This window comes from Lepidochelys kempii, chromosome 14, assembly GCF_965140265.1.
Source record: "Lepidochelys kempii isolate rLepKem1 chromosome 14, rLepKem1.hap2, whole genome shotgun sequence".
NCBI classification, from domain to species: Eukaryota; Metazoa; Chordata; order Testudines; family Cheloniidae; genus Lepidochelys; species Lepidochelys kempii.
In genome coordinates, this window is record NC_133269.1 from 28,977,116 (window position 1) to 29,049,204 (window position 72,089).

General features: G+C 45.1%; 1 protein-coding gene and 1 long non-coding RNA gene across 3 annotated transcripts; one reads left to right on the forward strand and one right to left on the reverse strand.

Moving 5' to 3' along the window:
• Positions 1–14,990: 14,990 nt before the first annotated feature.
• Positions 14,991–23,756, reverse strand: LOC140898250 (uncharacterized). 2 transcript variants are annotated; one of them, XR_012154926.1, is made up of 5 exons: positions 23,595–23,756; positions 21,118–21,505; positions 20,778–20,817; positions 18,619–18,721; positions 14,991–17,246 (listed from the first exon to the last, which is right to left on the reverse strand). It is a non-coding gene; the product is annotated as an uncharacterized lncRNA (long non-coding RNA). The 2 variants fall into 2 exon arrangements; XR_012154927.1 differs by lacking the exon at positions 21,118–21,505.
• A 35-nt stretch (positions 23,757–23,791) lies between these two features.
• On the forward strand, positions 23,792–31,997 carry LOC140898221 (uncharacterized). Its single transcript, XM_073311747.1, is given in 5 exon segments — positions 23,792–24,296; positions 26,071–26,272; positions 30,326–30,439; positions 30,722–31,974; positions 31,977–31,997. Coding segments are annotated over 4 exon segments (1,527 nt in total). The 5' UTR covers positions 23,792–24,296; positions 26,071–26,133.
• Positions 31,998–72,089: the final 40,092 nt, after the last annotated feature.

Consider the following 72,089-nt stretch of genomic DNA (forward strand, 5'->3'; position numbering starts at 1 on the left):
GGTTGGTCAGGAGCGCCTGGGCAGATATGGGCGCAGGGACTAAATTAGGAGTGACTCAACCAAGTCATTCTCTTTAGTCCTGCAGGCAGTCCTATTGTACCATGTTATGGTGAGCAGGCAGGAGATGAAGATGGCTAGCAGTCCTATTGCACCATCTTCTGCCCAGCAGCCAGGAGATGTGGATGGCTTGCAGTCCTACTGCACCGTCTGCTGCTAGCCAAAGATGTAAAAGATAGATGGAGTGGATCAAAACAAGAAATAGACCAGATTTGTTATGTATTCATTTGCTCCTCCCTTCCTCCGTGAAATCAACAGCCGACAATCGTTTTGGTGAGGTCTGTCAGGGGGACCTTGAAAACTTTAATGGAGATTCAGTCCTGCATGAAATACCAGAGGGAGGGATAGTTTAGTGGGTTGAGCATTGGCCTGCTAAACCCAGGGTTTTGAGTTCAATCCTTGAGGGGGCCATTCTGTGTGACAGTTGTTTTTGTTTTTCCTTGATGTAAAGCCACCCCCTTTGTTGATTTTAATTCCCTGTAAGCCAACCCTGTAAGCCATGTCGTCAGTCGCCCCTCCCTCCATCAGAGCAATGGCAGACAATCGTTCCTCGCCTTTTTTCTGTGCAGACGCCATACCACAGCAAGCCCGGAGCCCGCTCAGATCACTTTGGCAATTAGGAACTGTCAAGGTTCCTTCCCCACTCTGAACTCAAGGATACAGATGTGGGGACCTGCATGAAAACCCCTAAGCTTATTTTTACCAGCTTAGGTTAAAACTTCCCCAAGGTACAAACTATTTTACCTTTTGCCCTTAGACTTTTTTTGCTGCATCCACCAAGCATCTAACAAATATATAATCGGGAAAGAGCCTGCTTGGAAATGTCTTTCCCCCCAAAATCCTCCCCAAACCCTACACCCCCTTTCCTGGGGAAGGCTTGATAAAAATCCTCACCAATTTGCATAGGTGAACACAGACCCAAACCCTTGGATCTTAAGAACAAAAAACAATCAGGTTCTTACAGGAAGAATTTTAATGGAAGAAAAAGTAAAAGAATCACCGCTGTAAAATCAGGATGGTAAATACCTTACAGGGCAATCAGATTCAAAACATAGAGAATCCCTCTAGGCAAAACCTTAAGTTACAAAAAGACAGAAAAACAGGAATATACATTCCATTCAGCACAGCTTATTTTATCAGCCATTTAAAGAAAACAGAATCTAACGCATATCTAGCTAGATTACTTACTAAGTTCTAAGACTCCATGCCTGTTCTGTCCCCGGCAAAAGCATCACACAGACAGAGAGAACCTTTGTTTCTCCCCCCAGCTTTGAAAAAAGCTTGTCTCCTCATTGGTCATTTTGGTCAGGTGCCAGCGAAGTTATCCTAGCTTCTTAGCCCTTTATAGGTGAAAGGGTTTTTCCTCTAGCCAGGAGGGATTTTAAAGGTGTTTACCCTTCCTTTTATATTTATGACAGGAGCACATTAAACATCACATGCATTATCCAGCAGTATATGCAGCACCAGAACCTGGCAAAGCAAAACTGGGCAAGTAGGCGACGTCAGCATGGTGATGAGAGTGATGAGGACATGGACACAGACTTCTCTCAAAGCATGGGCCCTGGCAATGCAGGCATCATGGTACTAATGGGGCAGGTTCATGCCGTGGAATGCCGATTCTGGGCCTGGGAAACAAGCACAGACTGGTGGGACCGCATGGTGTTGCAGGTCTGGGACGATTCCCAGTGGCTGCGAAACTTTTGCATGCATAAGGGCACTTTCATGGAACTTTGTGACTTGCTTTCCCCTGCCCTGAAGCGCATGAATACCAAGATGAGAGCAGCCCTCACAGTTGAGAAGTGAGTGGCAATAGCCCTGTGGAAGCTTGCAACGACAGACAGCTACCGGTCAGTCAGGAATCAATTTGGAGTGGGCAAATCTACTGTGGGGGCTGCTGTGATGCAAGTAGCCAACGCAATCAAAGATCTGCTGATATCAAGGGTAGTGACCCTGGAAAATGTGCAGGTCATAGTGGATGGCTTTGCTGCAATGGGATTCCCTAACTGTGGTGGGGCTATAGACGGAACCCATATCCCTATCTTGGCACCGGAGCACCAAGCCGCCGAGTACATAAACCGCAAGGGGTACTTTTCAATAATGCTGCAAGCACTGGTGGATCACAAGGGACGTTTCATCAACATCAACGTGGGATGGCCGGGAAAGGTACATGACACTCGCATCTTCAGGAACTCTGGTCTGTTTCAAAAGCCGCAAGAAGGGACTTTATTCCCAGACCAGAAAATAACTGTTGGGGATGTTGAAATGCCTATAGTTATCCTTGGGGACCCAGCCTACCCCTTAATGCCATGGCTCATGAAGCCGTACACAGGCAGCCTGGACAGTAGTCAGGAGCTGTTCAGCTACAGACTGAGCAAGTGCAGAATGGTGGTAGAATGTGCATTTGGACGTTTGAAGGCGCGCTGGCGCAGTTTACTGACTCGCTTAGACCTCAGCAAAACCAATATTCCCACTGTTATTACTGTTTGCTGTGCGCTCCACATTTTCTGTGAGAGTAAGGGGGAGACATTTATGGCGGGGTGGGAGCTTGAGGCAAATCGCCTGGCTGCTGGTTACGTGCAGACTGGCACCAGGGCGGTTAGAAGAGCACAGGAAGGCTCGGTGCGCATCAGAGAAGCTTTGAAAACCAGTTTCATGACTGGCTAGGCTATGGTGTGAAAGTTCTGTTTGTTTCTCCTTGATGAACCCTCCCGCCCCTTGGTTCACTCTACTTCCCTGTAAGCTAAGCACCCTTCCCTCCTCCCTTCCATCACCACTTGCAGAGGCAATAAAGTCATTGTTGCTTCACATTCATGCATTCTTTATTAATTCATCACACAAATAGGGGGATAACTGCCAAGGTAGCCTGGGAGGGGTGGTGGAGGAGAGAAGCACCGGGAGGGCTGGTGGAGGAGGGAAGGACAAGGCCACACAGCACTTTAAAAGTTTAAAACTTTAAAACTTATTGAATGCCAGCCTTTTGTTGCTTGGGCAATCCTCTGGGGTGGAGTTGCTGGGTGGCCGGAGGCCCCCCCCACCACGTTCTTGGGCATCTGGGTGAGGATGCTATGGAACTTGGGGAGGAGGGTGGTTGGTTACACAGGGGCTGTAGTGGCGGTCTGTGCTCCTGCTGCCTTTTCTGCAGCTCAACTGTGCGCTGGAGCGCATTAGTTTGATCCTCCAGCAGCCTCAGCATTGAATCCTGCCTCCTCTCATCATGCTGTCGCCACCTTTCAGCTTCAGCCCTCTCTTCACCCTCCACTTACTCTCTTCAGCCCGCCACCTCTCCTCCTGGTCATTTTGTGCTTTCCTGCACTCTGACATTGTCTGCCTCCACGCATTCGTCTGTGCTCTGTCAGTGTGGGAGGACAGCATGAGCTCACAGAACATTTCATCACGAGTGTGTTTTTTTCACCTTCTAATCTTTGCTACCCTCTGGGAAGGAGAAGATCCTGTGATCCTTGAAACACATGCAGCTGGTAGAGAAAAGAAAAAGAACAGTGGTATTTAAAAAGACACATTTTATAGAACAATGGGTACACTCTTTCACGGTAAACCTCGCTGTTAACATTACATACACAGCGCGTGCTTTCGTTCCAAGGTCGCATTTTGCCTCCCACCACCACATGGCTAGCCCCTCACCCCTTACCCCTCCCAGTGGTTAACAGTGGGGAACATTTCTGTTCAGCCACAGGCAAACAGCCCAGCAGGAACGGGCACCTCTGAATGTCTCCTTCAGAAAAGCACCCTATTTTAACCAGGTGACCATGAATGATATCACTCTCCTGAGGATAACACAGAGAGATAAAGAACGGATGTTGTTTGAATGCCAGCAAACATACACTGCAATGGTTTGTTCTACAATGATTCCCGAGTAAGTGCTACTGGCCTGGAGTGGTAAAATGTCCTACCATGGTGGATGGAATAAGGCTGCCCTCCCCAGAAACCTTTTGCAAAGGCTTTGGGAGTACATCCAGGAGAGCTGCAACTTCCAGGGCAAATTAATCATTAAACATGCTTGTTTTTAAACCATGTATAGTATTTTAAAAGGTACACTCACCAGAGGTCCCTTCTCTGCCTGGCAGGTCTGGGAGGCAGCCTTGGGTGGTTTCGGGGGGTACTGGCTCCAGGTCCAGGGTGAGAAACAGTTCCTGGCTGTTGGGAAAACTGGTTTCTCTGCTTGCTTGCTGTGAGCTATCTACAACTTCATCAACATCATCTTCCTCGTCCCCAAAACCTGGTTCTGTGTTGCCTCCATCTCCATTGAAGGAGTCAAACAACACGGCTGGGGTAATGGTGGCTGAACCCCCTAAAATGGCATGCAGCTCATCATAGAAGCGGCATGTTTAGGGCTCTGACCCGGAGCGGCTGTTTGCCTCTCTGGTTTTCTGGTAGGCTTGTCTCAGCTCCTTAAGTTTCACGCAGCACTGCTTCGGGTCCCTGTTATGGCCCCTGTCCTTCATGCCCTGGGAGATTTTGACAAATGTTTTGGCATTTCAAAAACTGGAACAGAGTTCCGATAGCATGGATTCCTCTCCCCATACAGCGATCAGATCCTGCACCTCCCGTTCGGTCCATGCTGGAGCTCTTTTGCGATTCTGGGACTCCATCATGGTCACCTCTGCTAATGAGCTCTGGCCAGCGTGGCAAGCTGCAGGTGACCATGCAAACAAGAAATGGAAATTCAAAAGTTCGCGGGCCTTTTCCTGTCTACCTGGCCAATGCATCTGAGTTGAGAGTGCTGTCCAGAGCGGTCACAATAGAGCACTCTGGGATAGCTCCCGGAGGCCAATACCGTCTAATTGCGTCCACAGTACCCCAAATTCGACCCAGCAAGGCCGATTTAAGCGCTAATCTCCTTGTTGGGGGTGGAGTAAGGAAATTGATTTTAAGAGCCCTTTAAGTCAAAAAAAGGGCTTCATCGTGTGGACGGGTGCAGGGTTAAATCGATTTAACGCTGCTAAATTCGACCTCAACTCCTAGTGTAGACCAGGGCAAAGTCTCTCACCAAAGGCTCTTAAGGAAAGTAAGCAGTCATGGGATAAGAGGGAAGGTACTCTTATGGATTGGTAACTGATTAAAAGATAGAAAACAAAGAGTAGGAATAAATGGTCAGTTTTCAGAATGGAGAGAGGTAAATAATGGTGTCCCCCAGGGGTCTGTACTGGGCCCAGTCCTATTTAACATATTCATAACTGATCTGGAAAAAGGGGTAAACAGTGAGGTGGCAAAATTTGCAGATGATGTAAAACTACTTAAGATAGTTAAGTCCCAGGCAGACTGCGAAGAGCTACAAAAGGATCTCTCAAAATTGGGTGATTGGGCAACAAAATAGCAGATGAAATTCAGTGTTGATAAATGCAAAGTAATGCACACTGGAAAACATAATCCTAACTATACCTATAAAATGATGGGGTCTAAATTAGCTGTTACAGCTCAAGAAAGAGATCTTGGAGTCATTGGGGATAGTTCTCTGAAAACATCCACTGAATGTGCAGCGGCAGTCAAAAAAGTGAACAGAATGCTGGGAATTATTAAGAAAGGGATAGATAATAGGACAGAAAATATGTTGCCTCTATATTAATCCATGGTACATCCACATATTGAATACTGTGTGCAGATGTGTTCACCCCATCTCAAAAAAGATATATTGGAATTGGAAAAGGTTCAGAAAATGGCAATAAACATGATTAGGGGTATGGAACGGCTTCTGTAAGAGGAGAGATTAATAAGACTGGGACTTTTCAGCTTGGAAAAGAGATGACTAAGGAGGGGATACGATAGAGGTCTATACAATCAGGACTAGTGTGGAGAAAGTACATAAGGAAGTGTTATTTCTCATACCACAAGAACTAGAGGTCACCAAATGAAATTAATAGGCAGCAGATTTAAAACAAACAAAAGGAAGTATTTTTTCACCTAACACACAGTCAACCTGTGGAATTCCTTGCCGGAGGATGTTGTGAAAGCCAACTATAACAGGGTTCAAAAAAGAACTAGATAAATTCATGGAGGATAGGTCCATTGATGGCTATTAGCCAGGATGGGCAGGGATGGTGTTCCTAACCTGTGTTTGCCAGAAGCTGGAAATGGGCGACAGGGGATGGATCACTTGATGATTACCTGTTCTGTTCATTCCCTCTGTGCACCTGGCATTGAACACTACTGGAAGACAGGACACTGGGCTAGATGAACCTTTGGTCTGACCCAGTATGGCTGTTCTTATGTTCGGTCGCTCTCCATGGCAGCCGGGTGCAGAGTGTGACAGAGCTGCTTCTGCCTGAGAGAGCCTGGCTGGGAGACAGCAGTGGCCCACTCCCTGCCCGGGCTCTGCTGCTGGGGACAGAGGCCAAATGATCTGCCCCCCCATCTGCGAAGCATGCTCGACCCCTGCCACTGCCTCACAGCCAAGCTCTCTTTACACATTCAAAACTTTCAAGCCTTTTGTGACTTATGCAAAATTAGTATCAGAGTAAAAAGAAAATAATAGTACAGATGAACTCTTTTTTAGATTTCCAATAACACATACACACCCACACATGTATTAAGCAAAAGAATCATGAATAATTACAGTGAAATACCTGTTAAAACTATAGGTATTACTACTAAAAATTTAATTCTATATGGTGTGACGTTCCCTCCAGGCAGCAAGATCAGGGAGCAGGGTGGGTTGGATAGAGGGCAGGGGAGTTCGGGGAGGTGGTCAGGGTGTGGGAAGGTGGATAGGGGTCAGGGAACAGGGGGGTTGAATGGGGGAAGGGGTCCCAGGGGGGCAGGAAGGAAGGACGGGGGGGTTGGGTGGAGGGGTGGCGGGGGGCAGTCAGGGGACTGGGGAAGGGGTGGTTGGATGGGGCAGGAGTCCCAGAGGGGTTGGATGGGGTGGCAGGGAGACAGTCAGGGGCAGGGTTTCCATGGATGGGCAGGGGACAGAGAGAAGGGGTGGTTGGATTGGGCAGGGGTCCCGGGGAGGCTGTAAGGAAATGGGGGGTTGGATGGGGCAGGAGTCCGGGGGGGCCATCAGGGGGCAAAAAGCAGGGGGGCAGATAGGGGGTGGGGGCTCATCCCCTAACCGGCCCTCCATACAATTTCCAAAACCCAATGTGGCCCTTAGGCCAAAAAGTTTGCCTGCCCCGTTCTAAACAGATTCTTTTGTTGCTGCCAAAGCCAGTATCCATTGTTCCTGTGAGGTGGGCTTGGTTTGTCCCATCCATGCCATGATGAGGTGTGAACTGCCTCTATGTTCCTGGAGAGTTTTTCCTTGGGCTTGCTTTAAGCCATGAGGATACATTTTCAGCTTCATAACTATATACATGAAATAACCTTACTAAAACATTACTAAAAAAAAAACAGGAGTACTTGTGGCACCTTAGAAACTAACAAATGTATTAGAGCATAAGCTTTCGTGGGCTACAGTTCACTTCATCGCATGCAAAGAATGGACCATATAGTAAGAAGATACATACAAACAGAGAAGGTGGATGTTGCCATACAAACTGTAAGAGGCTAATTAATTAAGATGAGCTATTATCAGCAGAAGAAAAAAAACTTTTGTAGTGATAATCAAGATGGCCCATTTAGACAGTTGACAAGAAGGTGTGAGGATACTTAACATAGGGAAATAGATTCGATATGTGTAATGACCCAGCCACTCCCAGTCTCTTTACTTCCAGTTCATTAACTTGGTTTTGAATAGAGACTGGGAGTGGCTGGGTCATTACACATATCAAATCTATTTCCCTATGTTAAGTATCCTCACACCTTCTTGTCAACTGTCTAAATGGGCCATCTTGATTCACACACACTCACACTTACACGCATTGCAGAAGACTTTCTGTGAAAATTTTGTTTGGTGAATCCTGCAATTTATACATTAGAAAACATTGTGATGGAATGTGGTCAAGGCAGCCATATAGACACTTTAGATAGACAGAGCAGTGAATTATGGAACTTTTTTTCCTGACTATCTAGAGAGTTGAGTTATGACAGTTCCTTTCATTTGAGGCTATCATGAGGCTGATACCTGAGTGTGAACTGAGTTCTTCTGAGCTGGCCTCCAGGCATAAAGAATAAGTTGCATTCCATGTTCAGCACTGGATGAGTTTATTTTTCACCTGCTGTGAAGCACCACATATTGGCTATTGCCCAGAGCCACCAAGTATATCAGTGGCAAAACCAAAAACCAAGTCCCATGAGAGCTGGGTGCATAATACCTTGGAGGATCTGGGTCTGGAACAAGTTCTGAATTCCTATTGACTGCAGGAACTTCCTTAGACTCCCTTGAAAATAAAACCCAAATATGGAATTTTTTGCACCATTCTGGAGTCCTTTCAGGATGCAGAATAAAAGTGACATTTGAAAATAATATTTTGGCTCAAAATAATTCTTGCAAATTTTGTTTTAAAATTAACAAGACAGCAAATACAAACGTTGAAGGACTCCTGAAATGAGCTGGACTTGGCATGTGAGAAATGATGCATTGTAGGCATCACCTTTGAATGGACTAAAATCTCACTGTCTGAGGAGCTGCAGCTTTAGATTTTTATCCCAGGCTCAGTGGTAAGTCCATATTAATGTTCACTTCCAAACATACACATGCACAAAATAATATTTGCCCAGAAACACACAATTATGTACACATAGAAACACACACGCAATAATCCATATTCACAACACATATGTAGTGTGATGGGGCAAGGCCAGATGGCTATAGAAAATAATTATTTTGGCTCAAAATAATTCTTGCAAATTTTGTTTTAAAATTAACAAGACAGCAAATACAAACGTTGAAGGACTCCTGAAATGAGCTGGACTTGGCATGTGAGAAATGATGCATTGTAGACATCACCTTTGAATGGACTAAAATCTCACTGTCTGAGGAGCTGCAGCTTTAGATTTTTATCCCAGGCTCAGTGGTAAGTCCGTATTAATGTTCACTTCCAAACATACACATGCACAAAATAATATTTGCCCAGAAACACACAATTATGTACATGTAGAAACACACACACAATAATCCACATTCACAACACATATGTAGTGTGATGGGGCAAGGCCAGATGGCTATAGAAAAGTAGTAGGAGATAGATATATTAGCTCCAGGCTAAACAAATCCCTGGTACCAGGATAAGTGAAATGGCAGTTGTTCCAGGTCAATTAAGACATCTGGGGTCAATTAAGAACTTTCCAGAAGGCAGGAAGAAGGCTAGGTTGATTGGGACACCTGAAGCCAATCAGGGGCTGGCTGAAACTAGTTAAAAGCCTCCCAGTCAGTCAGGTGGGTGTGCATGTCAGGAGCTGCGGGAGGAAGTTGTGCTGTTGGAGAGACTGAGCAGTACACACCATATCAGGCACAAGGAAGGAGGCCCTGAAGTAAAGGTGAAGTGGAGCTTGAGGAATTGAGGGCTGCTGTGGGGGAAGTAGCCCAGGGAATTGTACATGTCATGTTTCAAAAGGTCAGCTACCATAGCTGATACTATTAGGGTCCCTGGGCTGGAGCCCGGAGCAGAGGGTGGGCCCAGGCTTCCCCTCCCCCGCCCCCTTTGCCCGCTGATTAATCACTGAGACTGGGAGACAACAGAGATTGTGCAAGGAAGGATAACTTCTCCTCACCTCCCTCGCTGGCTTATGATGAAAATGGCTCAGTAGACTGTAACCCTTGTCTCTAGAGAGAGAAGGGTTACGTGGAGGGTCACAGTGAGCCTCAGAGGCTAGCGAAATCTGCCAGGAAATGCGGGACCCACGGAGGCAAGGACAGAGCTTTGTCACAGTAGACACACAATATTTTTCACGAATAAACACACAATACTGTGTGTTCACAAACACAACAATAACGCACACTTGCATGCCAGAAGAAGCACTGACAACACACACAAAAGTGACACAATATTTTCGTAATAAACACATGATATTGTACATTCTCAAGGACACACACAGGAATAGAAAACTCACATGCACATTGATTTCAACTCAGGTATACACTCACAATAATGTACACTGACAACAACACACATGTGAGCAGTGTACTTGACTAGCAAAAACACACTGAAAGCAGTGTCTCAGTACATTGCACTTAGAATGTAATCTCACAAAAAGAAACACATAAGCCAGATTGACACTAGAAACTTTCACCATCAGAGCAATGTCAGCTTGGAAGTGTGATTTTTTGGGCAACATTTCTATACCGGTAAAACCCCTCATGTAAACATGGTTAAGCCAGCTTACAAATGCTTCTGCGGTGTGGCTTGTTTCTCTCAGAGAACCAGTGTAAGCAATACCAGCAAAACTACTAGTCCATTTACAGCAGGAGAGCTTGTTTGTATTGCTATATCAGCAAAACTTTTCCAGTGTAGACCTGGCTAGACATTGTCTCGCTAGACATTCTCCCTCTTCTTCTCATATAAACACACACACACTTCCACGCACACAGATTCTCCTCCATTTACTGCCATTGGGTAAAATTATCATCCCCCACCAAGTTATTTAGGTACCTAAGTCTTATTTTCAAAAGTGACTTTGGCACTTCTACATATAATACGGCCATATTTTTAAAGGTATTTAGGTGCCTATGGAGGATTACCTAAAGAACCTACATGCTTAATACCTATAGAAATCAATGGGTGTTAAGTGATGTTTTTGAAAATCTCACAACGCACCTAAATACCTTTAAAAATCTGGCCTGAGTGACTAAGGCATTTTTGGAAATGGAACAGAAGTGCTTTTGCAAATGTTACCCGTCGCCATGAGGCAGCCACCAGCCAGAGGCAGATCCGATTGCACGATAGTGAGGTATTGCAGCAGGTATGAGATGGCCATTTGGAAGTCGAAGGACATGATATGAAAGAGGAAGAACTCCATGCAGTCCATCAGGAAGTGGAAGTAGGCCTGGGCATGGTAGCTAGGGAAGGAACTCGTCTCCTGATTGCTCACCATGGGGATGACCATGCTGGTGAGCAGGACGTCCAGGAGGGAGAGGTTGGTGAGGAAGTGGCACACTGTACTGGTGAGTTTGGAGACGAAGACCCAGAGATTCTGGCCTTGGGATAAACTGTTATTTCATGTTAATCATCCAGAACCCAGAAAGGGAGAATAATTCCAGTGCACCAATTGCAGGGCTTTATTTGATTGGGAAAGGAGAATAACTTGTACAGTGTGAGGGTCTGACACCAGTTTGGGGTTATCCTTAAGCCCTATCCATAACCCTAACCCATAACCAATAGGGACTTAAGTATAAGTTTTTCTTTAAACCTTCAATGGGGCCACTCATGCTTAAAGTTTAGAATGTGCTGAAGTGGCTGCAGAATCAGGGCCTTTGTACAGAATATTCAAAGTGAGTTTTAATTTCATAAACGTGAGTGTTTGGACCAGATCCTCAGCTGGTGTAAATTCTCAGAGATCGATTGACTTCAACAGAGCGATGACAATTTAAACCAGCAGAGAATTAGCCCCTTGGTTTTTCAGGAACCCATGTATAAGTCCATTTATTCAGAGCAACAAAACAGAGCATGTTTAAAATGTATCCGGTCAATACAGCTCAAAGTCCAAACACCGAGTACTTTTGATGAGCTGTTTGTAAATGAGCAATGGAGTAAGATAGTCATAACAAATCTTTGCTAAATAATGTTTAATGAGGAGTACTTATAAGAAAATCAGCCCCTTCACACTTGCCCATAGGAGACCACCTCTATTTATAATTCCCTACCCGTCATTAAATCCACAGCCTGCCCTCGTATCCCACTTCACTACTGGCTATACCTGAGGTAAGAAGACACCAGTGCCCTGCTCCTGACACAACCTACCACAACCCAGTTCTGTATTGAATTGATGCAGACGGGACCCTCAAGGAACAGGTGCACCTCTCTCCTTTGATCACACCCATAGGGGGACGCAGACCCAGATCTTGTTAGATCACAATCATGGCTCTGTGATGCTCCTCAGCTCATCCCAAAATCTCCTCATATCACAATCACACCTCCATCTACTTGCTCTACCTACTGCCTCCACTACTCAACACAGCTAAAACGAGCACAGTGAATGCAGCTGGAGTACATGCAGCTAATTCCCAGCAGCTACTGTCAGCTCCTGGGGACAGAGTTAAGGTTATGTGAGCAGGTACCTTAACTCTGTATTTCTTGGGTTTCCAAAGTTTAAGGATTGCTGAACTTAATGTTCTGGTATGGAAAGAACTATGACCAGGTGACCTCAGCTCTGTGTTAACAAGTGTTTTTTTAGATAGATAGATTCTTATCTAATTTACACCGGTGTAAACCTAGAGTAACTCCACTGACTTCAGTGAGCTTAGTCGGGATTATTACTACCGTGAACACAAAGGTTTTGCGCAAAATGACTGCACATCCCGTTCTCGTGGAGACAATAATGCCATCAGTTGATTATATCTGTAAAGAAGCACAGTATGCAAACATAGTCATGGGAGAAATCTGGAAATTTTATTCTTCTTAAATAACTTCCCCTCAGTCAGTTTCCTCAGGGCACCTTTTATCTCCATGTTCCTCATGCTGTAGATGACTGTTGCTGTAGATGCTGGAGGAACCACAAAATCGAGAACAGTCACCATGAGATCCAGACCTGATGTTGAGCTGGAGGTGGGTTTCAGGTAGGCAAAAATACCAGTGCAAAGTAACAAGGAGGTCACAAGGAGGTGAGGGAGGCAGGTGGAGAGGGCTTTATGCTGGCCCGGCTCAGAGGGGATTCTCAGCACTGTTTTGAAGATCTGAACATATGACACAATTTTAAAGCAAAGCAGATTAAACCTAAAAGCACACTAAGAGAAATAACAACAACTTCACCGAGGTCTGCGTCAGAGCAGGCGAGGTGGAGGAGCTGGGGGATTTCACAAAACAACTGATCTACCTTGTTGCCGCCACAAAAGGTTAATGCAAATATGTTCCCAGTCTGCATAGTAGCAACGGGAATTCCATTGATCCAGGCACTGGCTGCCATTTGGACACAGACTCCTCTGTTCATTATAGTCTCATAGTGCAGTGGTTGGCAGATGGTGACTTCCCCTTCGGTCGTACGCCCAACAATGCTATAAGGGACCATTGGACCCTGGAGAAGGTGCACATGTAAGGTGAGATGGTGGCCTTGAGGGGAATAGGGGGTAGGTGTGAGCATTCTGAGTACACACCTGCGTGGGGGGGGGGGGCAGAGGATGTGTGAGAAGAGGGGGTGGGGGGAATTTGGGACGTGCAGGGCTACGGTGGCCAGAGAAAGAGGCTCCAGGGCTGCGGCTGCTGGAGAGAGACCCTCTTCCTTTCCAGCTTCAGCTCTGTGGCTGCTCTGGCATGGGAGAGCCCCCTTGCCCCGCCCCCATCCTTTCCAGCCTGAACTCAGGGGCTCCTGCGGTGGGGGAGAGAACCCCGCTTCTTCCCATCCCCATCCTGGGGGCTGCTGCGGTGGTGGAGAGAGGGCACATCCATCGCATTAGAAAGTTTAAGACTATGGATATTAAAATATGAGTTGTGTGCTTTTATGTGTAGAACAAAAAAAAGTTAATGATTATGAGGGGTTTTTTTATGTAGCACTGTGATGAAGTGGGATTGTTCTTCATGTTTTCTCTGACTCCTCTGTGTGTGCCTCAGTTTCCCCTATGCATTTCTTAAGTATCTAGGTGGGGGAATAAGGGGGTATGATTGTTGCAGAGCCCTAGAGGGCCAGTGTGATGCCTTCAGCACAGAGACCGGCCAACTCCCTGTCTCCTGGCAACCGATGGCCTGGGCCCCTCCCCTGCCAGGTGCCAACTGAAGGTGTTGGAGAACAAAGAGATCAGGTGTCCTCCTGGCCCGGGAAAGAGACAAAGGCCAGAGGAGGGGCTGGAGAGTTTCCGTTTGGGAGCTGGCTGGGGAAATGGAAGGAGGCGCAGATGTGGTCTGGCCTCCCTGCCCCCCAAGATGGACCTGATTGAGAGGCCCTATTCTCTGTACCAACAAACTCTGTTTTAGACCGTGTTCCTGTCATCTAATAAACTTTCTGTTTACTGGCTGGCTGAGAGTCATGTCTGACTGCGGAGTTGGTTGCAGGGCCCTCTGGCTTCCCCAGGAGCCCTGCCTCTGCGGACTCGCTGCAGGAGGCACACGGTGAGGAAGGGGATATTGAATGATCCGAGGTCAGACCCAGGAAGGTAGAAGCTGTGAAGCTTCTTGCCCTGGAGACAGTCTGCTCACAGAGAGGAGGCGCCACGTGAAAAAGCCCTTTTATCCAAAGCGCTTTACAATGGTTAGCTCAGGGTACAAACAACATTGGGAAAGGTCATTAAGTGGTCTGTAAAGAGCCTCAGCAATTTTCAAGTGGTCCACGGAAAAAAAAGTTTGAGACCCACTGCTCTCACTGATCATCACTTTAACACCAAAACAACATTAATCGGGATGACTTTAAGTGAGGATTTGGAGGACACAGGGGATGTAATGTCTAAATCAATTCCCCACCAGGATAAGCTACCATGTGTAGTGACCCGAGGACGCTCAGTAGCATCTCCTTAGGCGGTTGCCTCACTGTGTCCTTGCCCGCCATCAGACTCTGCTACCTGTTGAAAACAGGAGGAAAAAAGAGGGCATGGGGGGCAAATTAGACTGTAGAGAGGGACAGAATTGTACAGGGACCAAACTGTTTCCAGAGCAGGGTAAAAGGGATGAAGGGAGAGGAAGGAGCTACCACCATGAGCACGTGCTTATAGCTATCCCCCATTTTTCTTCCATTGGTAGCTCAGTTTCCATTGTTCCTCTGTCAGAATGTGCTACCATCCCTCTTTACTTTAGGGGAACATCCCATCCCTCTGAATGAGACACCATTGTTTTCCCCAGAAATTGAAATAGGGGGGTGGGGTGTTTGAATTTACAGGAGGGTGGGGTCAGGGCCGATGAGGGTGAAGATGGGCTGTATGTCACAATAGTAAAAACTGAAAAATGTTTCATGAACATTTTATTAGATTTAACTCATGTTTTAAAATCATCACACAAATTAAAGTTGGCTACTCAAGTCTTCTATGAAGCACTATATCTACATCCTTCTTGGCTTTTTGTTATAATTTTGTACAACTCTGTTAATAAACCTCTTGAATGCAATGCGTTCATCTTTGGTGGCTTCTCGTGTGTCCAGAACTTCCATTCCTTCAATCGATATGCTCATTAGTTCATTCATATGATCAGGCAGAAGGCGACATCTTTCAGAACACAAAATTCTATTCAATGATGAAAAAGAACGCACAACGTTGTGACTGGGAGTAGCAAGAGATGAATTCGTACTTCTTTCATCCCAGGAAATATAGCACAAAGACAGGGTTGAGCCACTAGTGATGATAAAAAAAAGAAGTTGAAGTCAAATCTTCATTCATTCGTTGTATGATATTCCACTCTGTGTTCAAATTCTTTATTCTGTCCTGTGCAGATGGCAGCCCCATTGCTGGTAGAGCCTCACTCCACTCAGCTGTCGGTGTTTTATAGGACAAGGATCTGTAAAAGCTACGTAGAGGTTGAGTAGAATCTAGAAGTCACTGTTGTAGATTTTTAAGAATCAAGTCTGTGTACTTTTTCAGTTGTCTTAACAAACACTTCTTGTCCCCTTCACTTAAGGATTCAATATAAATGTCTTCATTAGTCAACTTCTGGGACTGAAGTCTTTGCTTCTTCTAGTACTTTTCCAATGGATAGCTCTCTGATTGATCCAAATGTAGCTTCTATTGCGGGACAAAGATCTACTACTGTTGTAGCAGATGCCTGGATGGCATTGTTTAATGACCCAAGTGGTTTCAACAGTAGACTTACGAGAGAGAGAATGGCAATAATCTTCCCTGAACGTAATAGCAAAAGTAATCCATCAGCCTCACTACTTAGATCCATCCCATCTTGGTAGATACTGTCCAAAGCCAGTAATAACAGCTGGAGTAATTTTAAGACAACAGCCAAGGATCGCTCATGAGAAAGCCAGAGGGTTTTCCCAGGTTGGACTAATTTGAACTTCAGTCCCAGTGTATCTTCTATGTTTTTCAAGATATTCAGTCTTTTTGGACTCTTGTTGAAAAAAGAATATAATGAAGACATTAAATTTATAGCTTTTAAAATGTCTTTTGAAGAGTCTGCAGCTTGTACTAGCACTAGTTGGAGTAGATGGCTTCTGCAGTGTGTATAGGAGAGATTAAGGATACACTTTTCTCTGAGCAAAGCTTGTGCTCCACCATGTCTTCTAGAGAAGTTTGCAGCTCCATCAAATGCACAAGCAGCCATCTGTTTGTGGTCCAACTGACAAACATTTAACTCTAAGATGTGGGTTGTCACAGATGCAGCCGACGTGTCTTCTATAACTTGAACATCTAGAAATGCATCTACTGGCCTACCACTGACATTAAGGTAATGTACACAATGACTCAATACTTGATGGCCATTTGCATCGGTGCATTCATCAGCCATGTATGCAATTTTTTTGAATGTGGTCAGAGAGTTCTTCACTTTTTCAGCTGAGTCTTTCACTGTTGCACCACATGCGTCTAGCCAGTCAGTTGAGTTGCCTGCAGAAAGACAGTGAACATTTGCTGGTCTTGTTCGGAACCAGTGTTCAACTTCAGGATGAACAAGTGACAATGCACTTAACATTGGCCTCCAGTTTGTAGTGTGTGGTATCTCTTGCTTAAACAGAAAGTACGATGCCACAGCCATGTTTGTTCACATGAACCGTATTGTGTCTCCAGCATTCTTAACAGCCTCATTAAGTACTTCTAAAATTGGCTTTGAAAGTGGGCTTATAAGGCTTTCTGCATGTTGATGGACTCCAGAGGCCTGGTGTTTTGCAGCCTTTTCACGTAGTTTGTCAGCATTAGCTTTGCTGATCGGTCTGACAAACCAAGCTCCTCCACTTTTACCAGTTAGAGCATTGGGAAGCTTTCCTTCTTCGTAAGCTTTTTTGCAAGAGGTGCACCAGTAGCCATCTTTTGTAACTTCAATAAATGGGAACACTTTGACCAACAACAATCGGGAACTGCCTTTAGGTTTTGGAGACACTGTTTCTTCAGTAGGTAGCTGTATTTGTGCTTCGGGGTGGTCGGATGTAGATGCACAACTTGACCCTTCAGATGACATGTTGATATATTCTTGGTTCTTGATGTGTTCTTCACCTTGCTTGGTTTTTGAGGCCTTTGAGTGGAAAAATTGTTGCATTGGTTTTTGTCTTTTCATTTTCACTTTGACCTGCAACATATAAAAGAGAAATGAATAAATTTTATTAGGATAATGCAAATTACACCAAAAGACATAACTGTTCTAGATTTCTAAAACAAATATACATGTTTTTAAATTATTTAATTTAAATTGACTTTTGAAAAATAAGCCAGCGTGGGATAAGAGGGAAGTCCTCTCCTGGATCAGTAACTAGTTAAAAGATGGGAAACAAAGGGGAGGAATAAATGATCAGTTTTCAGAATGGACAGAGATAAATAGTGGTATCCCTGAGGGGTCGGTACTGGGACCATTACTATTCAACATATTCATAAATTATCTGGAAAAATGGATAAACAGTGAGGTGGCAAAATTTGCAGATGAATCAAAACTATTCAAGATAGTTAAGCAAAGCAGACTGCGAAGAGTTACAAAGGGATCTCACTGGGTGACTGGGCAACAAAATGGCAGATAAAATTCAATGCTGATAAATGCAAAGTAATGCACATTGGCAAACATAATCTCAACTATACATACAAAATGATGGGGTCTAAATTAGCTTTTAACACTCAAGAAAGAGATGTTGGAGTCATTGTGGATGGTTCTCTGAAAATATCCATCCAATGTGCAGCGGCAGTCAACAAAAAGCAAACAGAATGTTGGGAATCATTAAGAAAGGGATAGATAATAAGACAGAAAATATCATATTGCCTCTATATAAATCCATGGTACGAGCACACCTTGAATACCGTGTGCAGATCTGGTCAACCCTGTTACCAGATGTGCCCGTTACTTTGGGGTATGCTCATTTATTAGGGCTATTCTTCGGGGGGGGGGGCAGAATTCTGTAATTCTATTGATGTACTGCTTATGTCACTTGTGTGTTCATATGGAGCTCTACTCCTTCCTTCTGCAAGTCCCGTCCCAATGGAGCTATCCTACAGGACCTAGGTTACCCAGGACTGGGTTCCTCCAGCTCTAGAACTAGATGAACACACACACACAGAGCAAGTCTGAGCAGACCCGGTCAATCAGCACTTTCCAGCTGATTCCCTCATATGTCCCTGTACTCAATGGGCTGGGTTAAGCAGCACTTTCAGCTGCCCCCGTCTTATGTGCCACAGGTTTAACACGTCCCTATCCCACTTTCACGTCACACTTGTAAGGGTAGTAACCCACTTGATGAGCAAACCCCACAGTATTTTTGGGCGCTACAGGGATCTTTAGCTTAGGTAAAAGAAGCATTGTTGCAGAGTAAATGGGGAAAGCTAAACACAAAAGAGTAGAGTTCGGACAGAGAGAGAGAGGCAACCAGCTTAACCATAAAAGTTATTTATTGAATAATAGTGATAACGACACAAGGAGAGCCTAAAACAACATAACATAGATTATTAAAGGTTAATACCTGAGGTAGAAAGGAAAACAGAGAGGGGGGTGCAGGGGATCTCACCCACTCCAGGAGGCTTGAACTGGTCAGGGTTCCCAGGTGATGGTGGTAGCTCAGGGTCCTGAGGGCAGGAGACAGGCAGAGCCCCCAGCATGATCAGTCAGGAGAAGATGGAGTCCCAGTGGAACTGATGCATAGATTGGATCTAAGCATCAGAACACCGACTGGAGGGTGAGTAGGGATTTTTGTAAAAATGGTTCAAGAGAGAACACTAGATTTGTTTATAGGTAAACTGATGACTCAAGGGTTTTCTTTAGGCTAGACAACAGGAGCTGATCACTCTTGGCTCTGGGTGGTGTTTTCTTCCAGGGAGCTCCCAATGCAACTAGGCTGTTTCAGTATTTTGGATATCAATCAAGGATTTATTACTAGAATTGGTCCGATAATTGCTGAGCTGGGTGTGTGCAGGTGTAGGTGTAGGTGCATTAAAATCTGCAGAAGAGATTCCCATGATGCAGTGCGTACCTGCTTTTTTGGTCCCAGAGTTCAGTGCAGTTCTCTGTTCTCCATTCTGCATGCAAATTGAGATGTCTCCCTGTCCCATCTTTCATGCAGATGAGGCTAGGGGAGTTGTCTCTGTTCTTCATTCTGTATGCTAATGGAGATGTCTTAATCTTGTCACCCTTGTCAGGAGGGGTCTAGATGTGTCTCCCAATACCCTTCACTGCTCTTTGCAAGTATTTTTCTCTGATGGGTTTTGGTTTAAACAGAGACTGCTGGGGGGGGGGGGGGGTCTTTCATGAGTCAGACTGGCTGGATACTGCACCCTGGTTCCCCAAGAACACAGAGCTGACTGGTATCAACCCATCCCAAAAAAGATATATTGAAATTGGAAAAGGTACAGAGATGGGCAACTAAAATGATTAGGGGTATGAAACAGGAGAGATTAAAATGACTGGGAATTTTCATTTTAGAAAAGAGACAACTAAGGGAGGATATGCTGGAGGTCTATATAATCTTGATTGGTGTGAAGAAAGTGAATAAGGAAATGTTATTTAATCATTCACATAACACAAGAATTAGTAGTCACCCAATAAAATTAATAGGCAGCAGGTTTAAAAAAACAAAACAAAAGGAAGTACTTCTTCACACAACATAAAGTCAACCCGTGAAACTCTTTACCAGGGGATGCTGTGAAGACCAAAACTATAAAAGGATTAAAAAAGAACTAGATAAATTCCTGGAGAATAGGTCTGTCATAAATATAAAGGGAAGGGTAAACACCCTTAAAATCCCTCCTGGCCAGAGGAAAAATCCTTTCACCTGTAAAGGGTTAAGAAGCTAGGATAACCTCGCTGGCACCTGACCAAAATGACCAATGAGGAGACAAGATACTTTCAAAAGCTGGGAGGAGGGAGAAAAACAAAGGGTCTGTGTCTGTCTGTGTGATACTTTTGCCGGGGACAGAACAGGAATGGAGTCTTAGAACTTAGTAAGTAATCTAGCTAGATGTGCGTTAGATTATGATTTCTTTAAATGGCTGAGAAAATAAGCTGTGCTGAATAGAATGAATATTCCTGTCTGTGTGTCTTTTTTGGAACTTAAGGTTTTGCCTAGAGGGATTCTCTATGTTTTGAATCTAATTACCCTGTAAGGTATTTACCATCCTGATTTTACAGAGGTGATTCTTTTTACTGTTTCTTCTATTAAAATGTTTCTTTTCAAGAACTGAATGTTTTTTTCATTGTTCTAAGATCCAAGGGTTTGGGTCTGTGTTCACCTATGCAAATTGGTGAGGATTTTTACCAAACCTTCCCCAGGAAGTGGTGTGCAAGGGTTGGGAGGATTTTGGGGGGAAAGACGTTTCCAAAACAACATTTTCCCAATAAACCCAGATAAACGTTTGGTAGTGGCAGTGGAAGTCCAAGGGCAAAGGGTAAAATAGTTTGTACCTTGGGGAAGTTTTAACCTAAGCTGGTAAAAGTAAGCTTGGGGGGTTTTCATGAAGGTCCCCACATCTGTACCCTAGAGTTCAGAGCTGGGAAGGAACCTTGATAAGGTCCATCAGTGGCTATTAGCCAGGATGGGGAGGGACGCATCACCATGCTCTGAGTGTCCCTAACCTGTTTGCCAGAAGCTGGGAATGGGCAACAGGGGATGGATCACTTGATGATTACCTGTTCTGTTCATTCCCTCTGAAGCATCTGGCCTTGACCACTGTTGGAAGACAGGATATTGGGCTATATGGACCATTGGTCTGACCCAGTATGACCATTCTTATATAAAAATTAATTACAATAATAAAAATGTTTTTAGTACAGAAACTCCCCAACATAATGACCTCTCAAGATAGCAATGATGTGAGATAACAACCTGGGCAAATAATGCATTTTAAAAATCTTGGCCTACTAGAAAACATATGTATATAGGTTTCCATTCCCAGTCACAAATCATTCTGTGCATTCTGGAGCAAAGTCACTCAAATATAGTCCAATAAACAAACATTATTTAACGTACCTCTCACTTTTCGCTCCACCGCACCCCACTCACTGGTGTTGTCCTTGGTCAGTGGAGACTCAGAGTTCAGAGGTGCTTTCACATGAGTTCAGCTCCCAGGTTGGGAGCAAGAAGGCATCTTGCTCGCTCCTCCAGCTGCTCACTATTCGCTCTAGCCACTGCTGTTTGTTGTGCCACCATTCACTCCACCACTTTGTTGCCAATGGCCCTGCGCTGTCACCTTCTGCTGCCACCTGCCACTGTGACCTCTGCGAATTGGTCTCTTGAGGTTCCACCCAGATCTCAGTGATTTCAGCTGAGCTCTCAGTGGGGGAACCTCACTGCCAGTGCAGACTGGACCGTCTCTTCCACGGCAACCCTGTCCCACAGCAGGTCTAAGCACTTAGACCTCAAAAAGAAAAGGAGTACTTGTGGCACCTTAGAGACTATCCAATTTATTTGAGCATGAGCTTTCGTGAGCTACAGCTCACTTCATCGGATGCATACCGTGGAAACTGCAGCAGACTTTATATACACACAGAGATCATAAAACAATACCTCCTCCCACCCCACTGTCCTGCTGGTAATAGCTTATCTAAAGTGATCATCAAGTTGGGCCATTTCCAGCACAAATCCAGGTTTTCTCACCCGCCACCCCCCCACACACAAACTCACTCTCCTGCTGGTAATAGCCCACTTTAGATAAGCTATTACCAGCAGGACAGTGGGGTGGGAGGAGGTATTGTTTTATGATCTCTGTGTGTATATAAAGTCTGCTGCAGTTTCCACGGTATGCATCCGATGAAGTGAGCTGTAGCTCACGAAAGCTCATGCTCAAATAAATTGGTTAGTCTCTAAGGTGCCACAAGTACTCCTTTTCTTTTTGCAAATACAGACTAACACGGCTGTTACTCTGAAACCTGTCACTTAGACCTCATTATCAGTGATTTAAGCTGTAGTGGTCACTTAACAAAACAAAAGACTCTCTATGGAGCCTAATCAGCTCTGTCTTTAAACTGTGGAGAGGAGCAGTCAAATCGTACTTGTGACACAGGCAGAACATCAAGCAAAACACCTGTCCCCACCCTCTCTCTTGATGCCCTCAATCAACACAGGCTAAGTACAGTTCTACTGCCCTTTACTCATATAATAAGAATAACAACATTTCATTACCCCCCCACCACACACACACACACACATTCAAGTCATTTGTAACCCAACCCCAGCCAAAATCTATCACTTGGGAAACACAGCTCCATTTGCTGGATACCTAGGTAGATTAGGTGTGAATGTAAATACAGTCTGGTCCTGAAGCCTTTCCCCCCAGCCCGCAGCTCATCACGAGCTGTCAGGGAGAGCTCATTTAGACTTTTCTTACAAATCATAATTTGAAATTATTAGGTTGGCCAACATCACGGAAATGAATGCACTGACACTGTCGTAAAAAACAACAGCTGTATAAGGAAGCTAGTCTATGTTCATACTTTTCAAATCTATCATACTTTTTCAGATACACATATTTTATCATATACTTTATATGCTTTTAAAGTGTGTATTAATGTTTCAATTTCAATTCAAATTTCCAAACAGTCACTAAATTAGCATGTAGCTAGTTCATAAAACTGGGCAGGGGGCGTGGTTGGGAAAATTCAGGGGGGGTGTAGGGAAATCACTGCCGGTGCAGTCTTAACCAAAGGAACTGAAGGTGCACTAAGAACAACAAGAGTCATATGAACATTCAAAATAAATAATGCTAATGCCTTAGCCTGTGGATTACAGGAAAGGAAGTGTAATCTAGGCAATCAGGACAGCACTTGCTCCTTGACCTGACTTTTCCTAATCTGCCCATCTCCTTCTCTTGCCTCCAACAGTTCTCCCCTCCTTTGGACATATTTTTTACCCCTCCATGATGTCGAGGACTCGAACCCCCAGACGGCACGGGTCGTTGTCTGACCAGAGAGAGACAGGCAACACCAGCAAGGTCCGAACACAAAGCTCTTTACTGAAGAGTGCACACAAAAACAGAGAGCAACCCGTCTCCAAAGAGAACCAGCAGTCTCTAAGTAAAACTCATAGGTTTTTATAGACAGTTCCGTCACGTCACAGATTTATTCATAAAGCAGCCCACCCCTCCCCTATGTTAGTTAAAATCCTCTTTCTCTATTATGCATGCACTTCTACCCCCTTATTGTACATAACTTTTAGCAAATCGCAATGCTTCACTAACTTTCTTATCGGTATGGGTGTCAACAAGGAGACAAGGAGTTAAGAACAGACATAACACAAAAACAAGGAGTGGAAAACAGTGCCTCCTATCTCAAAAAACTGTTCCCAGAACATTTGGTACAAAAAGGCAGGAATACAGGCCTTTTTTTTTCTTACTCCCTGTAACTTAAACAAGTATTCCTTCATTCTGCTGTCAGAGGCTTTCCCAGCAGCCTCTCTTAGCCTGACTTTGGTTAGGTTGACATAACTGCTTCCTATTTAACTTTTCTCACCTGACAATGATTTCTCACCTTCTTTCCCCTCTCATTTTCTCCCACTTTTAGCACCATTTCCTTGCCGCAGGAAGCAGATTGGGAGGGTAGGAAGGGCAGAGTGAGGGCAGCAGCTTCAGCAGATGCCACTGAGCAATCTCGGATAGGTCCAGCAAAGGAGCAAATGCTCCAGGAAGCAGTTTCTCACCTGATTCGTCTGCCGCATCCCTGTCGGGGGCGAGAGGGAGGGAACAGTTCCTGCTGGGACAGCAAAATAAATAGCACAGGGTGGCTGAGGGAGGTAGCCATACAGGAGGCTTCTGAGAGCCTGGGATGGCACCAGAGAGCGCATTGCTCCAGGACTCTGTGTCTACACAGTGGGGGTTTCTCTCAGCTCAGGAAGGAGAGAAGGATTCTGGCTGGCATCCAGCAGCTGAGGGGTTACCACTGGAACGCCCGGCTGCTGCTCTGCTTAGTGCTGAGGGAGGGGAAGTTGCTCTGGCTCTTGCTGCTGCACAGGTGGGGGTTGGACTTCCTGAGTCAAACACTGACTGCTGCCTTCAGCTCCATACTGAGTCCGGGCTGAGCCGCTGCTGCCCAGCGGGGTCTGTGCGGGGAGAGACCTGCACTAACCCCCCTCTGGGCCCAGCCGGGGGACTTTCTCCGGGTGCTGGACCCAGCCCCTGGCTCTGCCGACACCAGCCCCTGAGCCGGAGCCTGCAGGTGAGGGGGAAGGGCCGGGGCCGGGCAGGAAAGTGACTCTGCACCAACGGCCCCTCCTCGCCCCAGCTCTGCTCCCGGGGGGGCGGGGGTCTGCGAGTCCCGGAGCTGCTGCCCTCCCTGACCCCCGCCCCCCGGCTCTGCCCCCCTGAGCGCCTGCAGGAGCCGAGCCAGCGCCGGGAGAGCGAACGGGCCGGGCTGGGCCAGGGACCGAGTCTCCCAGCCCGAGGGGACGGAGCAGGAGGGAGATGGGCAGAGGCTGGCAGGGGCAGCAGGAGCAATCAGTGGGGAGGGAGGTTCCCGGCTCCCAGCCTTGCCCAGCTCCGTTCCCTGCAGCACCCCGTGGCAGGTTGACTTCCCTGGGGAGGAGCAGGGAGAGGAAAAGCCAGTTCCTGCTTCTGCCTGGTCCCCGCGCTGCTGGGTCGATGCGCTGCCCTGGGGACCGTGTCGGGGGATCCCCCAAAGTGTCTGCTTTTATTCTGCTCTTTCAGTATAGCTGGACTGCACAGTGACATGGACCGTGTTGGCTGCACCGTTTTAGTCTAAAGGGACCTTTTCAGTTCCTTACAACACACTCAGAGTTACCTGACAGGCCTCAGGTCTGACATAGTTTGACAATTCCTAAGCTCATTTTAGAGCAGAGAGTCTCTGTCCTGGATGAATTTATTTGGAAAGTTTGATATGGGAAAACACTTAGCTTGTTTTTGAGAAGGGGCCTGGGAAAAGAGCAAATTACAATTTTACCATTTTATTTTTAAAATAATTCTAGTCCCTTAAGAATTTAAGTAAAAATTTTACATTTGACTGAGAAAGGATTCCTAGTCAAGAGACAAGGTGGGTGAGGCAATATATTATTGGACCAACTTCTGGTCATGAGAGAGACCAGCTTTTGAGCCACAGAGGGTATGTCTACACAGCAAAAGGAAAAACCCGTAGCTGGCCTATGCTAGCTGACATGGGCTCATGGGGTTCTGGTAGCAGCGCTGTTTCATTGCTACCTAGACTTCTTGGCTTGGGCTAGACCCTCCCACCCCACAGGGTGAAAGTGATTAACCACTGGAACAAATGACCAGGGGAAGTGGTGGATTTTCCATCTCTTGATGTCTTCAAATAAATACTGGATGCTTTTCTGACCAATATACTTTAGACAAATGCAGGTCATGGGGCTCAGAACTGGTGTAACTGAGTAAAATGCAAGGGACTGTGACATACAGAAGTCAGACTGATGATCTCATAGTCCTTTGTGGCCTTAAGCTGTATGAATCTTAGGAACTCATCCTACAAACACTCTCACATATTTAATATTAAGCATCTCAGTGCTTCCGTTGACTTCACTTACTCTCTGTCACTAACAGTGTTTAAAAGTCTGTATGGATTTAGTCCTTGTGGGAGGGGCTGGGCTGTAAATAAAGTGATAAAAGCCAGGATCCTTAAAAAACAAGAGACTAATGTAGACACCTACGTCTGTGTTCAGGCAGCTCAGTCATTGGCCTAATTATCAGCAAGGCTGGACACTCAGAACTGAGACCCAATGTGGCAGGCTCAACATTCTTGAAACGCAGGCCACTTATTGAGAGACTTGACTACAGATTTGGGACTAAACTTTGGGTTGTTTTGTTTTGTTTTTTAGTGTTTTGGCTCAAGTATTCTCCAGGATGACAGAGTCTAGGATGACAGAGAGTGTCTGTTGGCAGGGAAGGAGTCTGGGGAAAACTGGGGTGTGTAATGGATTAAACCTCTTCTGAAACCTTCCCTATCGCCCTTCTCACTCTGACAGGCTGCAGAATAAAATCCACATTTGCTCCAGTTCATCCCATCAACGGAGAGACGAGAAAGGGAAATGGCTGCAGCAGAGCCGGTGACCTTCGAGGAGGTGGCTGTGTATTTCTCTGAGGAAGAATGGGCCCTGCTGGATGTAGGTCAGAGGGCCCTGTACAGGGATGTTATGCAGGAGAATTATGAGACCGTGACCTCGCTGGGTAAGGATTCCTGTCCCATTGGGTATTAGAAACTGTGGGGTCTCAGAAGCATCTGGGTCAGCTTCTCTTCAGGATTCTTAATTGGTCCCCCATATTTCTATGACGATCTGCCCTGTTAGTCCCTAGATTGTGTGTCTGTGATATTGTCCCTTCCCACAAGACAGAAGATTGAGGGATATGTTGATGGTGCTACTCTTCCCAGAACCAAGATTTTTAAGTGCACTTTGTCTCCATCTTGACTGTATTCTGCCTGAGCCAGATATGTGAGCAGGAGCTCCCAGATGTTCCAGACTTTTCTACCTGTCAGGAAAGCCATGGACAGGAATCATGAGGCTGGTTGCCATTAGTGTCTCTAGAGCTACCTCTTCTGCCAAGGTGCTGAGTTCTTGGAAGGAGGATGTTGGTCCTGGTGTCTCTTCTTGGCCGTGATGGTTCCTTGCACTGAGGGGGCTGTGTTCTGGGGCTGAGGGAGGGTATATGAGGTAACTGGTGGTCTGAGAGTATTCTGTGAGTCTATCGATGTACTATATGAATGTCTGGGGGACGGCCCAGGGAGGTCAGAAGAATATTCACAAATTGGCAAAGGGTTCATAAAAGTGCCACAAGAATGATTTCAAGTTTGGAAAATGTGCCTTAGAGTGAGAGACTTAAAGCGCTCCATATATTGAATTTATCCAGGAGAAGATTAAGCAGTATTTTGAACAGAAGCCTTAGGTATCTACAGAGGGAGATTTCTGACAGCACAGGGTTCCTTAATCTAGCAGACAAAATCAGAAGGAGATCCAGAGGCTGGAAGCTGAAGCTGGATAAATTCAGACCAGTCATAAAGTGCAGATGTTTAACAGTGAGGTGAATTAACCATTGGAGTAATTTACGCAGGGATGTGGTGGATTCTCCATCACTAGGAGTCTTTGAATCAAGCTTGGATGTCTCTTTCTAACAAATATGTCTAGCTCAACCACAAGATATGGACTTGATGCAGGAATTTCTGCGCAAGGTTGTCTGACCTGTCTAATGTACAGGAGGTCAGACTAGATAATCCTAATACTCCCTTCTGACCTTTACATCTGGCAATCTATGTTTGCAGATCTGTAGATTAGTCAGAAATTTGGTCAAGTTCCAATTCAGCAAACTTCCCTATTCACCAAGCACTAATGTGACTCAAGTACTAACTATAAGAGAGATGCTCGACTAGGAACCTGAGGATTCAGGAACTATGGGGATTCACTTGGTGGGATTTCTTTGGATGAAACTGTCCTGCATCTAAGGAAAAGGAGGGAAATTAGCAGAATAAGGACAATGTTCTTCCAAAAAGCAGGCTTTCACAAACTCTGAGAACTTGGTATGTTTGGTCCCATAGGAAGAAAGTCTAAGGGAAAAAGGAGTTCAGGAGAGCTGGCAGTTTCTCAAAAAGACAATATTTACAAGACAAAAAGCATATCCCAATAATACAGAAAGATAGGAAGAATAGCAAGGGGCCAATATTGCTGCATCAGGAGGTCTTTAATGACACGAACATTGAAAAGGAATCCTGCAAAAAGTGGAAACATGGACAACTTGCTAAGGATGAGTATGAAATAACAGCAGAGGCATGTAGCGAGAAAATCAAAAAGGCTGAGCCACAAAATGAGTTACAAATAGCAAGGGACATAAAAGGCAATGAGAAGAGGTCCTGTAAATACATGAGGAGCAAGAGCAAAACGAAAGACAGTGTAGGCCCACTACTTGGAGGGGAAAGAGAGCTAAAAATTATAACATCAGGAAGGCTGAGTTGTTAATTCCTATTTTCCTTTAGTGTTTAGTAAAAAAAAAAAAATATAATGTTGACCAGAAGCTTAATAGAACTAATATCAAAAACAAGGGGGAAGGAACACAAGCCAGAGTAGAGAAAGAACAGATTGAATACATCTAACTTACTTAAATATTCTTTAAGTCATCGGGGACTGACCAAATTCATCCTGGGGTACTTAAGGAACTAGCTGAAGCAATCTCGGAACTATTAACAGTTATCTTTGAGAATTCATGGAAGACAGGTGAGGTCCCAGAGACTGGAGAAGGACAAGCATAGTACTTATCATTAAAAGGAGGAACAAAGATGACTTGCAAATTATAGGCCAATCAGCCTAACTTTGATACCTGCATAGACATTGAACCAATTATTAAACAATCAATTTGTAAGCACCTAGTGGATAAGTAATAGTCAACATTGATTTGTCAAGAATAAATCAAGTCAAATCCAAAGTGTTACGCTGAGAAAGGATAAATCAAATGCACAAATACACAATGTGCAATAACTGGCCAGGAAGTAGTACTGTAGAAAAGCATTTGGGAGTTATAGTGGATCACAAATTGAATGTGAGCCAACAATGTGATGTAATTGCGAAAAAGGCTAATATCATGCTAGGCTGTATTAACGAGAGAGTCATATGTATGACACAGTAGGTAATTGTCCCTCCCTACTTGGCACTCATTAGGACTCATTTGGAGTACTGTGAACACTTCTGGGTGTCTCACTTTTGGAAAGATGTGGACACATTGGAGAGAGTATAGAGGAGAGCAAAAAAACCTGACCTATGAGAAAAGGCAAAAAGAAGTGGTCATGTTTAGTCTTGAGAAAAGAAGACTGAGTGGGAGACCTGATACCAGTCTTCAAATGTGGGAAGGTGTGTTATGAAGAGGCAGGTGATCGATTGTTCTCTATGTCCACAGAACATAGGAAATGAAGTGATGGATGGGCTTAACCTGCAGCAAGGGAGATTTAGGTTTGGTATTAGAAAGTTTTTCCCATCTGTAAGAACAGTTAGGTAATGGAACAGGTTAACAAGGAAAGTTGTGAAATTCCAGGCTTTGTCTACAGTACACAGCTTTTAGCGACATGGCTGTGTTGCCACAGCCCTGCCGCTAAAAGTTGTGCAGCGTATCCGCTGTTTGACAGCTCTCCTACTGACAAAAAACTTCCACCCACAATGAGTGGCATTCGCTTTGTCAGCAGGAGTGCTCTGTTCACACTGGCACTTGTCATGACAAAACTTTTGTCTTTCAGGTGATGGGGGTGTTTAACACCTCTGAAAGACAAAAGTTTTGTCATTCAATTGCGAGTGTAGACAAAGAGCCAGTCACTGGTTGCTTTTAAGAACAGGATAGACAAACATCTGTCAGGGTCGGTCTTGGGGTACCTACTTCTGTCTCAATGCAGGGGGCTGGGACAGATGAGCTCTTGCTGCTCTTTTCAGCAACATATTTCTATGATTCTGTGATTTGAGCCAAGGTGGGAGGAGAATGTCTACTCCACAGCCAGAGCTGTCCTCTCTGGGTCTGAGGTGTATGGAGCAGGCTAAGGGGGTAGGAAAAGCCAATACCAGGCCTGAGGTGGGAGTCAGCCAGGCCCCAGCAGGGCCAGATCCGGTCTTATGGATAAAGGGGAAGGACTGAATGACAGTTGATCAGCAAGCGTATGGGGGCCCTTGTGCTGGACCATCGTGACTCATGAGAGGAGGCTCTTTGCTCTCTGCACTGGACAGGGAGCAGGTGTATAGTGATCTTTTTCCAGGCCCTGGGTGGTGTTTCCTCTGTTTATTTCTGAGCAGCTTATCATTTGGGGAGAACCTAGGGTCCCCAATCAGGTGACACCAGTGGAGCTAGGTGCTGCATGGATGCAGACTAGGAGAGAGTCCCCATACCAAAGAGTTGATGGTCTGAGTATATCCTCCTGTTCTGCCTTGTGTTGAGAAGGGATGTGTGGGGGGGAGACGTGACTGTAAATGATGGAGGCTAAATCGTACCCCAGGTAACTTCAGAGTGTAGCAACTCTGCTCAACTCCTCAGGGGAATAAGTCAAGGCCATTCCCGAGGCAGAGTGGGTGAACTCCTGCTCCAGAGCTGCACATCATGGGATGTTGTATGATTTATAGTGCAGTCCCCATAGGGTTAGGGGTAGGGAGAGGAAGAAGCCTCCCTGGGTGGGCTGCTCAGATCCTTGGTTTGGAAGTAATAACAGCCCTGAGCTTAATGACCAAGATCAACACTTGTTTCCTCACCGCCTCTGCCAAGCAGGATTCCCAGTTTCCAAACCTGACGTGATCTCCCACCTGGAACGAGGGGAGAGGCTGTGCGTTTCTGGTCTCCAGGACTATGAGGAAAGGGAGATTCTGAGAGACCCCCACACAGGTGAGGAATCAGTTAAACGTACTCAGAAATCAGTTATTCTATCATCCTGGCAGACATCACATACGCATTTTCATCAAGCTTGTCTGACCCTTCATCTATGCTCATAGGATGTGGAGGAAAGATGGGTCCCCTCCTATGGGGAAGGGTATGGGGGGAGCAGGATTCAGCTCCTGATCGTTCAATCTCCCTAGCAGTTATTTGGGTTTGTTCTCCCCTTTCTGAGGTTCCCTGTCCCTGGCACAGGGACTGACTCCTGTCTGGATTTGCTCTCTGTCCCAACAGGTGATGGGATGGTGAATGAGGAGGAGAATCCGCAGCAGGAAAGTCCTGAGCAATTGGAACCACAGGGGATGGTATCAGGAAGATCTGATGTTTCCCAGAGTCCTGAGCAGGGAGAAGCCTGTGAAATTCAGCACAGACCAGAAAGGAAGCAGGGAAACTACTCAGAGGAGAGACTGGGTAAATCCACTCACAAGAGCAGAGGCATCAAGAAAATCAAAGAAACTGTTCAACAGAGAATTCGCACTGGAGAGAGTCCCTACTCGTGCGGTGATTGTGGGAAAAGCTTCAGTCAGAGCTTAACCCTTATTCACCATCAGAGAATCCACATGGGAGAGAAACCCTATAAATGTAATGAGTGTGGGAAAAGCTTCAGTGTGAGCTCAAAGTTTCTATTGCATCAGAGAACTCACACAGGAGAAAGACCCTATGACTGCCCCGTGTGTGGGAAAAGCTTCAGTGTGAGCTCCAACCTTATTCAACATCAGAGAATCCACACAGGAGAGAAACCCTATAAGTGTCCTGACTGCGGGAAAAGCTTCAATCAGAGTTCAAACCTTCTGTCACATCAGAGAATCCACACGGGAGAGAAACCCTTTGAATGTCTTGAGTGCAGGAAAAGCTTCAGTCGTAGATCGACCCTTCTATCACATCAGAGAATCCACACACAAGAGAAACCCTATACCTGCGCTGAGTGTGGGAAAAACTTCAGTCACAGTGCACACCTTACTAGTCACCAGAGAACCCACACAGGAGAGAAACCCTTCAAATGCAGCGAATGTGGGAAAAGCTTTAGTCAAAGCTCAAACCTTTATACACATCAGAGAATTCACATGGGAGAGAGACTCTATAATTGCCCTGACTGCGGGGAAAGCTTCAGACTGAAGTCAACTCTTGTTACTCACAAGAGAATCCACATGGCTGAGAAACCCTTTAAATGCCCCGCATGTGGGAAAAGCTTCAATGCGAGCTCAGCCCTTAGGAAACATCAGAGAATCCACAGTGGAGAGAGACCCTATGAGTGTCTTCACTGTGGGAAAAGTTTCTGTAGCAGCTCAGCCCTTTGTAATCATCAGAGCACTCACCTTGAGGACAGACCCTACAAATGCAATGAGTGCAGGAAAAGCTTCAGTCAAAGTTCCAACCTTATTCAACATCAGAGAATCCACACAGGAGAGAGACCCTATAACTGCCCCGACTGCAGGAAAAGCTTCAGTCGGAAATCAACCCTAATTAAGCATCAGAGAACCCATGTGGCGGAGAGAGACCCTATAAGTGAGCTAAATGTGGGAAAGGCTTCAGTGACAGCTCAAACCTCATTACACATCAGAGAATCCACACAGGACACAACACCTAGGAATGGGTCATGTGTATAAGACCTCTATTGAGACCCATGAATCTCAAAGGGTCAGGGCAGGCTGGAGTGGCCCTGTAATGAGGACCTGCAATAGTTAGTTATTAAAGCAGAGAATGAAATCACATGCCTGGAACATGTGTAGACCAAGAGACTGAGATAAGATTCCCATGTTGTGATGAGATTTGTTTATTGCACTCCCCCTGCCCCCCCCGACTCTCACACATACCTCCCCATGTACCCCTTATCTCCACACACCACCACCCTTATACATCTGACTCGCACCCCTAGGGCTATGATTCCCAGTGGGGTGCGGATGTTGTTTGCTCAGGGGAACAACATCCTTGACTTCCAAAAGAAAGTGAAATTGTCTTTCAAAATGCTGCAGGACAAGAAATGTTCTTCCCATAATTTAAAGCTCCCTCTCTCTTACCTGGGCCATCAGCTAATCAGAAGGATTTTTAATAATATGCAAGAAGGAATAGTAATAGCCCAGCTGCAGGAAGGGAAACTAAACCCATCTGAAACCTAACCTGTACTGAAGTCCACTCTGAACCCTTACAGATTCTGAAATAAGGAAAAAAATCTTGCTCTTCAAATAGTCAAGACAAACCCATCAGTTAAATTTATAATCTTAAAAAATAAAAAGTGGAATTGTTAATCAAGTGCCTCTGCTCACTTTTAAAAGAAATAATGAGTCCTTTGGCTGCCAGGCAGAAATGAGGGAGAGTTGCAGAACAGGTGTTCGTCAATCATGCTGGGCAGCAGGAGGAGCATACTCAAAGCCCAACAAAAAAACCTGGCGGGGGAAAAAACCCTTTCTCATAGAACTGTAGAAATGCAGGGGTGGGCTGGAAGGGACCATCAAGTCCAGTCCCCTGCTCTGTGGCCAGCGGACCAAGTAAACCTAGACCATCCCTGACAGGTGTTTGTCCAACTTTTTTTTTTTTAAAAGCTTCCGATGATAGGGACTCCTCGACCTCCCTTGGAAGCCAATTGAAGAGCTTAGTAACCCTTATATTTAGGTGAGATATTAGGAAAAACTTTCTAAATCTTCTTGGCTACAGATTAAGCCCATCACTTCATGTGCTATCTTCAGTGGACATGGAGAAAAATTGTTCACCATCCCCTTTATAACAGCTCTTAACATATTGAAAGACTATTTTCAGGTCACCCTTCAGTCTTCTGTTCTCAAGACTAAATATGCTCATTTTAAAAATCTTTACTCGTAGGTCAGGTTTTCTAAACCTTTAATCATTTTTATTGCTCTCCTCTGAGCCCCCACTCCTTCCCCCCACCCCCACCCCCGGTTCTTTTCAGTAGTACTACCACCTAAACAGTTGTTTCCCATTTTATTGTTCTACATTTGATTTTTCCTTCCTAAGTGAAGTACTATGCACTTGTCTTTATTTAATTTCATCTTGTTTTGAATCCAAACCAATTCTCCAATTTGTCAAGGTCATTTTGAATTTTAAACCTGTCCTCCAAAGTGCTTGGAACCCCTTCTAGCTTGCTGTCATCTGCAAATTTTATAAGCATACTCTCTACTGCATTATTGGGTCATTAATTAAAATATTGAATAGTGCCGGACCCAGGACTGACCCTGGTGGGAACCCACTGGATACAATCTCCCAATTTGACAGGAAACCATTGATAACTACACTTTGAGTATGGTCTTTCAACATGTTGTGCACCCACCTTATAGTAATTTCCTCTAGACCACATTTCCCTAGTTTGCCTATGAGAATGTCGTATGGAACTGTGTCAAAAACCTTACTAAAATCAGGTTATAACATGTCTACTGCTTCCTCCCAACCACTAAATCAGTAATCCTATCAAAGAAGGAAACTGAATTGGTTTGGCATGATTTGTTCTTGACAAATCTATTGTGACTATGGCTTATAACCTATTATCCCCCGGTGCTTACAAATTGATTGTTTAATACTTTGCTCCAGTATCTTTCCATCTGGTGAAGATAGGCTGACTGAACTATAATTCCCCAGGTCCTTCTTGTTCCTTTTTTTTAAAGATAAGTACCATGTTTGCCCTTCTCCAGTCTTCTGGGATCTCACTGTCCTCCAGGAATTCTCTTTGAGAATTCCAATGACTTGGAGATTGCTTCAGCTTGTTCTTTATGTACCCTGGGATTAATTTAATTAGAGCCTGCTGACTGGAATACATATAACTTATCTAAATATTCTTTAACCTGGTTTTACCCTATTTTGGTTTGCTTTCATTTCCCCTGGTTGTCAATATTAATTGTGTTAAGTATCTGGTCATCATTGATGATTTTAGCGACGATTAAAGGAAAATAGGCATTAAGCACCTATTGTTGCTCTCCTTCCTCCTAAATAGAGTGCCCACACTTTTTGTTGTCTTTCTCTTGCTCCTAATGTATTTAAAGAACCTTTTCTGTCCCTTGCCAGGTGTAACTCATTTTGCGCCTTAGCCTTTCTGCTTTTGTCTCTCTGTTCTTGTGCTGTTCTTTTGTACTACTTATTAATCTGACCATGTTTCCACTTTTTGTAGGATTCCTTTTTGATTTTCAGGTCATTTAGAATTAAGCAAAAAACCATCAGGGTGCAACTTCGTTTAAAAAAAAAAAACCAACAACAATAAAAATCTTAAAAGAAAACCCAAAACATCAGTGAAACTTTGCTTTTTAAAATCAATCTTGGCACAGAACCCAGCATACTAGGTGGGAAGCCACTTAAGCTGCCCAGTGGAGGATGCCACCAGGAGAGGAGTCTTCTAAGCGCCATCCTTTTTATGGAGATAGGTGCCTATCTCTTCCTTCAAGTCAGGAACTGGGGAAGTTAGATGTTCCTCTGCCAATGGGGTCTGATACAGAAGTCCTATTCAGAGGTCACCTATCTCCACACAACACAGCTGGGGAGGAAGCAGATGGAGGAGCTTCTTTATAACCTTTAGCTTCATGGTTATTTTATTCACCCAGGATGTGGGAGACACCTTGTTCATGTCCCCCCACTACCTACTGAGGCAAAGGGATTTGAACAGGGATCTTGCACTTCTCAGGAGAGTGGCTGAACTACCAAGACATGGGATATTCTGATGTGAGTGTCTCCTTGTCTCTCCTAGTGAAGCAGCTCCACTGTATATAAATACTTAAGGAATCATTGGGCCAGAGTAAGAATGATTCCACAGCCTGAGGGCCAGGGCACCCACCTATAAGGTGGGTGACTCTGGATCCAATCCCCCTTCTCCAGTGATCGTAAGATCCTAAGTCCCACCACTCACCACAAAGAAGGCTGTACGCTGAACAGCAGAAGGAAGGGTGAGAAATTGCACCTGCTTGAAAGTGCAGAAAGATTTAGGAAATCAAAGCTTGCTGCGACAATTCCATAGGGATTTTCTGTGCTTCAAAGAAACAGAGCGTTAAAGGACATAACTAGAGTAAGATAGGGTTTGAATCTGACAACATTGCAGATTTTGGCTGCTTTAAATGACATGCTGTAACCTGTAGCTGCCAGACTTATTGTTCACACCATGGGTGTGTGGTGCTGGATGCACTTAACTTGGCTTACTAAATTATCTGGCTTACTGCTTAAAAGAGCTACCCTTCAAATTTTTGGTTTGAGGAGGACATAACTAAATCTCAGCTGTGCTGATTGTGTTACTGTATCTTTGTTGTCTTGTTTCAGCTCAAGTCCTATCTTGAAGTGTTACTAAGAACTAGCAACTTTGTTAATCACTGTTCTGCTCTTCCCTGGATTTTTCCCTCCGCACCTCCAGCTATTCGGTTTTTGCATCTGAGTGAGAATTAAGTGCAGGTTAGAGAAGCATCCTTAGATCTCTCACCCTTGTAACACTACACTGTGTGTGAGCGAGAGAACTAACTTCAAAATCTCACGTCAGTCTTTATTTGTGTATGTTCTAAACCTTAGAATAATTTTGTACTAACTTCAGTTGTGTTGTGTGTTTCTAACTACAGAATGAACTAATATGTTTATATTTTACACTTCACACAAACCTTTTCCCAATCTTGGAATAGGAATTTAACTAGTTCTTATTTTACATTTGTCAATTTTATATACCAGAAGCAGGGTACTTTGTGATAATTCTTTCTATATTTGAATGTTACAATGTTTACCTATTGATGTATTGAATTACCTTTAATAATCTCTCCCCCCCCTTCCCCCCCCGCTGCCAATTAAGTCAAATACCAGGATCTCCCTGCAATATACTGCCTTTCAACTTTCCAAGAAAAATCCCTCACTCTCCTTGACTAACTTTAATTTGAATACGTTGGTTAATCAAACTGCTTTCTGAACTTTCACCCTTGTAAAATTGCCTATTAACTCCACCAAACCAAAGCTAATCCTCTCTCATCTGCATTGTTGTATAATAATCAAATTGGGTGATTCTTGTACCCCATTTATTATGTGTCATTGTAACTATTTCCAACTAGATACATGTGTCTAAACACTGCTGAATTTTGAGCTGTAGTGATCCTATGACTTGCGAATTTGCCTTAAATCATGCTTAGCCTCACAATGCTACCTTATTAAGACAGAAATAAAAGTAGTAATAATGGATTTGGTAGATTTTGTGCTGTCTACACAACTTTCAGTGTTTGTACTATTCAACCTATCTAGTTTCACCCAAATTTGTTTTGAGTTTAAAAGTTTTAATCCAGTTACTTCACTGAGGTTATACATGGTTATCTGAAATGTTTTCTTTAAGATTAGCGGTTACATTCTGTTGATGATACTTCGCTACAAGTGAATTTTATTTGGGGGCGGGAACCATTGATGCTTGTTAGTATCCAAAGTTATTCTATTTTAGAATTTCATGTTAGTTAAGATGTTATTTTAAGATTTCATACATTGTATCATTTGTTTTATTTACCTTTTTTTCAGTTGGGGTGTCTCATTTAGATAATCCTTGTGGATTTAATTTTTTGTTGGTTTCTTCAATCAGTTTTGATTACTTAAATGTTTCCCTATTTTAAATTTGAGTTCAGTTGTTTTGTTTTGGGCTGTACTTTAGTATAAAGGAAGCAGAATCCTTTGTTCATTTTTAAGCGGTTACTCCTGGATTGCAGTCTCATTTCTTTTTAGCATATGCGCAACGTGCCTCAGGTGGCATGTGACCAGGATTCATCACCAATTTTGGTCTGCTGCAGTCTCCTTAATATCAATAATCAATCATTCTATGTGTTGGTTTGGTTTTCCTGAAATAGTCATATGAGAAGCAATTCATTAATAATTCCATCTCATTAATGGTTTCTCCCAATTATGAATTTTTATACTTATTTGGTTCTTTTACTTTGAAAATCACCTGCCATCCAACCCCTTTCTACCCCCACTCCTGTCATTTCCAGAGCCAGTTTATCCACTGCCTTCCTGGCTTATGAACCATTTTCCTGGCCCCTTGGACAGGAGAAAGGAGCTGTTTAACTACACTCTGAGCAGCTAGTCCAGTGAAATGCGCATTTGGAAGACTGAAGGGGAGGAGGAGGAGGAACCTCTTGAGAAGGCTGGAGGCTGCTGAGCAATCTCTGCCTCACTTGATAGGTGGTTGCTGTGTTTTGCACAACATCTGTGAAAGCCAGGGGAGATCCTCACCAAAGGCTGAGAGGCAGAGGGATTTCCTGTATGTTGTGAACAGCTACAAGGTGCCCCCAGTGATCAGGGACGTGTTGTGCTCTTACTTTGATGTCAGAGTGTAGTGGTGGAAAATGAATGTTCTGTAGCCAGTTAAATGAAGGCAGTGCGTTTGTGTACAGATTGTATTGATAATCAATGTTAGGGAAAGGGGAGCTGCAGCTCAATGCAATTTTTCAGTTGATGAATGCTATTGATTTGACAAAGCATAATGTAAACGTAATGCCAGTGGGCCTGTAGAGGAACATGCCCAAAGTGCTGAGTGTCCACATGGCTGTACTAATGGATTCACAAAAATGTGTAGGTGGAAACTCTTCTGTTGTCTTGGTGGGTAGAATGTAGAAATGATGAAAAATAAAAATAGAATTCTGTCAAGTCTAGTTATAACTTTAGCTATTTTGGCATAAATTGTATTGAGTTCTCAAGCAGAAGTTAGTTTTATTTATTTATCTGCTGTCTTATCCCACTTCAATGAATCCTCTTTGGAGGTGATGTTACTGTACGCCTTAGTTCTACTGGTATAAGGTTTGTTTGGATTACTTCTATACCACTTCTGGCAGTTCTCCCACTGCTATCCCCCACTGCATTGCTTCGCACCCAGGTCAGCCTGTGTTTACCTCTGTGCGCTCTACTGCTCTTGACCAGATGACACATCTCCATGTGCACCCTTTTAGGAATCCTAGGCCTTGTCAACAAAACCCTGTAGTGTGTGTAAACAAAAGTTACGCTGCTTTAATTAAACTGCTGTTGCATGTCCACACTGTGCTCCTTGCGTTGGCAGAGCGCATCCACACTAGCAGCTCTTGCATTGACGCAGTGCACTGTCTATCCCACTGCGCAACTGGCTGCAGGGTGCTTTGGGAAAGGTTTGCAATGCCTCATAGGTCAGGTACAGCATCACATGATGCAGATTTCTCAGTCCCATTGTTCCATGGGCATCCTATTAGATCGCAAGCTGCTTTTCAACTGAAGTGTGTGGGGTGGAGAGGTTGAGAGTGTGTGACAAGGAGCATGTGTGTGAGGGGGAAGAGACAAAGTGTGTGTTGGGGGAAAGTGTTGGCATGCTGTCTCTTTAAGTTTGGACAGCAGTCTGAGCAACCAATCCTGAAGTGGTGGTGGTGGTGGAGGGGGACCCCCCACCCTGCATTCATCAACCCCTGCCTCAGCACAACATGAGTCTTTCCCCCTTCTGCAGCAGCCCACCCTGCCTACCTGCCAGCCACCGTGCTCCTAGGGCTGGGGAGAGCAGGATTCCACATTAATGATTCTGTGATTCCCTCCAAGTTCTCCCACAGACCAATGATCCACCCCTCCCCAGTAGTCCAGGCAGGAGCGTGTTTGCTGTTTTGCTGCTAGGAGCTGCATGCTCAGCTGGGTAGCAGCTATGTGAGCTCTAGAGTTTCAGAACTTCCTGGAGCTTTGGAAGGGGAGGGGCGCATGCCTGTGTAGCTGAAATGCAGGGCAGTGGAGTGGTCACAGCAGGCATTGTGGGATACTGGGGGAGGCCAGTTACAGTGACATACCGGCAGCATCTATGCTGATGCTTTGTCACTTGGCCACAAAAAGCTCTGTCTCTCATTGAGGTGGTTTTATTTTGTCAGCAAAAGAGGTAGTTTAGTCACCAAAAGTAGCTTTGTGGTGTGTATACCTCTGCTGTTTTGTTGGTCCCATCTGGTGCTCCTGGCCTGCCTTGCCCTCTGGGAAGAGAAGCACATCCAGTCCCTCTGAACAAGTGTCACCAGAATGTCATGACCTATAAGCAACTGGCAGAGCACATGCCAGATCACTCCCTGGCCACAGCTGCATCTCCAATGGTGCTACAAGAACAGAGGGAAGAGAAGAGGACCTCTGGCAATGTGCCCCATACCTGCCATGCTATGAGGAGTGGGGCTGGATTTTAGAAATAAGGCACCCACTGAACCCCACTGAGAGGCTCTGGGCAGTTTGGAGCCAACCACTCCAAAGAAATTCAACTGAGTCCTGACCTCAGCCAGGAGGAGATATTCTCAGAGAGCCAATATCTCTTTGGCATGCCCAAGCCAGTGACCAAGGTGCTGGAGATGCCCCTGAAATCCAGGAGGGGATTGTCATCACTCAATGTTATGTGCTGTGTTGAAATACACCTCTACAGGGGGATTTGACCTATGTTGTTCTGGGTACTGGCCAGGTGCTGCCATGTTCAGTGGATGTGAACTATCAGCCTCTCCTTGTTTTCCCCCACCCTGACCCGCAGTGTGTTCAAAATGGTGTTGACTTTGGACACTTTAAACTCTGAAGGGCTTATTTCCCTGAAGTATCAGATCTCAAATTGAGCAAATATGAAGCTCCACTACCCACTTTCTAGTGCTGCTTGGTGCTCCCCTTCCCTCCCCATGCACTGCAGCCTTCCTCTGACCCTGTCCAAAACAATGGTACTGTATTGGTTTAAAAAATGCAGGCCGGTTGCAGGGCAGGCATAATTACTGTAGCAGCAGTCAGAGAAAGAGCAAAAGCAATAGAGAAGTCCTTTGTTTCACAGTATGATCAGCACCCTGTGCTTTTACCTCCCTTTACATTTGAAAACATACTATATTAGGAAGCTAATGGCACAAATGAGGCTATAGATCAGAGGTCTCAAACTCAGTTTACCTCAGGGCCAGTGCCAGTCCTCAAATTCTGCTAGCGGGCCAATGTCGCTGAAGATGGTGTTCAGAAAAGAAAATGTTTATATTGTATTTTATTTTGAATTTCTTAGAAATAATAAAACTGTCATACAGCTTTGTACAATTCTTCACCTGCCAGAGTTTTTAGAGTTTGCCAGACACCTGGCAACACTTCAGTTCGTTAATGTTTGGCCTCAGTGACTGAGCTGTTAAAACCTTCAGGATTGCAGCAAGGTGGGCATCAGATAGTCATGTTCAGTATTTTGACTTGTTAAAATTCATTGTGGAAAAAAGTGATGCTGACTCTGCCCAGCAACTCATGATGCTGCCTCCATGGCTGACTCTACCTGGTGTTAGGCAAAAAGATTTTCCCCAAGAATCAGGCAAGCACAGACAATACTGAAGAGGGTTTATTCACCATACCGGGAAGACTGATAAACAGCTTTGAAAATAATATGGTGCCATAGTGGCCAGTTATATACATTCTCTTATCAATTCATTTGCATTTATCTGTTCATACAGAAACAGACATTGTTACAAGTCAAGAGAGAACCCTGAACAAAGATAAAAATAGGAACAGTATGTATGTATAGAGGTCATCCTGATTGCATCAAGCATCTAAGGCTACCTTGTGGGGGAGAAAGAGGTGGGGTGGGGTAAGGTTGAGTGCTTACAGATATCCAGTGGGCTGAGAAGGGAGGGTTTGTTCTGTTCTAAGAGCTGAGTTACGGGGTGGGCTTTGACCATATAAGTTTATCAATTGTTTACAGTGGTCAGTGTCCTTGGCTGAAGCATTCCTGCTTGATCTGCGGTTTGTGTCTTAGCCGTTAGCTAAATTCTAACTCTTGCCTGACGCCGGCAACTAACGATGCTGCCTCCATGGCTGACTCTGCCTGGTGACTAGTGATGGTATTTCTGTCCCTCTGCCCCAGCCAATGGGAGCTGTGGGGGGTGGCGCCTGCAGCAGACATTGCCAGCAGCATGTCTGCATCCCTCTCTCCTCCTATAGATATATTTCATAATGCATAAAAAACAGGGTAGGTGTGGCTACAGTGTAAACACTGTGGGTTCAGACCAGTTTCAAAATTTATTTTGCAGTGCTCTTTGTGCTTGTGTAGGTGTTATGAAAAAGAATTTAAGGTATGAGGAGGGCTGTACTTTGGCATGCACAGTGCAAGGCAATGTAGCCTTCCCTAGGTTGCAATACAAGTGGTACTTCCCTTCCTCTCCTGCACCAGCTGGGAGCAAGGGGGACCATCCTGATAAAGATCAGGACTGCATCTCTTCCTGGTTTCCCCCACTGCCTTTGTGATCAAGACCCTTCCCTGCCTCTTGGGAACTCACTTCAGGGTAACATCCTCCAGTGTAAGGATGAACTGTAGGAGGTGCACATGAAATTACGATCCTGCCACCTCCTCCCATGGGAACACATGGACAAAGGAAAGGACAGGCAGGAAAAGATGCTGGATGTGATGCAGAGGGAAACAGCTCTACTGGAGAGCACTGTGGAGCTACATTCACAGCCCACACCCCAGCCTAGCCATGTCCTGCAGCCTGTGAAGAACAAAAGGCATGGGGAGCCCCCTTTTGCTCCCCAAGATGGCAGGCCCTGCCGCACCATTCCATTCACTAAGACAAAGAGAAGAGTTTCCACCAGACATTGTTATAAGCCTGTCAGCACAGCTACATGTGCACTCAGCACTTTGGGCATGTTCCTCCACAGCTCCATTGGTCTGCGGGTTGCACTGTGTAATATGAAATCAATAAAGGGTTTACCATGTATCATCAACTGAAAAAGATCCATTAAGGAACATCACCTTTCTAATAACGTCAATAATAAAATAGTCACACAAACACACTGCATTAATTTCCTTGGTTACAGGATATTTATTTTTCTACCACTACACTCTGACATCAAAGTAGGAGCCCATCACATCTCTGACCTTGTCCCCGACTACTGGTAGAGGTCCATCTCTGGCTGTTCATAACATACAGAAAGTCCCTCTACTTTTGCTGCTCAGCCATCACGGAGGATCTCCCTCTGGCTTTCACAATGCAAAGCACCTACCTATCGCATGAGGCAGATATTTCTCAGTAGCCTCCAGCTATGTCAGGAAGCTCCTTCTTATTCCCTTCACTCTGCCAAACACCCACCCCTTTGCAAATCTGCAGCTATCTCAGGGTTTAGTTAAACAGCTCCTTTCTACTGGACAAATATCAGGGAAAATGGTTCATTATCCAAGGATGCAGAGGTTGACCACATCCTCATAACTACCCAAGTGTGGGGTAGAAAGTGGTTGGACACCAGGTAATTTTCAAAGTAAAATTATCAAACGAATACCAAACAATTAACATTGATAACTAGGAGAAAAAATATTACATGGAATTCTAGTTATTCATTTTGTTTAATAAAGATACTGCACTCAGGAGTGACCACATAAAAATATACCATGGATTATTTTTCCTGTACACTCTGGGATGTCCCAAAATAAATAATTGAACTTGACTTTAAATAAAGAACTGTTTATTTAAGTAAACAAAAATTACAGGAGAACATAAGAATGGCCATACTGAGTCAGACCAAAGGTCCATCTAACCCAGTATCCTGTATTCCAACAGTGGCCAGTGCCAGGTGCCCCAGAGGGATTAAACAGAACAGGATCACTTGATAATTACCATTCCTTGTTGCCCATTCCCAGAAAACATAAGTGACGGACACCATCCCTGCCCATCCTGGCTAATAGCCATTGATGGACCCTATCCTCTATGAATGTATCTAGTTCTTTTTTGAACCCTGTTATAGTCTTGGCCTTCACAACATCCTCTGACAAAGAGTTCCACAGGTTGACTGTGCATTGTGTGAAGAAATATTTCCTTTTGTTTGTTTTAAACCTGCTGCCTATTAATTTCATTTGATGACCCCTAGTTCTTGTGATATGAGAAGGAGTAAACAACACTTATTTACTTTCTCCACACCAATCATTATTTTATAGATCTCTATCATATGCCCCCTTAGTTGTCTCTTTTCCAAGCTGAAAAGTCCCAGACTTATTAATCTCTCCTCCTGTGGCAGCTGTTCTGTACCCCTAATCATTTTTGTTGCCTTTTTCTGAACCTTTTCCAATTCCAATATACCTTTTCTTGAGATGGGGCAACCACATCAGCATGCAGCATTCAAGATGTGGGCATACCATGGATTTATACAGAGGCAATATGATATTTTCTTATTGTATATCCCTTTCCTAATGACTCCCAACATTCTGTTCACTTTGACTGCTGCTACACACTGAGTGGATGTTTTCAGAGAACTATCCACAATGACTCAAAGATCTCTTTCTTGAGTGGTAACAGCTAATTTAGACCCCATAATTTTATATGTATAGTTGGGATTATGTTTTCCAATCTGCATTACTTTGCATTTATCAACATTGAATTTTTGTTGCCCAGTCACCCATTTTTCCGAGATCCTTTTGTAGCTCTTTGCAGTCTGCTTGGGACTTGAACGGTCTTAAGTAATTTTGTATCTGCAAATTTTGCCACCTCACTGTTTACCCCTTTTTCCAGATCATTTATGAATATGTTGCATAGGCACCGACTCCGTGGGTGCTCCAGCAATTAGGAGTACTCAGCAGCAGCCAAGCTCCCCCCTCTCCCCAGGGCCTTTCACCTGCCAGTGGCCCCGCTGATCAAATCCTCCCACTCCCTCCCAGCGCCTCCTGTTGGGATGGCAAAACAGCTGTTTTGTGGCATTCAGGAGGCTCTAGGAGGGAGGGGGAGGAGTGGGGACAGGGCGCGCATGGGGGAGGAAGTGGAAAGAGGCAGCGTGGGAGCGGAGCGGGGATAGGAAGAGGCAGGGCAGATGAGAGGGTTTGGGGGAAGGGGTGGAGTGGGGGTGGGGATGGAACAGGGGTGGAGTGGGGGCAGGGCCTAGGGCAGAGAGTGGGGGGAGGGAGGGGGGTCGAGCACCTGCCAGCTAGAGGGGAAGTCGGCACCTATGATATGTTGAACAGCACTGGTCCCAGTACAGACCCTTGGGGGACACCACTATTTACTTTTCTCCATTCTGAAAATTGACCATTTATTCCTACCCTTTGTTTCCTATCTTTTAAGCAGTTACCAATCCATGGGAGGACCTTCCCTCTTATCCTATGACAGCTTACTTTGCTTTAGAGCCTTTGGTGAGGGACTTTGTTAAGGCTTTCTGAAAATCTAAGTATACGATATCCACTGGATCCCCTGTGACATTCTATACCTTGGGGGAGCCCCCTGTAACTCCTATATTCCTCATTTGAACATAATTGTGATATTGCATATAAAGCAGGCCATGTGAGGTATCATGGGAAAGGTTATGATCGGCCGAAAGTCACTGTTCTATCTAAATATGTATATCTTCAGTGCATATGAAGTTATGAGATTGTGTTGTATAGTTGTCACTAAAACGTGCTGTAAGTTGGGGAATTGGCCTGATATTAGCTCTCCAGAGACAACAGCAAAGAAAGTAACCAACGCTCAGGCAGGTGTCAAACAACCATCAGCAGCCATTGTCCAGCAAGGGAGTTATAATTCAATGACTCACCTGCATACGGCCACACCAGGGGAATTGCTCAACCTTGCCTGGGAACTCATCAATGCCCACCAGTCATGCCTGGACTTGTATTCTCCAAGCACATAGGACTGAGGGTATAAAACAGAACACAGGAGCCTCGTGCTTGGCCTCTCTCCTTTCCCCAACTATGATGCAAGCAACCAGGACACTGAGAAGACTGAAGACTCTAACAGAGGAGAAACCTGTATATTATGAACTGCAATATCAAGTAGGGTGAGAAAAACTTCTTAATCTAGTTGTTGCCCAGTCTAGTAGCGTTGAGAGTTTAGACTGCATGCTTATATTTTATTTCTTTTGGTAACTAACTTTGACTTTTTGCCTATCACTTATAGTCACTTAAAATCTAACTTTTGTAGTCAAGAAACTTGTTTTACTGTTTATCTTTACAAGTGAGTTTGCCTAGCCAATGTATATCCACTTTTCTTTGAAGTGGTGAACCAATTCATAAATTCCAATTGCTCAAGAAAGGGACTTGAGCAGTGCAAGATAATATATTACTGAGGTACAAGGCTGGGAACTGTGGGGATTTGGCTGGTGCCTTTCTCTGAGTGATTCATGAATGGCTCTGGGAGCATTCATGCAGTTTAGCTGGGTGTGGGGCTCCACCTGCTGTTGTGCTGAGTGATCACAGCGTCTGGAGGGGTTTGCTGCCTGTCATTAGCAAAGCATTGCGAGAGACAGCCCAGGCTGGAGAGTTAAGGGAGCACAGTAGTCCCCACAGTCCCAGGCTGCAACACAGGGATCCTGTTACATCCCCCTTGTCCTCATGCTTGCCGATACCCTCAAAGAATTCTAGTAGATTGATGAGGTATGATTTCCTGTTACAAAAACCCTGTTGACTATTCCCCAGCAAATTTGTTCTTTACTATAGTTTCAACCAGTTTACCTGGTACTGAAGTCAGGCTTACCACCCTGTAATGGCCAGGATCACCTCTGGAGCCCTTTTTAAAAATGGGTATCACATTAGCTATCCTCCAGTCATTTCATACAGAAGCAAATTTAAATGATAGGTTACAAACTACAGTTAGTAGTTATGCAATTTCACATTGGAGTTCCATCAGAACTCTTGGGTGAAAACTATCTAGTCCTGGTGACTTACTACTGTTTAGTTTATCAATTTCTTCCAAAACCTCCTCTAATGACACCGCAATCTAGGACAGTTCCTCAGATTTGTCACCTAAAAAGAATGGCTCAGATTTGGGAATCTCCCTCATATCCTCAACTGTGAAGACTGATTAAAGAATTCATTTAGTTTCTCCGCAATGGCCTTATCGTCCTTGAGTGCTCCTTTAGCATCTTGATTGTCCAGTGGCCCCACTCGTTATTTAACAGGCTTCCTGCTTCTGATGTACTTAAAAATATTTTTGCTATTACTCTGAGTCTTTGGCTAGCTGTTTTTCAAGTTATTTTTTGGCCTTCCTAATTATATTTTTACACTTCCTTTTTCAGCGTTTATGCTCCTTTCTATTTGCCTCACTAGACTTTACCTTCCACTTTTAAAAGAATGCCTTTTTGTCACCCACTGTTTCTTTTACTTTGTTGTTTAGCCATGGTGACACTTTTTTGGTTCTCTTACTATGTTTTTTAATTTGGGGTATACATTTCAGTTGAGCCTCTATTATGATGTCTTTAAAAAGTTTCCATTCAGCTTTCAGGGATTTCACTTTTGGCACTGTACCTTTTAATTTCTATTTAACTAACTCTCATTTTTGTTTAGTCCCCCTCTCTGAAATTAAATGCTATAGTGTTGGGCTGCTGTGAGGTTTAATTTAATTATACTATGGTCACTGGTACCAAGCGGTCCAGCTTATTCACCTCTTGGACCAGATCCTGTGCTCCACTTTGGACTAAATCAAGAATGGTCTTTCTCTTGTGGATTCCAGGACTAGCTGCTCCAGGAAGCAGTCTTTTAAGGTGTCAGTAAGGTGTCTTTGCATCCCATCGTGAGGTGACATGTATCCAGTCATTGTGGGGATAGTTGAAAACCCCCATTATTATTGAGGTTTTTTTATGTTTATAGCCTCTCTAATCTCCCTGAGCATTTCACAGTCACTATCACCATTCTGGTCAAGTGGTTAGTAATATATCCCTACTGCTATATTCTTATAATTAGAGCATTAAATTAATATCCAAAGAGATTCTATGGTACAGTTAAGTTCATTTAAGATTTGATTCTACGCTTTCTTTCACATATAGTGTGACTCCATGTTCCCTCTAATTTTTGACACTCCGTGTGCCCAAAAAATGTCTTCTGTGCAAATTTTTGACAGGCTGTGTGTACAAAAAAATCTCTTCTATGCAAATTGTCGTGCTTCTGTGCAAATTTGTGTGTGTGTGGTATTTTGCTGTGTGCACAGGGTTTAGGATCTGTGTCCCCCACCAGCATGACCTGTATATTTCTGATATACTTTGAACTCTGGTATTACTGTGTCCAAGTGATTATACTCATTACAACAAGTTTCTGTGATGCCTATTAGATCAATCTTATTATTTAGGCTTCTAGCATTTGTATACAAGGACTTTAAAAACTTGTCACCTTTTAGCGGTCTGCCATTACATGATATACTTGAATGGGACTCTTTTATTTGACTGTTTCTGACTGATTCAGAAATCCCACCTGTATTTTATCATCTTCCATCCTCTTCTCCTTACAAGACAGAGAATCTCCATTAATAGATCATCCCCAAATCACATGCTTCTCCGCGCCTGTCAGCTTTCCTCCAACCCTTAGTTTAAAAACTGCTCTATGTCCTTTTTTATTTTAAGTGCCAGCAATCTGGTTCCATTTTGGATTAGGTGGAGCCCATCTTTCCTGTATAGGCTCCCCCTTTCCCAAAAGTTTCCTCATTTCTTAATAGATCTAAAGCCCTCCTCCCTACACCATTGTCTCATCCATGCATTGAGACCCTGCAGTTCTGCCTGTTTGAATGGCCCTACACATGGAACTTGAAGCATTTCAGAGAATGCTACCATGAAGGTCCTGGACTTCAATCTCTTGTCTAGCAGCCTAAATTTGGCCTCCAGGACCTCTCTCCTATCTGTCCCTATGTATTTGGTACCTACATGTACCATGACTACCGGCTTCTCCCCAGTACTACACATAAGTCTATCTGGATGTCTCGAGAGATCTGCAACCTTCGCACCAGGCAGGCAAGTCACCTGCGGTTCTCTCAGTCATTGCAAACCCAGCTATGTATATGTGGACAAATTGGAGGAAGTCCAGAGAAGAGCAACAAAAATTATTCAAGGTCTAGAAAACACAACCTATGAGGGAAGATTAAAAAAATGAGTTTGTTTATTCTGGAGAAGAGAAGATTAAGAGGGAACATAACAGTTTGAGTACATAAAAGGTTGTTACCAGGAGAAGGGACAAGAAGCAATGGGCTTAAATTGCAGCAAGGGCAGTTTAGGTTGAACATTAGGAAAAACTTCCTACTGGTCAGGGTAGTTAAGTGCTAGAATAAATTGCCTAGGAAGATTATGGAATTTCCATAATTGGAGATTAAGAATGGGCAGGGGACTGGACTAGATGACTGCTTGAGGTCCCTTCCAGTCCTACGATTCTATGACTATCAAATTCTAAAATAGAAAATAATGAAAACAGTTGGTTAACAATATAGAATGGATGAGTATTATACTCAGTTTTATAACATTGAAAAAACCCTATGAGCATTAACTACTATGGTATTCATTTAATTATGTAAGATTAACAGTATCCACATGTTGTTTACCCTAGTTAAAATTCACAAGTAGTAGAATTGAACAGCTAAATTTGGATAAATAGTGTCAGATAACCAAGAATCAATTCAATGAAGTAACTATATTACAACATCTACAATTCAACTTGATATTAAAACTTTTAAACTACAAACAATTTTGGACAAAAATAAATAGGTTGAATAGAACAGTGGAACAGAAAGTGTCAGCTTAACACAAGCTAGCAAAACTGTTTTAAGAAGATAGTCTGAGGCTAAGCATGATTCTTAAGGCAAATTCACAGTCATTGGATTACTATAGCTTGAAATTCAGCACTGTTTAGACACACACAGTAACTGGGATAGAAGAATCACCCAATGTGATTATTATGCATCAGTGCAGAATAGATCAGATAACTCCTCCAAATCAGAGCTAAATAGATAATTTTACAAGTGTGAAAGTTCAGAAAGCAGTTTGATTAACAGAGATATTCCAATTAAAGTTAATCAAGCAGTTTCAGTGGTTGTTCTCAGAGAGCTGATAGGCAGAGAGTGTACTGTAAGGAGATCATGATATATGAGCTAATTGGCAGAAGAGCGAGCTTAAAGATGATTCCATACACCAATGGATCATCAAAAAATACCCTGGTTTTGGGATTTAAAATAGACAAAGGTAAAATAAGGGCTAGTCAAGTTCGCACACAAAGGTTAGAATAAGGCTAGTGTGGAGTAGAAGGTATGAACATAAGGTAACTAATTTAAAACACACACAACTAAGTAAGCATAAAAGTATTCTAAAGTTTAGAACACACACCAATAAAGAATGAGGTGAGATTTTGAAGTTAAAAGTAGCTTTTCTTAGTCATTCACACAGGGTAATGTTACAAGAAAGTGAGATCTAAGGATGTTTCTCTCTCTGGTAGATGGGTACACTTACCACCAAATTATAGTCACACTTACTGTTTCTGTCTCTGGCCCAATGACTTAAGTATTTGTATACAGTGGAACATCTTCACTAGCAGAAAATGGAGCAGAATATCCAATAGCTCAGTGGCTGGGGTACTCCCCTGAGAAGGGGCAGATCACTGTTCAAATCTCTTTGTCTCATCCACTAGAGGGACGACTTTAACTGGTGGTCTCCTGGATCCTGGGTGAGTACCCTAACCACTGGCATAAAAGTTATGAGGGAGGACCTTCTCTTCCGGTGTTTTTTTGGTGGAGTTAGGTAGCCTCTGAACCTGTCTACAGGCCCAGGCCCCATCTACAGGTCAGTGTCTAACTCCCCTGATTCATGAATTGCAGACAAAGAAGCGCCTATCTTTGTAAGAGGGGTGGGGCTTAGAACATACCTAAAAAGTATGTGTTGTGAGGCTCGGTGTCACCACACTTAAGTATCTGGGTGAACACTGTTTTAGAACACTATCAAGAAGAAATGAGAAGTCACAGCATATAAAATACACACCTCAAACCATGTTTAACACCAAGCTTAAATGTAGCAACTGAACAGAGGATGCGAACAGAGTAATTAAATCCCATCACAATGTGGGAATATTATCTCAGCGTCTGCTCTGCATGGCTCTGTTCCAGGAAGGTGATTTCATCCTCTGCCTTAGTAACTATGGCATGTCCTTGTTACATGGCCACTCCCGCCTAGCCTAACTGAGATTTGTGGGAATTGGCGAAGGTATCATTCACTTAGCCCATCACTAACCAGGACACTTCTAGGGTTCTGTGTGGATTCTCTTATGTATAGGGAGGTTTTAGCTGTGCTGGACAACAGAGGCAGACAGATAGAGGAGAGAAGAGATAGGACAGTGAAGATGGGGGGAAAATACAGCTTTTGTTGGTGTTCTCAGCATATGGGGAACTCCTTGGTAACAGATGGATACTTTGGGCTGGCAAGTCATTCATGACAGCTGTTGCTCAGGACCCCAGCTCACTTCCCTGGTCAGGGACATTGTCTGGCTGATCTGGTTGGCTCCCTCCCCTTCACTGGCCCTTCTTAGTATGAGCAGCGCCAGGTGGACTTTATCATCTCACCTTGCTGGCGTTGTGCAGTGCAGCTTTTTTTCAAGATCAAGGTTGAAAGCTGAGAGACTGAGATAGGACAGGAGCAAGATGGGGGGGAGGGGCAGAAAGGAGCAAATAATGGATGGGAACACAGAGCAGGAGCTTACATGTATCAGATCAAGGACCTTGCTGGCACAGTGAAAATGGTCAAGCATCTCCACTAAAGTTTCTGCTGCAATTGCGGTGATAATAAAAGTTCTTTCTTTTCCAAGAAGCCCTCTTTTTAAGAGCCCCCAAAAGGGTGGGTGGAATAATCCATCCTCTTTATTTTGTGCACCTATCAGTCCTAGTTTCTGACACACCAGTTTTGGTTCATTGATTTCTGATGCTCTCCTCCTCTTGTTTAAGAGTCACAATTTTAATACAGTTTTTATGTGTGGGTACAGGCTAAAGTCTGGGTACTAGTTCAGTCCAGGCTGATAACCTGTTCACTTTGCAGTGAGGATACAGGCAATATCCTTTGAATACTAACAGTCTGTCAACGCCTTCCCACAATTCCTCCCCACTCCCCGTGCGCCCAGAAGGACAGACAAGTTCTCACAAAATTCAGTGGGAATGAATCAAAGAGCAGCTCAGCTCCCTGCAGTGCTAAGAACCATGTGGTGGGCTCCCACAAGTTACAGCAACACACACACACAATGTGCACAGCACCAATGAGGACACAGTCACTGCTCACAATCACTAGGGTTCAATATCCTGAGCTTTTCACCAACAACGTCCATTCCCCCACACAGAGCCAGCCAGACACTGGACATGGATGTCAGAAACACCAGACCTGCTTCTGTCACCAGCCCAGTCAGGTTGCTCCTTACTTCAGGCAAAAAACAATCTTTGTAGAGATTGCTCTCCTGCTATCCCGCGCACTACAGACCCAGAGAAATGGAGGAGCTGCTCTATTCCCACCTAGGCTCAAACACAGACAGAGTCCTCCTAATCCATGAAGCAGCAGTTACCATAATGCTCCATTCCCAGGACCTCCTGAAAATTCTCCCCAATGAAGAGGCCAGGGAGCACAAAGACATATTAATGAATCACAATAGCCAATTCCTTAATTCTCTGCTGCTTCTGACAGTCTGGCACTGGAGAGCCCCCTTCCCACTTCACGGCCCTGCAACAGCTAAAGCAGGTATGGAAAAAGCTGGTGATGGGTTGAACATGAGCAGAGAGAGAGATCAGAACATGGAACTCTTGTAATCCTACACCAGTGTTCCCGTGGCACCAGGCCAAGAATAGTTATTACAGCAGCACCTGGATTCTCAGTGGGAATTCAGGGCCCCATTGGGCTATCAGTGATGCTTATATGGCCCCAATGACCACAATATCTATACATAGTAAAGGCATTTATTATAACCCCTGTAAAATAGGAGGTGCCATTATCCACATTGTACAGGGACTGAGGCACGGACAGTCTAAGGGTGTTGCCCAAATTCACACAGGACATCTGAGGCAGAGCAGGGAATTGAACCCATCTCTCCTGAGTTTCAATCCCAAACCCTAATCTCCCTGGACTTTGACAGTAGGCACAAGAGATTCATAGAGGCAGAGACAGTTCCAGCCCCAAAAGCATTTCAGTGTAAAATGACAAGACAGACAGTGGACGATTATCTCTTTCACAGAGGGGGAACTGAGGATCAGAGTAATGAAGCTGGGACCTTTAAAGGGGTCCAGCTACACAAGGCAATGGAAGTTGGATGTTTAATTCTTTGGGGCTCCTCTGGGGCCTGCAGCCTCAGTGACGGACAAAAGCTCAGAGCCTGCAGCAGAGTCTGGAACTGACCCCAGGTCTCCTGAGTCCCAGAGTAGGCCCTGAAACATAAGAGTCCTCCTCACTTTTTTCTGCCATAGGAATATACCCCACGGACCACTCCCAGACCATACCTTACTTCATACACCCTCCCTCAGTCCCAGAACCCAGCCCCTCTCACTGCAAGGAACCACCACTTCACCAGACCAGGAACAGACACCAGCAGCAACACCCTCCTTCCAGGAATTCAGCACACTGGCACAAGGGGTAGCCTTGGAGGCATTGACAGCAGCGAGACACAGCCCCATGATTCTGCTTCATTCTCTTCCTGACAGCCAGAAGAGTTGAGAACATCTGTGGCCTGCTGCTAACACAGCTGGGGTGGAACATGGGCAAGATGGAGGTGAAGCACATTTGAAAATCTGGCTGTTGGGGACATAGGCAGAGCTGAGTCATGAGACATTGCTCCATCTCAGAGACTAGGGTCAGTGGTCCCAGAGGATGCAGCTTGCCTTGGGAAGGGGAAGGAAAGAATGAGTTTGTCTCACATGAAAATCTTGGTTATGGGAAGATTAGCACCATTATGTCCCTGAATCTCTTTTGTCCTTGGGGAGAGGACAGTCTCACCCACACAGGATCTATGGATTATAGGGGCTGATCCCCCTGAAATCTGGGAGACCAATGGACAATGCTGCACAGAAGCTGACCAAGATGATTTGGACAACCCACAGCTTCTAATATCCTATGGGACAGGAATCCTTACCCAGGGAAACCACACTCTCATAATTCTCCCACATGATGTCCCTGTACAGGGATCTCTGACTTGAGTCCAGCAGGGCCCATTCCCTCTCAGTGAAATACACAGCCATCTCCTCGAAGCTCACCAGCTCTACTGCAGCCATTTCCTTTCCCTGTCCCCAGGGACAGGTCAGATGATCTGATGCAAACTATGGACGTGATCCTGCCACCTGTCAGGGTGAGAAGGGCAATTGGGAAGTTTCAGAAGGGGCTTTAGTGCATTTCACACCTCACTTGCCTACAGGTTCTTTTCCTGAAGACAGTCATTCTAGACTCTGTCATCCTAGGGAAATGCTTGACCAAGATATTAAAAACCAACCACCTAAATTAGGACCCAAATCCATATACTGTTGTCTCAATAAGTAATCTGAGTTTCGAAAATACAGAGCCTGCAACACTGGGACTCAGTTCTGAGTGTCCAGTGCTTTTGTAATCAGGGCCTTTATTCAGGTGCCTGAATATGGATTTAGGTGTCTGAATTTAGGCTCCTATATTTAAAAATCCTGGACTTTATCACTTTATTATGGCACAGACCTAGCCCCTCCCACCATGACTAAATCTAGAGACTTTTTTTACACCCTCTTGGTAACAGAGATTAAGTGCAGTGTTTGGGACCATCCAGATTCTAAACAAGTATTTGTGGAATGAAATCCTAAAATTCAAAGAGTTTAAGGCCAGAAGAGATTATTCAATCATCTCATCTCACTTCCTGTATGCCACAGGCATTAAATGTAACCCAGTTAACCTATTCCCCCTAAACACATTTTTCAAAAAGTCATCCAGTGTTGATCTAATCTAGAGATGGATAATCCACCACTTCCTTTGGTCATTTGTTGCAGCAGTTAATCACCTCCACTATTAAAAATTTGTGCTTAATTTCTAATCTGAATTTGTCTGGCTTCATCAGCTACCTAATGGTTGAAGTTATGCCTTTATCCACGAAACTAGTGGCTCTCAATCTTTCCAGACTACTGTACCCCTTTCAAGAGTGCTTCTTATGTAGCCTGTTGTCAAACTAGGCAAATAGCTAGATGAGTTGATGTACCCCCAGAAGACCCCTAAGTATCCCCATGGGTACACATACCCCTGGCTGAGAACCACTGCACTAAACTAAACTATTTTCTCTCTGTGAAGATACTTGTACAGTATAATCAAATCACCTTTCAACTTTTTTTTAAATAATAAACTAAATCGATTAAGCTCTTTATGTCTTTCACTGTAAGGATTATTCTACAGCCTCCTAAAATCATATTTATGACTCTTTTCTGCAATCTCTAAAAAAAAATCTACATCAAAACAGATTTCTACAAGATTAAAGAGAGAAATTCATCTGATGTATGAGATACATTTACATTTGACAGAAGTTCCAGTCGATATTGTTAAGAAAATAGAGTTGATTAAAAACATTTTTTAAATGTTAAAATTGTAACTTGCTCTTTTCCCCAGATCCTTCTCAAAAACAGGGTAGGTGGTTTTTTTTCCCCCCAACTTTCAAAAATAGATTCACCCAAGACAGAGACTAGCTACCCTAAAGATGAACACAGAAATAGTCAGACTGTGTCAGACCCTAGGTCCATCTAGTAACGCTGAACATGTTATAAGCATCGAAAAGGGCCCTTTAGAGACTAAAATTGTGCAGCCGACACTAACTGTCACTGTGTGCTCCAGCTGCATTGAAAGGACAGAATCAAAGGAGCCTCTCTGGGGGATCCCCCCTGACACTGTCCCCAGGGCAGCGCATCCCCCCAGCAGCGCGGGGACTAGGCAGAGGCAGGAACTGGCTTTTCCTCTCCCTGCTCCTCCCCTTCTCCCCGGGAAAGTCAATCTGCAGGGAATGGGGCAGGGCTGGGAGCAGGAACCTCCCTCCCCACTGATTGCTCCTGCTGCCTCTGCCAGTCTCTGCCCCTGTCTCTCTCCTGCCCCCTCCCCTCAGGCTGGGAGACTCGGTCCCTGGCCCGGGGCAGTCGCTCTCCCAGAGCTGCAGGCACTCAGGGGAGCAGAGCCTGGGGCAGGGTGTGTCAGGGAGGGCAGCAGCTCTGGGAATCGCAGACCCCCACCCCCCTGGGAGCAGAGCTGGGGCAAGGAGGGGCTGTTGGTGCAGAGTCACTTTCCTGCCCAGCCCCAGCCCTTTTCCCCCGGGTCTCTCCCCTCACCTGCAGGCTCCGGCTCAGGGGCTGGTGTGGGCAGAGCGCAGGGCTGCCCCAGGGGCTGGTTCCAGCCACTGGAGAAAGTCCCCAACCCCAGCTGGGCACAGATGGGGGCTAATGCAGGTCTTTCCCACAGACCCCTCTGGGGAGCAGCAGCAGATCAGCCTGGGCTCCCAGATCACAATAGAGGCAGTAGCCTCTGACCCAGGAAGTTCAGCCCTGGATCTGAGCAGTAACATCTACAGGAGGATTAAGGGAGGTGAATGGCTCAGGGCAGGAATGGCAGCACCAGGGTTTCTCCTTAGGGAAAGGGCTGGTCAGGTGAGCTGAGGGAAATCTGGCCCTGGGCTCCCCTTGGCAGTGGGTTGGAGGAATCCAGGACCCTTGTGCTAGACACTATAATCTGGACTGTAAGTGGCCTGTACATGGCGTAGGGAGGAGACAAGCTTGGGAAATGCCTGTCAAAGTGCAAATGGCTCCCAGTGGCGTTCGTGCCAAGCGTGCTAACACGGAAGGGCAGCGATGACCAAGGAGAGAATCTTGAGAGCCGAACACTTCCCTGGAGTCAGATTGAAAAGGCTGCCGAGGCAATGAGCTCCCATGTGTGGTGTACAGGTTGAGCATGACCTGGGCTGTATGCACAGGAGGACAGGGAGCAGGGCAGTGGGGTCACCTCTACATATGGCTCTGGGGAGACCAGCACTGGCTCTCAGGTCCAGATCTGGGCTCTGCCCTGCAGAAAGGACATGGAGACACTGCAGGGGCTCAGAGAAGAGCTCCAAAGAGGAGTCAAGAAAGACCCAAAAAACCTGCCTCTTTGCGTATGGAGCTACATGTAGTTAGCCTAGCCAGAGATGGCTGAGAGAGGCTTGATACATCTCCAAGTACCAGATGTGGTGAAGATTTGATACTAGAGCTTCCTAGTCTAGCAGACAAAAGGGCAGAGGGTCCTGCAGAGCATTGCCCAGCCCTGTGGCTGCCAGGGGTGTCCTGGGGGCATCCTGGAGCCTGGCAGGGAAAATCCCCCTGTCCATCCTGCTAGTCCCCCAGCCAGAGGGTTATTTCTCTGGCCTCTCCCTGCAAGGCTCTTGAGATAGATCCTGGGTGTCAGATCCCCAGCTGGCAGGAGTTTCTCATCTGTCTCTCCCAGCACCATGCCCAGCCTGGAGAATGCAGAACCAGGGGCTGGTCCCTTCCTCTCACCCTCTGCTCCCCGCGCTGTGCCCTGCTCCCCTGCCTGAGGGCCTGTCCCTCAGTTCCAGCAGAGCCCTGGAGCCACCCCTCCTGCATTAACCCTTTCCCTGCCAAGCCCAACCCCACATTCCCTCTCATTGACTCTGCTGCCTTCGGGGATCTTTGGGAGCCTCTCAGTGGTGCAAGTAGAAATCATTTCTTGCCGGTACTACACTTATGGGAGGGACACAATGAGCGGGGGCATGTGATATCCCCACGTGACCCTCCATGTGACTCCTCCCCACCCTGCCCCCAACCCAGGGCCCCCACGCTCTCCCCATCCCCTCGGACACCTCCCTTTCATAGAATCATAGAATCATAGAATATCAGGGTTGGAAGGGACCCCAGAAGGTCATCTAGTCCAACCCCCTGCTCAAAGCAGGACCAATTCCCAGTTAAATCATCCCAGCCAGGGCTTTGTCAAGCCTGACCTTAAAAACCTCTAAGGAAGGAGATTCTACCACCTCCCTAGGTAACTCATTCCAGTGTTTCACCACCCTCTTAGTGAAAAAGTTTTTCCTAATATCCAATCTAAACCTCCCCCACTGCAACTTGAGACCATTACTCCTCGTTCTGTCATCTGCTACCATTGAGAACAGTCTAGAGCCATCCTCTTTGGAACCCACTTTCAGGTAGTTGAAAGCAGCTATCAAATCCCCCCTCATTCTTCTCTTCTGCAGGCTAAACAATCCCAGCTCCCTCAGCCTCTCCTCATAACTCATGTGTTCCAGTCCCCAAATCATTTTTGTTGCCCTTCCCTGGACTCTCTCCAATTTATCCACATCCTTCTTGAAGTGTGGGGCCCAAAACTGGACACAGTACTCCAGATGAGGCCTCACCAATGTCGAATAGAGGGGAACGATCACGTCCCTCGATCTGCTCGCTATGCCCCTACTTATACATCCCAAAATGCCATTGGCCTTCTTGGCAACAAGGGCACACTGCTGACTCATATCCAGCTTCTCGTCCACTGTCACCCCTAGGTCCTTTTCCGCAGAACTGCTGCCTAGCCAATGATCAATGAGGGGACAAGATACTTTCAAAAGCTGGGGGGGAGGGAGAAACAAAGCCTCTCTCTCTCTGTGATGCTTTTGCTGGGGACAGAAAAGAAATGGAGTCTTAGAACTTAGTAAGTAAGCTAGCTAGATATGCGTTAGATTCTGATTTCTTTAAATGGCTAAGAAAATAAGCTGTGCTGAATGGAATGTAGATTCCTGTTTTTGTGTCTTTTTGTAACTTAAGGTTTTGCATAGAGGGATTCTCTGTTTTCAATCTGATTACCCTGTAAGGTATTTACCATCCTGATTTTTACAGAGGTGATTCTTTTATTTGTTTCTTCTATTAAAATTCTTTTTCATTGTTCTTAAGATCCAAGGGTTTGGGTCTGTGTTCACCTATACAAATTGGTGAGGATTTTTATCAAACCTTCCCCAGAAAAGGGGGTGTAAGATTTAGAAGGATTTTTTGGGGGGGGAGGGAAACGTTTCCAAACGGGCTCTTTCCCAACTATATCCCTGTTAGACGTTTGGTGGTGGCAGGGATAAAGTCCAAGGGCAAAAAGTAAAATAGTTTGTACCTTGGGGAAGTTTTAACCTAAGCTGGTAAAAGTAAGCTTAGGAGGTTTTCATGCAGGTCCTCACATCTGTACCCTAGAGTTCCGAGTGGGGAAGGAACCTTGACAGGGCCCATGCAAAAGTTAATATCACATGTATAAAGTCCCATGTATATAGCTCAGTGGTTTGCGTATTGGCCTGCTAAACCCAGGGTTGAGAGTTCAATCCTTAAGGGGGCCATTTAGGGGTCTCTGGCAAAAATTGGAGATTGGCCCTGCTTTGAGCAGGGGGTTGGACTAGATGACCTCCTGAGGTCCCTTCCAACCCTGATATTCTATGATACTATGCCCACCTTTATTTGAATGAAGCTTCTTCTGATCTGACAGCTCAGGCATTGTCTGTTTCATCCAAAATAATTCACAAACCTGAAACCTAATCCTGTAAATCCGTAATCATTTGATCAGTCCCATTGTCTTCAATGGGATTGATTTGCATTACTGACTACTTTTGTGGACTGGTAAGAGTTTCAGGAGTCTGTTTCTATAAAGGAAGTTGAATCTCCAGTTGAACTGCAATGCTTGGGTATAATACCATAAAGCAGTTTAGGACACAGTTCTATGATCATTTTGGTCAGGTGCCAGTGAGGTTATCCTAGCTTCTTAACCCTTTACAGGTGGAAGGGTTTTTCCTCTGGCCAGGAGAGATTTTAAAGGTGTTTACCCTTCCTTTTATATTCATGACAGGCCCATATTTGCCGACCAATAGGTTCAATATTGATTGTACATGCAGACTTTGCCAATTGTTTATTAAATTTGCTTCTGCTTAAAGGGACCCTGCTCCCAGGATCCTGTGCAGCCCTTCAGCCATTTTTAAGTGACATCAAGTTATGCTCACACCATTCATTCAGTATGACTACACCAATTTGGCACCATCCCAACATGCTCCACCCCCACTTCATCCCAGGCCCTACTCCCACTCAGTCCCCTCCTCTGAGCCCCTCCCCCCCCACTGCTTGTGACTGTTTGCACCTTCCCTGTAGCCACCTTGGCAGGCAGCAGAACCTCAAGGGAAGAGGTGGAGCAAGGGTGGGATCTTGGGGGAAGAGGTAGAGTGGGGGCAGGAAGAGGAGCAGTGCAGGCAGGACCACAGGGGAAGAGGACAAGTGGGAGCAGGGCCTTGGAGCAGAGGGTGGGCAGGGCTACATCCTTGGCACCCTTTGGGCAGCAGTGCTCCCAAGGCAGTGGGCTGGTACACCTCCAGAAGGAGGAAGTCCCCCTCCAGTGCAGGATGAGTATGCCCCAAGTCTCTTAGGGTATAGAGTTGGGGCATACATAACCCACATCTATATCTCTCAAGCCCAAATCAATATCCCCATCCTTCTTAACAGGGTAATATGACCTAATGGCCAAAGTCACTGTACTCACCCTTAATAGCTGGGCAGTGTGGTCCAATGGCCAGAGTCAATAGATTCACCCCTCTTAGCAGGGCAGTAAGGCCTAGCCACTACAATCAGTAAATTTGCCCCTGTCAGTGGGGCAGTAAGGCCTAGTGGTATGGGGGCTGCCATGCACAAGAAAGGGGAGTGGCAGCCCAGGTATGGGGGGTTCCAACTGAAACATGCTGACTCAAAATCCTGGTTCTCTAACCAGGCCCCTATCAAATTCTCCTGGGCTGCTTCCTACCATAGTTCCTGCCACCACATCTGAGCAGCTCTGTAATTTCCAGGTTCTCTGGTCTGTACTGTCCTCGGTGACTTCAGACTAGCAAGGTCTCTGTAGGTGCCCTGATGTCTGCCTGGGTTGCAGCATTTCTGGCTTCCATGGCCTCAGGCTTAAGCTGATCCTTGGCTGGAGCCAGTGACATAAATCTTTCCTCCCTGGTGATCAGCCACAACTGAGCTGAGCTGCTCCCTTTTATACTAGAGCATTTGGAGCATGCCCAGCATAGTGCAGGGGGCATGGTTTCCTCAGCCCACAATGTAGGGTTAACCCTTCCCCATCCAGAGCGGGGCGAGTGAATCCGTCACAGGGAGGCTTAGCCTCCTCTGGCCTCTTGTACCCACTGCCCATGATCACAATGGTCTCTTCTGGTCTTGGAGTCTCTGAATCTATGGACTTACAGAACGGAGGACTGTGTCCTGGAAAGCCATGATTCAGGCCATGTCTACACTGGCAGAGTTTTTCACCAAAAGTTTTGTTGACAATCAAAAAGTGCTAAAAGAAAATTGTTGTTGCTTGTTCACACTGTCTTCCTCTGTTGGCATAGTGCATCCACACTTGGGGCAGTAGCACTGACAGAGAGAGCAATGCACTGTGGGTAGCTGTCCCAAGTTCAGCTCTCCACTTTCTGTTGCTAGGTCTTGTGGAAATGTGGAGTGGATTGCAGTGCATCATGAATCCGGGTGCAATGTCCCATAATGCATTGCTTTCCGTCCCAGCATTGTATGTGCTTCCATCTTCGGTTTGTGGCATTTTTCAACATCCTTTGTTTTCTGCTCACCCCATCATTTGTGTCTGAAAGAATGGATCTCTCCAGTGCTCTGCTAGCTGTCAATAACACATTGCAAATGGCAGGGTAGTTAATCGTGAAGTTCCTAACTCAACGGGAATCACAGTTGCCTAACGCACTGTCTGACATGGATAGGAGCAACATTAGATTACTTTTGGCATTCACAGAACAGCTGAACATGGTGGACCGTTGCTTTTGGGCTCAGGAAACTAGCACTGAGTGGTGGGATCTCATCGTTATGCAGGTCAGGGGTGATGAGCTGTGGCTGAAGAACTTTTGGATTAACTTTTTTTGTTTTGGAAGAACTTCCTGAAACTGTGTGAGGCGCTCACCCCAGACCTGCAGTGCAGGGACATCCAAATGAGAGCTGCCCTCTTGGTGGAGAAATGTGTGGCAATGGCAGTGGAAGCTGGCAACTCCAGATTGCTACTGATCAGTCGCAGATCAGTTTGGAGTCAGGAAGTCAGCTGTTGGGCAAGTGTGCAGGGCCATTAATCTCACACTGCTGTGAAGGATCATGACTCTTGGCAATGTGCATGAAATAGTGGATGGCTTTGCAGAAATGGGTTTCCCTAACAGTGGAGGGGCAATAGATGGAACACATATTCCAATTTTGGCTCCGGACCATCTTGTGACGGAGTACATCAGTAGGAAGGCACAAGGGCATTGGAGCCTTCCCAAAAGTGGAGGGGCTGGGAGCCCCCTGAGGCACCCTAAGGCCCTGCCCCTGGCCAAGCCAGATGCTGGAGCAGGATGGGGAATCCATGCCCCTCCCCCACCTGGGGTGGGGTGGGGACCAATAACAGCTCCCTGCCTGTGTACCTGCCCCCTGTGTCCCTCACCCATTGCAGGTGAAGGGATCCACTCCCCACAGCTGCCCGTTTGGCTCTTCCTGACTCAGCTCTGGCTGTGGGGAGACCTTGGAGCCACAGCCTGGCCATGATAAGAGCTGCGTGGGGCCTGGCAGCTGTGGGAAGCTGCAGCAGACCCTCCACCTGCCCACAGTGTGGGGCACCCAAGGAGAGCAGCCCCAAGCCTGTTTCCCTGCCCCTCGGGCCCCTCCTTACAGCTGCCTGCATGGCTCTTACCATGGCCGGGCTGCAGCTCCGAGGCACCCCATTCCCATGCCCAGCCAGAGTGGGGTCGGGGAGAGCCATGCGAGCAGCTGTGAGGAGCCGGCGCTTAGTTGTGGACCCTCCACTTCCACCTTCCCCAGGCGGGGCAGGCAGCCTAGGGGATGGGATGCTCTCAGACCCCCTGCACTGCGGGCAGATGGAGGGTCCGCATGGCTACCAGAACTGGGCTCCATGCTGGCCTGGCTGGGGATGGGGCCTCAGGGGGAAGAGGAGGGGAAGAGGGCGGGGTCTGCCACAGTGAAAAGTGGATGAACCAGGCCTGTCCACTTTCAAAAAGTGGGAGGGCCCTGGCCCCCTGGCTTCCCCGTTCCAGCGCTACTGGGTGCTATGAGCGCTTGTGGGTCACTATGGGCATTTCACTGACATCAATGCGGGGTGGTCTGGAAAGATGCAGGAACACTGGCCTGTACAGAAAGCTGAAAGCAGAGGCTTTCTTTCTAGCCCAGAAGATTACAGTGTGGGATGTTGAAAAATACCACAGTGATCCTAGGAGACCCAGCCTCCCGCTCATGAATCCTTACACAGGAAACCTAGATAGAAGCTTACAAGAAGTGGAAAATTGGACAAATGACCAGGGAAGAGTATAAAAATATTGCTCGGGGATGCAGGAGTGAAATCAGGAAGGCCAAATCACACCTGGAGTTGCAGCTAGCAAGAGATGTTAAGAGTAATAAGAAGGGTTTCTTCAGGTATGTTAGCAACAAGAAGAGAGTCAAGGGAAGTGTGGGCCCCTTACTGAATGATGGAGGCAACCTAGTGACAGAGGATGTGGAAAAAGCTAATGTACTCAGTGCTTTTTTTGCCTCTGTCTTCACGAACAAGGTCAGCTCCCAGACTACTGCACTGGGCAGCACAGCATGGGGAGGAGGTGACCAGCCCTCTGTGGAGAAAGAAGTGGTTCGGGACTATTTAGAAAAGCTGGACAAGCACAAGTCCATGGGGCCAGATGCGCTGCATCCGAGAGTGCTAAAGGAGTTGGCGGATGTGATTGCAGAGCCATTGGCCATTATCTTTGAAAACTCATGGCGATCAGGGGAAGTCCCGGACGACTGAAAAAAAGCTAATGTAGTGCCCATCTTTAAAAAAGGGAAGAAGGAGGATCCTGGGAACTACAGGCCAGTCAGCCTCACCTCAGTCCCTGGAAAAATCATGGAGCAGGTCCTCAAGGATTCAATTCTGAAGCACTTAGAGGAGAGGAAAGTGATCAGGAACAGTCAGCATGGATTCACCAAGGGCAAGTCATGCCTGACTAATCTAATTGCCTTGTATGACAAGATAACTGGCTCCGTGGATGAGGGGAAAGCGGTGGACGTGTTATTCCTTGACTTTACTAAACCTTTTGACACGGTCTCCCACAGTATTCTTGTCAGCAAGTTAAAGAAGTATGGGCTGGATGAATGAACTATAAGGTGGATAGAAAGTTGGCTAGATTGTCGGGCTCAACGGGTAGTGATCAATGGCTCCATGTCTAGTTGGCAGCCGGTATCAAGTGGAGTGTCCCAAGGGTCGGTCCTGGGGCCGGTTTTGTTCAATATTTTCATAAATGATCTGGAGGATGGTGTGGATTGCACCCTCAGCAAGTTTGCAGATGACACTAAACTGGGAGGAGAGGTAGATACGCTGGAGGGTAGGGATAGGATACAGAGGGACCTAGACAAATTGGAGGATTGGACCAAAAGAAATCTGATGAGGTTCAACAAGGACAAGTGCAGAGTCCTGCACTTAGGACGGAAGAACCCCATGCACCGCTAGAGATTAGGGACCGAATGTATAGGTAGGGGCATTGCCAGCAGATCGAGGGACGTGATTGTTCCCCTCTATTCGACATTGGTGAGGCCTCATCTGGAGTACCGTGTCCAGTTTTGGGCCCCACACTACAGGAAGGATGTGGAAAAATTGGAAAGAGTCCAGCGGAGGGCAACAAAAATTATTAGGGGACTGGAACACATGACTTATGAGGAGAGGCTGAGGGAACTAGGATTGTTTAGTCTGCGGAAGAGAAGAATGAGGGGGGATTTGATAGCTGCTTTCAACTATCTGAAAGGGGGTTCCAAAGAGGATGGATCTAGACTGTTCTCAGTGGTAGCTGATGACAGAACAAGGAGTAATGGTCTCAAGTTGCAGTGGGGGAGGTTTAGGTTGGATATTAGGAAAAACTTTTTCACTAGGAGGATGGTGAAACACTGGAATGTGTTACCTAGGGAGGTGGTGGAATCTTCTTCCTTAGATATTTTTAAGGTCAGGCTTGACAAAGCCCTGGCTGGGATGATTTGGTTGGGGATTGGTCTTGCTTTGAGCAGGGGGTTGGACTAGATGACCTCCTGAGTTCCCTTCCAACCCTGATATTCTATGATTCTATGATTCTATGATTCTATGGCAGTAAGGAGTGGTTCAACAATAGGCTGAGTAGGTGCAGAATGACTTTGGAATGTGCATTTGGTAGTTTAAAGGCATGTTAGCAATGCCTTTATGACAGGTTAGACCTCAGTGAGGTTAATATTCCCATGGTCATAGCTGCGTGTTGCACGTTGCACAATATTTGTGACGGGAAGGGTGAAAAGTTTGCTCATGGGTGGGCTGCCAAAGCAGAACTCCTGGCAGCTGCTTTTGAGCAGCCAGATACCAGGGCTATTAGAGGGGCACAACAGGGGGGCAATTCAAATCAGGGAGGCTTTGAGGCAACACTTTGAAGATAAGAACCAATAATGTATGTTGCTATGTTCTGAACTACAATGCTTAATTAAATCGAGTTTTGCAAGGAAGCACTTGTGATGCTTTTGTGGCCAAGGATTCAATGTAAGCAATTGATTAAATGGCTTGTTTATTTGTTGCTGCCATCTGCTATCACAATTTGCAGGAGACAAATAAAGAGTGCTTATCATTCAAACAACTTTGCTTTTGTTGCACAAAGAACTACAACACCACCCACAAATGCTTGGTCTGAGAAGAGGTACCGGGGAGGGTTGACTATCAGAGCTGTCTGTAAGTCCAGCTATCCTTTGAAAAGGTGTCTGTGGGGGTGGAGTGAGCGGGAAACTGAGAAGTCCCAGACAGCAGAAAGGAATGTGGGGGTGGAGTTTGTTGAGGTCACGGGACAGAGTTCTGAATATGCTGAAGGTGAGGGAGGGCACACATCTGCTCAGTCTGGAGTCTTATGAGGGACTTCAGCATCTCAGTTTGCTTCTCCATAGCTTTCATAGAATCATAGAATATCAGGGTTGGAAGGGACCTCAGGAGGTCATCTAGTCCAACCCCCTGCTCAAAGCAGGACCAATCCCCAATTAAATCATCCCAGCCAGGGCTTTGTCAAGCCTGACCTTAAAAACTTCTAAGGAAGGAGATTCTACCACCTCCCTAGGTAACGCATTCCAGTGTTTCACCACCCTCCTAGTGAAAAAGTTTTTCCTAATATCCAACCTAAACCTCCCCCACTGCAACTTGAGACCATTACTCCTTGTCCTGTCCTCTTCTACCACTGAGAATAGTCTAGAACCATCCTCTCTGGAACCACCTCTCAGGTAGTTGAAAGCAGCTATCAAATCCCCCCTCATTCTTCTCTTCTGCAGACTAAACAATCCCAGTTCCCTCAGCCTCTCCTCATAAGTCATGTGTTCCAGACCCCTAATCATTTTTGTTGCCCTTCGCTGGACTCTCTCCAATTTATCCACATCCTTCTTCTAGTGTGGGGCCCAAAACTGGACACAGTACTCCAGATGAGGCCTCACCAATGTCGAATAGAGGGGGACGATCACGTCCCTCGATCTGCTCGCTATGCCCCTACTTATACATCCCAAAATGCCATTGGCCTTCTTGGCAAAAGGGCACACTGCTGACTCATATCCAGCTTCTCGTCCACTGTCACCCCTAGGTCCTTTTCCGCAGAACTGCTGCCTAGCCATTCGGTCCCTAGTCTGTAGCTGTGCATTGGGTTCTTCCATCCTAAGTGCAGGACCCTGCACTTATCCTTATTGAACCTCCTCAGATTTCTTTTGGCCCAATCCTCCAATTTGTCTAGGTCCTTCTGTATCCTATCCCTCCCCTCCAGCATATCTACCACTCCTCCCAGTTTAGTATCATCTGCAAATTTGCTGAGAGTGCAATCCACACCATCCTCCAGATCATTTATGAAGATATTGAACAAAACCGGCCCCAGGACCGACCCTTGGGGCACTCCACTTGATACCGGCTGCCAACTAGACATGGAGCCATTGATCACTACCCGTTGAGCCCGACAATCTAGCCAGCTTTCTACCCACCTTATAGTGCATTCATCCAGCCCATACTTCCTTAACTTGCTGACAAGAATACTGTGGGAGACCGTGTCAAAAGCTTTGCTAAAGTCAAGAAACAATACATCCACTGCTTTCCCTTCATCCACAGAACCAATAATCTCATCATAAAAGGCGATTAGATTAGTCAGGCATGACCTTTCCTTGGTGAATCCATGCTTACATACAGTCTGGTGGGTGCTCCCCAAGTACATACACAGTTGCAATTGTTACATAGTCAATATTCCTAACTTCAGTTACAGAAATGATACATGCATACAAATTGGATAATTACATTCAGTAAAACATAACCTTTCCAATGATACCTCACATAACCCACTTTGCATAAAACATATCTTAGTTATGCCATATTCATATCATAAGCATATTTCTATAAAGAATATGGGGCATAATGTCACAATGTCAAGGCTAACTTCCCTAGGATTACTAAAGATCTATGTCTGTTTTATGTAACCAGTGCATCTCTGGGTTAAAAGTATAATTTTAAAAAGTCAATTTTTAAATATTTTCTCAAATATATATCTACTTAATTGTACAAGGTTTGTTATGTTTGGAACCATTGTGTTTGTGATAGAAAGGACTTTCAAATGATACCCAACTTGACCTATTTCCAATGATACTGTCCAATCAAAATTTCCACCAACCTGGAAGACCTGGAGCTGGCAGGTGGGGGCAGCAGTGAGTCCCCATTGCCACATCGCAGAGGGTAACACCACTAAAATTATGTTTCTCTAGGTTTTTACAAATCAAATGACGCCTCCCTGACCTTTCTATCAGTAATCTGTCCCTGAAATGAGGTCGTACTACATTATGCTCCCAGAAGACAAGTTCCACGAGAGCTAAGCCAGAAGCCAGAGAAAATACAAGGTCTTAGGGATTTCACACCATGTCCATTCTCCATTCTAGATTCAGTAGCAGGTTGTTACATGGGGTAAAGCTATTTGATAATAATAACACATGCATTTCTATAGTGCTTTCAAAGCTTTCCTAAGAGATTTGGACTCCCTTTAAGATTAATGCTACCATAGCAGCACAAGGCAGATAGAGTAGGATTGAGAATCTGGTTATTACTGTTAATCAATTAAAATCTCTGTCTATCACTGAAAGTATGCTGAATTGTAACCCCCCTGATCTCTCTGCATAGAAACTGGAACATCTAAATCTAGGCCCAATGACTTAAACAGGGGAACCTTTGCTTATAACAATGCTCTTTATACATGTCTTCTTTTGATCTGTCTATATGGTGCATCTCCTCTTCCTAAAGTTTATAAACTCACTGTGTCTTTCTCAGCTGTTCTACGGGATTCCAAGTAGTCTCTGAGTTGGACTTTAGTCTTCTCCATATTGAGTGAGAGTCCTAGACTTCAGTAAGCTTGTGCAAATAAACCCAGTGCAGACTGAAGGTCATTCTTAGTGTGCATGAGGATAGCAAAGTCATCAGCATACTGAAGATCAGTAGTGGACACCCTAAGGACTTTCGTCTTTGAGCAGAGATGTCGAAGATCAAAAAGCTGCCCATCCATTCTATATTGAATGTCAACTCCTCTGAGGAGGTGGAACTGGACCAAAATGACTGCTAAATGGATGAAGAATAGGGTTGGGGCAATAACGCATCCTTGCTTAACCCCAGTTTTGATGACGAAAGAGTCTGTCTCCGGGCCATTACAGAGAAAAGTGGCCATCATCTGCTCATGAAGAAGCCTTAGGACCTTAATACATTTTGGAGGGCAGCCATATCTGGCCAGCACCTTCCATAGGGCTTCATGACTGACGGAGTCAAAGGCCTTTGTCAAATCAATGAAGGCCATGTACAGGTCCTGATTTTGCTCCTGACATTTTTCCTGGATTTGGCAATGAAGTTCATGTGAGTTTTCCTGCAGGATGGTCTAAAACCACACTGAGATTCGGACAATATTTCCTCAGCAAGGGGAAATAATCGGTTTAAGAGGACATGGACAAGAATTTTCCCTGCTGTAGAAAGCAAAGCAATGCCTCAATAATTTCCACACTCCAACTTATCTCCTTTCTTAAAGATTGTAACAATGTTGGCATTTCTCAAATCTTCTGGAATCTTCTCATTATACCAGATATGAAGGAAAAATTTTTGGAGCTTCCTTACAGTTCTTCACCTCCAAAATTGTAGACTTCAGCTGGTATGCCATCTGGCCCTGCTGCATAATGTATCATGTTACTTCTTTGAGGGTGATGGGGCAGTCAGCAAGAGATTCTCTTTCACGTCTGTCAAGTTTCCTTCCCCACTCTGAACTCTAGGGTACAGATGTGGGGACCTGCATGAAAACCTCCTAAGCTTACTTTTACCAGCTTAGGTTAAAACTTCCCCAAGGTACCTTGGACTTCTACTGCCACCACCAAACTTTATCTGGGTTCCTGAAAAAACATAGTTTGGACACGTCTTTCCCCAAAAAATCCTCCCAACCCTTGCACCCCACTTCCTGGGGAAGGTTTGGTAAAAATCCTCACCAATTTGAATAGGTGACCACAGACCCAAACCCTTGGATCTTAAGAACAATGAAAAAGCATTCAGTTTTCTTACAAGAAGACTTTTAATAGAAGTAAAAAGGAATGATCTCTGTAAAATCAGGATGGTAGATATCTTACAGGGTAATTAGATTCAAACCATAGAGAATCCCTCTAGGCAAAATCTCAAGTTACAAAAAAGACACACAGACAGGAATATTCATTCTATTCAGCACAGCTTAATTTCTCAGCCATTTAAAGAAACCATAATCTAACGCATATCTAGCTAGATTACTTACTAAATTCTAAGACTCCATTCCTGTTCTGTCCCCGGCAAAAGCATCACACAAACAGACTCAGACCCTTTGTTTTTCTCCGTCCTCCCAGCTTTTGAAAGTATCTTGTCTCGTCATTGGTCATTTTGGTCAGGTGCCAGCGAGGTTACCTTTAGCTTCTTAACCCTTTACAAGTGAGAGGATTTTTTCCTCTGGCCAGGAGGGATTTTAAAAGGGTTTACCCATCCCTTTATTTTTATGACAACGTCATTGAAGTATAGATTTGATGGTGGCATCAGAGAAGTTGACTCATGGTTCAGGAATAAATCAAAATGCTCCTTCCATCTGGTTTTTATAACTTTGCTATCCTCAAAATATGTCGACCTGTCTTGGGATTGAGTGCTGTGGGACATTGGGACCATGGACCATAAATGGCCCTTATTGCCAGAAAAAAGCTCCTCGTGTCATATTTATCAGCGTAAAGCTCAATCTCCTTTACCTTTTCTCAACACCACTTATTTCTGATGTCGCGGGTTTTCCTTTTGGCTTCAGCCTTGAGTTGCTTGTACAACTCTTTCTTCTGCTGGTGTGATATGTCGTTTTGTCATATGCAATGAGGTTTTCTTTTCTGGTTGAGCAGACCCTGAATCTCAGCATCATTCTTATCAAATCAATCTTGGTGATGGCAGGTGACATAGACAATGGACTCAGTACATGCTGAGAGAAGGGCAGTCTTTAATCCCTTCCATTATCATCATCAGCTGTAGGCATAGTGGCGAACCTCTTTTGGAGATACTGCTGAAGTTTATCCCAAGTCACTATATCCTAAAGAGACTTTGATGCTGAATTTCTTCTGTACTGATTTTGCCTATTTACAATGCCTTGAGGCCATCTGGAAATTCATGATAGATCTAACAAGGCAATTTCTGTCTGTCCAACAGTCATCGGTTCCATGCATGGCCCTCATGATGCAGACACCCTTCCAGTCTTGAGCTCTAACAATAACATTGTCAAGTCAAGCCAATGCCTGGAGTGAAGGTGTCTCCAGGTGGTCTTTTACTTCTTGCTTTGTCTAAAGATGATGTTCATGATGACTAGGCCATGTTCTACACATTTGCTCAGGAGGAGGATGCCATTGGAGTTGATCTTTCCTACTCCTTCTTTTTGATAGTGCCATTCCAGAGATCTGACTACCCCCCAACTCTAGCATTAAAATCTCCTAGGAGAATGATCTTGTCCTCCTTGGGAATGTTGGTCAAGACTCTGTCAAGATCTGTATAGAATTGTTACTTGATATCCTTGATAGAATCAAGCGTTAGGGCATATGCACTGATGACAGCAGCAGACTGGTTGTTGCTGAGTTTAAGACCAAGAGTCATAAGACATTCATTGATTCCTACAAGAAATTCTGTAAACTGACTGAAAAACGTATTTCTAATAGCAAAACCGACACCATGAAAGTGCCTGTCCTCTGCAGATTTTCCTTTTCACCTTCTTCTCTCAGTTGACCTTCATCTGGGCACCTTGCCTCACTCAGGGCAGAGACGTTGATGTTATATCTTGCAAGTTCCCTGGGGACGATAGCAGTTCTTCTTTCCGGTTGTACATTATCTTTGTTATCCATCAGGGTGCAAACATTCCATGTAGCAAAAATCACTGTCTTTTTATAGTTTCGACCACAGGCAGAATGATCCCACTGGATGCAGTAATCCAGCCAGGAGTGTATGAGACAGCACCTTTTCTAGCCCCTAGAATACCAGGATTGGAAGGGACCTTAGGAGGTCATCTAGTCCAACCCCCTGCTCAAAGCAGGACCAACCCCCAATTTTTGCCTCAGATCCCTAAATGGCCCCCTCAAAGATTGAACTCACAACCCTGGGTTTAGCAGGCCAATGCTCAAAACCACTGAGCTATCCCTCCCTCTCCATGGTTCAGACAGAGACACCCCTTAGGGGAGGATCTACTAATGGAGATTCTGTAAGTCCTAGTAAGGAGGAGAGGATGGAAGACGATAAAATACGGGTAGGATCTGATGACAAACTGTCAAATCAGAAAGAGTCCCATTCAATTACATCATGTAATGGCAGACAGCTAAAAAGTGACAATTTTTAAAGTGCTATTATACAAATTCTAGAAGTCTAAATAATAAGATGGGTGAACTAGAATCCCTCATTTTAAATGAGGATATTGATAGAACAGGCATCACAGAAGCTTGGTGGAATGAGGATAACCAGTGGGACACAGTAATACCAGGGTACAAAATCTATAGGAAGGACAGGACAGGTTGTGCTGGTGGGGGAATGGCACTATATGTGAAAGAAAGCATAGAGTCAAATGAAGTAAAAATCTTAAATGAACCAGACTGTACCATAATATCTCTATGGATAGTAATTCCATGCTCTAATAATAAGGATATAGCAGTAGGGAAACATTACTGACCATCTGACCAGGATGGTGATAGTGACTGTGAAACACTCAGGAAGATTAGAGAGGCTGTAAAAATAAAAAACTCAATAAAATGGGGGATTTCAACTATCCCTGTATTGACTGGGTACATGTGACCTCAGGAAGGGATGCTGAGATAAAGTTTCTTGACACCATAAATGACTGCTTTTTGGAGCAGATAGTCCTTGAACCCACAAGAGGAGAGGCAATTCTTGATTTAGGCCTGAGTGGAGCACAGGATCTGGTCCAAGTTGTGAATATAGCTGGACTGCTCAGGAATAGTGACCATAATACAATTAAATTTAACATCCCTGTGGTGGGGAAAACACCACAGGACCCCAACACGGTAGTATTTAATTTCAGAAAGAGGACTACACAAAAATGAGAAAGTTAGTTAAACCTACCTAAAAGGTACAGTGCTAAAAGTGAAATCCCTGCAAACTGCATGGAAACTTTTAAAAGACACCATAATAGACACCAACTTAAATGTATATCCCAAATAAAAACACATAGTAAGAGAACCAAAAAAGCATGGCAGTGGCTAAACAACAAAGTAAAAGAAGCAGTGAGAGACTGTCATAAATATAAAGGGAAGGGTAAACCCCTTTGAAATCCCTCCTGGCCAGGGGAAAGCTCCTCTCACCTGTAAAGGGTTAAGAAGCTAAAGGTAACCTCGCTGGCACCTGACCAAAATGACCAATGAGGAGACAAGATACTTTCAAAAGCTGGGAGGAGGGAGAGAAACAAAGGGTCTGTGTCTGTCTGTATGCT